The sequence below is a fragment of the Taurulus bubalis genome (assembly GCF_910589615.1).
Source record: "Taurulus bubalis genome assembly, chromosome: 15".
Classification (NCBI taxonomy): Eukaryota; Metazoa; Chordata; class Actinopteri; order Perciformes; family Cottidae; genus Taurulus; species Taurulus bubalis.
The window spans coordinates 14,621,521-14,693,376 of NC_136603.1; the positions used below are offsets into that span (position 1 = coordinate 14,621,521).

At 40.3% G+C, this 71,856-nt stretch overlaps 6 protein-coding genes across 6 annotated transcripts; 3 read left to right on the forward strand and 3 right to left on the reverse strand.

The window, feature by feature from the left end:
* Positions 1–2,093: 2,093 nt before the first annotated feature.
* glra2 (glycine receptor, alpha 2) lies at positions 2,094–10,832 on the forward strand (the record flags this gene model as incomplete). Its single annotated transcript, XM_079231184.1, has 9 exons — positions 2,094–2,179; positions 2,863–2,984; positions 5,130–5,197; positions 6,833–7,056; positions 8,233–8,315; positions 8,417–8,554; positions 8,645–8,859; positions 9,862–10,011; positions 10,551–10,832. 9 exons carry the CDS (start codon positions 2,094–2,096, stop codon positions 10,830–10,832), a joined length of 1,368 nt encoding a protein of 455 aa, XP_079087310.1.
* Positions 10,833–14,507: 3,675 nt separating this feature from the next.
* On the reverse strand, positions 14,508–21,840 carry fancb (FA complementation group B; the record flags this gene model as incomplete). Its single annotated transcript, XM_079231332.1, has 8 exons — positions 14,508–16,448; positions 17,375–17,615; positions 17,695–18,131; positions 18,987–19,156; positions 19,959–20,087; positions 20,483–20,572; positions 20,661–20,816; positions 20,917–21,840. 8 exons carry the CDS (start codon positions 21,838–21,840, stop codon positions 16,037–16,039), a joined length of 2,559 nt encoding a protein of 852 aa, XP_079087458.1. The 3' UTR covers positions 14,508–16,036.
* A 580-nt stretch (positions 21,841–22,420) lies between these two features.
* Positions 22,421–40,723, forward strand: mospd2 (motile sperm domain containing 2). Its single transcript, XM_079231471.1, has 15 exons — positions 22,421–22,466; positions 22,551–22,608; positions 23,028–23,183; positions 24,343–24,429; positions 24,614–24,768; positions 26,112–26,172; positions 26,322–26,360; positions 26,476–26,600; positions 27,054–27,227; positions 31,829–31,947; positions 37,935–38,028; positions 38,387–38,483; positions 39,005–39,125; positions 39,255–39,357; positions 40,199–40,723. The coding sequence occupies exons 1-15, from the start codon at positions 22,434–22,436 to the stop codon at positions 40,349–40,351; spliced, it is 1,575 nt and encodes a 524-aa protein (XP_079087597.1). The 5' UTR covers positions 22,421–22,433; the 3' UTR covers positions 40,352–40,723.
* Positions 40,724–43,161: 2,438 nt separating this feature from the next.
* Positions 43,162–47,471, reverse strand: LOC306747969 (ankyrin repeat and SOCS box protein 9-like). Its single transcript, XM_079231077.1, has 7 exons — positions 47,359–47,471; positions 47,156–47,235; positions 46,813–46,920; positions 46,165–46,315; positions 45,773–45,907; positions 44,345–44,539; positions 43,162–44,199 (listed from the first exon to the last, which is right to left on the reverse strand). Exons 1-7 carry the CDS (start codon positions 47,441–47,443, stop codon positions 44,045–44,047), a joined length of 909 nt encoding a protein of 302 aa, XP_079087203.1. The 5' UTR covers positions 47,444–47,471; the 3' UTR covers positions 43,162–44,044.
* Positions 47,472–50,262: 2,791 nt separating this feature from the next.
* Positions 50,263–56,343, forward strand: gpr143 (G protein-coupled receptor 143; the record flags this gene model as incomplete). Its single annotated transcript, XM_079231170.1, has 9 exons — positions 50,263–50,518; positions 51,675–51,784; positions 52,052–52,146; positions 52,543–52,635; positions 52,798–52,907; positions 53,002–53,110; positions 54,101–54,218; positions 54,305–54,551; positions 56,240–56,343. The coding sequence occupies 9 exons, from the start codon at positions 50,263–50,265 to the stop codon at positions 56,341–56,343; spliced, it is 1,242 nt and encodes a 413-aa protein (XP_079087296.1).
* Positions 56,344–59,011: 2,668 nt separating this feature from the next.
* tbl1x (transducin beta like 1 X-linked) lies at positions 59,012–66,564 on the reverse strand (the record flags this gene model as incomplete). Its single annotated transcript, XM_079231243.1, has 14 exons — positions 66,457–66,564; positions 65,614–65,759; positions 65,120–65,339; positions 62,586–62,718; positions 62,264–62,405; positions 62,086–62,149; positions 61,847–61,944; positions 61,183–61,243; positions 60,899–61,020; positions 60,734–60,808; positions 60,507–60,634; positions 59,402–59,567; positions 59,205–59,306; positions 59,012–59,038 (listed from the first exon to the last, which is right to left on the reverse strand). The coding sequence occupies exons 1-14, from the start codon at positions 66,512–66,514 to the stop codon at positions 59,012–59,014; spliced, it is 1,542 nt and encodes a 513-aa protein (XP_079087369.1). The 5' UTR covers positions 66,515–66,564.
* Between the last annotated feature and the right edge of the window lie 5,292 nt (positions 66,565–71,856).

Below are 71,856 nucleotides of genomic sequence, written 5' to 3' on the forward strand. Positions count from 1 at the left end.
ATCTCTCCCCCCTAATGACATGCAGATTTGACTTGCTCTGCTTTAATTATGTGACCCACCTGGCCCAAAAGTCCTTCCTTATGGAAGCTAATGGCCAACTGAAGCTCTGGTTGGTTGTCATTGCACAGACAAGCCAACTGCAGCTGTCTCAGAGATAGGAAATAAATTACTTGAGTACAAAGAGAGAATGTTGGCCCTTAACCAGTTGGAAATGTATTCATTAAAGTGACTTTACAAAATATTTATAGATTTTATTTTTTGCCTCAGATCCGGCACAATGGCATTGGAGTCATCCGCATTGATGATGTGTTGCTCAAAATGATACTTGCAAGACAACGTCTGTTTATTTCCTTTTGGCATTAAAAACAAAATATGGACATACAGTATATGTGCGTGTTGGTGAATAATTCATACAAGGCATTCGGTATTTATGGAGTCAAACACATTGCTGCATAAGACCTCTGATGACACACTGACACTAAATCCCCAGACCAGAGCAAGCCATACATTCCCAACCATGAGATACAACATGACACTTGTAATTTGGACTTCAGCATTAAAAAAAGGAGGGGACGGCTCCCCGGGCTAAGACAGGCCAAGATGATCAGAAAACTGGTCAGTTACAGAGCGTCAGACTAAAGCATAACATGGCCCAGAGCATGCAACAACTTTGAGGCACATGATGTGCTGAGAGTCGTCTCACAATATCATGCCTGCCGTTGGCTTGATGTGAATGAAATACCTTTTTTTTCCTCACTAAGTGTAGCTGTTTCTTCCACAGCACATGCTTGTGTGTTTGTGTGGAATGAGTCACTCATGCCTGTTGTCCACAAAGGCTCACAGCCCACTCACATCCTCACACTAACAGGTTTCCCATGCAGCCTCTGTATCAATACCTAAAGCTTACATATAAGGACTATTGAATGATGATAGATCTGTGTGGTGGCCTACTAAACCTTGGTTCCTCCACCCCTGGGCTTCAGCCAACCAATAGTATATTCGCTACCTTCTCTGTCTGCTTCTCTGTCAGTCAGCTCTCCTCCGTCTCGCTCTGGGAGGGCAACCTTTCAGAATTTCCAATGATGCCTCGGAAATCTGTTTCCAGGGCAACCAGGGTACCAAATACTCTCCCAGCGGCTTCTCACTTGTGCCTCCTTTGTTTACACTTTTCATATCTCTGTGAAGATGTAGGTTGCTCTAAACAGACATGGGTGGGAGCAACAACAAAAAAAAGGCACATGTATAAAAAGACAACCAAGGATGATGTCAGAGTAACTCAGTCAATGTTATAAACCCACATTATGACTCAACAATTTCATCTCTGAGTAATTGTACATTATTACAAGTGTAGGCTTAAACTCGTGTTTTAAGATCAAGATTTAGATTAGACTCCCTACATTATCCATGTAATTGCTTGTACATAATTACGCCACTTGGAAACATGGAACTTAGACAGTTGATCCATGATGCGCAGCTGCGCGCGCTGCCTTGAGACGAAGGCTGTAGCACTTAAAACGGACACCTTTCGTTATGTTGCAGACACTGAGGAACATATTTGAATGTGTTTCTGATTACTACCTCGTTTGTGTATTGGACTTATTGAAAACCAACTCACGTCCAGCACTTTTAAGCTTCGCGCTTGCGCGTAATGGAGCCGGGAGCTGTCCAAATGCTGAAATGAGAAAAGGCGGTCCCCTCCCATTCCTCAACAGAGGACGATCCTCCACCTGCGAAAGATTTCACTTCATAAGTAACAACACGGGCCAGCGGGGTTTTCTTCACAGCGGGAGCTCTCAGATTTGAGCCGACGCTAAAAGCTTCCAGGCGATGCGTTTTTGGAGTTTCACCCCCTCGGCGTCCGACCACAGGACTGATATTTCTTCACACCTTCGCTTCGAGAAATCTGTTTTGGGAGTCAGAGTTTCGTGAAACTAAACTATGATTTGTGGCTGCGTTGAGGAATGTCTCCTGTATTCTTGTGTGACACAAGAACACCCAAACGCCCAAGACTTGGTCAGGAAGAAAGCGGTCTCCCTATTTGGATTATGTGTTTGACCAATGTAAACATATGGAAGAAATAAAAAAGTGAGCACATGGGAAACCCACCAGGAATGAATCGGTCCTTTATTAAGGTTTTGGCAGCTTTATTCACATATTTCATGGAGGCTAACAACTTCAGGTAGGCCAATTAATTTAACAAATATATATTATTTTATAGACTGAAAACGAACCATTTCGCCCTTCTCAAGTTTCGATATTGATTCAGTCAAGTAATGGTGACTTCTTTCACGGACTAAGTTGGTAATTGCTTGAGAGCTGCTTTGATAATGATTAACTAAAGTTGCTCTGCATTTCCAACTGTTTTAATTGCTTCTGTGAGCATTTGGTCCTCGTGATAGCCGATATGTAAAATGTATAATGTCATCATGATGTTTATCTTTTGCCCGTCGCACATGACTTTATTGTGATATTTACGCACGTAGTATTATTATTTATTCTCTTGAGACATAATAACAACAATTTTACAATGTTTCATTTGAAATTACGGCATTCTGTGATATCTGTGCATGATCTGACAAAATATAGCTCTTTTTCGTGAAAAGAAAATGTCGAAGTCACGCAAGATTGGTTTGATATGTGTTCTCTTAAACGCATTTTATAGTTTCCCTGTGCTTGCCCATCACTCTCATGCAGCTGTAAGGCGACAGATAAGGTGTAACTCCTGGTTTTCAGCCGGGACTTCAGTCTGATAATGTGATCTCTCTCTCTCTCTCTCTCTCTCTCTCTCTCTCTCTCTCTCTCTCTCTCTCTCTCTCTCTCTCTCTCTCTCTCTCTCTCTCTCTCTCTCTCTCTCTGTTCCAGAGTTGTGGATGCCAAGGAGCACGATTCCAGATCATCCTCCAACATGTCTCCATCAGACTTTCTAGACTCACTTATGGGTCGCACGTCCGGGTACGATGCGCGAATAAGACCAAATTTTAAAGGTTTGTTTATCATTGTCTTTGTTTTTCGGATATGTCCATGCATTTTACACATAGTGTCTGACAAAACCACAGAAACACAGAATGTGTGATCAGTATGAGTATTTATGCATGCAGAATACATTATCCACCTGCCCCTAAACACACCAGACTTTGACATTATCACTTATCTGGAGATCCATTGACTGTCATCTGATGCTACCGTGCTGTCAGTCCTCTGATAAGAACAATCCATCACTTCAGTTGACAGTAACATTGTTGTCCTGGCTTGAAATATAAGCCATCAACTAACCCCTCATTGTAACACCACACACTTGTTTTAATTTGGTAAAATCATGTCAGAAAGAATCCATATTTCCAATAAGTCATAATTTGGAAACAAAAAAAAAGGCTTGTAAATATCACAGTTGCAGACAGGGATGCCACCATGACAGGCCAAGTGATGATTGATGCCCCCGTGGCAAGGCTGCAGGCGACTGATTTCCTCTGTTGTTGATGTCGTGATTCTGGGGACAGATACAGCATCTGTCACTGGAATGGAGCTGAACGAGGAGAGGGCGGCCCGCTGGGGCTCAGGCCCACTCCAAGCTGGGTCAGGGGGACTGGGATTTGTTGGTTGGGGAGTTATTGCAGCAGCCAAGACATTGTAGCACGGGGTTTGAAGAGCAGGATTCAGAAACACATGGCCCAGATATTTCCTCTCCGTCTGGTAAAGAAAAAGGAAGATGTTGACAAGACTGCTGATACGGGCATAAGATGGGAGGAGGACAGCCTGTTTAACACCGTCTGGCATTTTCAGGGGAGGGATGAAGTGAAAGCAACTATTTCTAGCTCATGAAGAGAGGATGAGCACACCTGGATTAAAAGACATAAAGCATGATTGATGTTGCTGGTTGTATTTGTATTCTCTTTGTATTTTAATATTAATCATCTCATTTCTGAACCCTCGGCAACTTAAACAGATGATTTGGGTTGCAAACCTGCAAGTCATATTTTGAAGAGAGTGTTGAACTGTATTTCTCAAGGCTGACCTAGATTTCCTTGCTGAGTTTATTGTGAGGAGGGACTGCTTTATTTTTCCGCTACTGCTGTTAAATGTAGCTATACCTGACGACAAAATGAGGCAAATATTAATACCAAGTGCCATGCAATATTGATGAGGAAGGCACTGGGGAAGGGCACTATGAAGGGTTTACAACTTCACTTATCAGATAGGGAAAAGAGATTTGCTGTGACTTTAAACCTGTCAAGCCTGGCAAAGAGATGGCCGTTTAGGCCACAAGAAGGACGACTCCTTGTAGCATGCTGGCAGAAAATGCTCTGATTTGATACTAGACAGATTACTGTATGGGCTTCAAATGACGAGTACATTCATGAATAACCTGTATATTACGGTCTTGGTTCATTGATTCATCATTTAGTGCATTCAGAAATATTTGAATTGCTTGTTTTTTTTTTCCAGAGCGAAAATATATTTTGTGATATATCATAGAAGATTATGAAAATATTCCCAATTTATAAGCAGGAACCAGTTTACTTGGCAGTTTTTTTATTTTTTAAATTACTTAAACGATTAAGCGTCTATCAAAATAGTTGCAGGTTAATTAACTGTTAATCGACTGATCAATTATTCGGCAAAAAAAAAAAAAAGAGTCTCCACAAAAAGGTTCACTGCATAATTATACAGATAGTGCTGACACGGTCGGATGCCATTACCAATTCTTATATTTATTTTAGTATAACTGCATTCTTATAACATTCAGCAATATATATGTTATGATGCGTGATCTTTTGCGTCTGGTTTTGCGTCTGGTTTTTGTGCCACTCCTGGAGCTTCTATAAAAAAAGGAAAAAAGAAAGGCGGTGCTTGTTGATCATCCATGTTGACACAAACAGTGAAACAGCCGCTTGTGAACCAACAGACAAACATTTCCTGATGAAACATCTTCACTGCTCATGTCGTCCTTGATGATGTGGTTTCAGGCGTTTTTCTGTCATGTCATTGTCATTCCGTTTCACAGGTCTCCCCGTAAATGTTACATGCAATATTGTTATCAACAGTTTTGGCTGTCACAGAGACAACTATGTTGAGTTCCTCTGGCATTTTGGCTGATTTCTGCACACTGTTATCTATCCCTCAACCTGCAGGTCCACCAGTTAATGTTACCTGCAACATATTTATCAACAGCTTTGGTTCTATAGCAGAAACTACAATGGTGAGTTGAGCATTATGCACATGGTCTGAAGTCCTGACCCTTGCTCAGGAATTAAGACTTAATCATCTTATTTCTTTACCTAATCTACCTTGTTTTAAACTTTTACCATTGCTGCGTCTTCCCCTGACAAAAGCTTTTGTTGTTTGCCATTAAAAAGTGTCTATTGGCGGTTCCATAGGGGGACACAGACATTGTAGATGCTAAATATGTTCTCTGGCTATCCAAAACGTATTGGTTTCCTCTCCCGTGATGCCCCTGGTACATGTGTTATTCCAGGTTCAATAATTAATACAACAAATCCCAACCAGTAAGTCACTTAAAGTGCAAGCACTAACTGTGGGTGGCAGGACTCAGGCTTTCAAACAAGCGGATCTACTATCTGTGATGTGTGAAAGCATCTAGCTGCTTAGGGGGTAAAAATACAAAAAACCTGCGAGGCTGCATCGAAACTCATCACGATCAAAGGATTCATAATGAGTGATAATAACTACTTAGATTGTGAATGAAGGATGTTAATTTGCGCGGGAGCTGAAGCGCATGAGATTGCCAGGGAATTACACAGCTTTAGACAAGCATGCAAATATTTGGAAGAACCAATATTCTGATGAAATGTCAAACAACATAAGGGCCTCTCATCATCATGACATATCAATTACTCTGACCAACTGAGTTTTGTGACTCTAACTGATACTAACTGCACTGTCAGGCTGATGAGTTTTCCTCATCAGCCATTTCATCTTATAAATCTACCATTAGCTCCTTTAATATCTCTTACATAATTATGGTTCATTCAAAAAAATGCAAATGCAGATTTCAACAATAGTTAATTATCAAACTGGAGTATGACATTTAAGATTACAGACGCCTAGTGTTGCTGGATGACAGCTTTTTTGTTCCTCATCCATTTCATTATGTATCATGTGCTTTTTAAAAATGTTGTGTATTATCACAACAGTTGTAATTGGGTGAATGTGACAATAAGGTAAAAATTAATTGCAGAAAAATGTACTTAAAGTTTCAGTAGGCTACTCATTATGCACATGTAACCTTCCTGATAATGATTGTGCATTTTATATTATTACATTACTATTTTATATGCATTCAGATCATTTTAATGTTGAAGGTGGTTAAAGTGGACTTCATTTTAACTACTTTATACACTGTTTTGTAAATAACTTATTAAAATGCATACTTTTTTTCATCCCATATTTTCATCTATGAATTAAAACTGTCAAATAAAGTAGTGGAGTAGAATACTGTGTATCCCTCTGAAATATGGGAAAGTATAAATATTAAGTACCATTAAATGGAAATACTCAAGTGAAGTACAAATACTTCAGAATAGTACTTACGTATACGGTATTGAGAGAAAATGTACTTAGTTACATTCTACCATTCAAGAAAATTCATGTGAACACTTAGATGCTACATGTGGTATAGCTGCTTGTTATTATTATAATTGTGTCCATGATATATGCATTTTTGTACATTAGAGTAATCATGAAGATGCAATGTTTGTATTTTACTTCATCAAAAGGTGGATATTAAATATTTAAAGCCGATACCGTTGACTGATTTCTCATAACCCCAATCACTGGATTACAAAATATGCAAAACTGCTTGTCATCTCTGCAGGATTACAGAGTGAATATCTTCCTGCGGCAGAAGTGGAATGACCCTCGGCTGGCGTATAGTAAATACCCAGATTCCTCCCTCGACCTGGACCCGTCCATGTTGGACTCCATATGGAAGCCCGACCTCTTCTTTGCCAACGAGAAAGGAGCCAACTTCCATGATGTCACCACAGACAACAAGCTGCTGCGGATCTTCAAGGATGGGACTGTCCTCTACAGTATCAGGTGAAGTGTTGCATTTGTTGTAAACAACAACAGAAATAAAAATGACTCTTCTTGATGTATTATCTTCTTGATAATAAAAGTATTTGGGTTAGAAAGACAAAACTACCTTTTTTTTACATGACATCACACTGGGCTCTAGGATTTCCCCCTGCTGGTGGGACACGGGTCAAAGGATTATTTGAGAAAATAATCATCAGATTAGTTCATAAAGAAAATAATTGTCAGATGAAGCCCTAGTTTACACCATTTGTGATTGTAGGTCTGTAGCTGAGGTTAGAATCTGTTCAGAGAGAATAAAATGATACAGCAGAGAACCAACGCTCTGATGCGTAGCTCACCCCAGGACATGTTCACTCATTGCTTTTCTTACATTTTCTCTCAAACATCAAAGAGCGTCAATCTAAACGATACACTTTTAAATGGATTGTATCTAAATATAATCACTCCTTTGAAATGTCATCATTCACGGAAGTACAGTGTATCCCCGAATGTGGTGTAGATTTTTAATAAAAGAATACTGATTGCAATAGGGAAAATTAATCTCATGGAAATAGTTGAGTGTCCGAAGCGAATATAAAAATGGGAATCCGTCTTCATGTTGGTATCTCCGCAAGCAGGATTTTACGTAAGCAGCATTGTGTAAGACTCTGAAACATGCTGGCAAGAATGTTAAAGGCTTATCAGCCCAAACATTTGAGTAAAACTCAGTACAAGATATGAAACTGTGTTTTATTTCATTTCTATCCAACTTCAATCCCATGCAGCATTCGATTCTTTCTGCAATGATGCAACATGAAGCATACATTTTTAGTCCGTTTAGAGAGGTTCAGGTGTGGAGGCGTAGTGGTTCAACAGGAGAAATGAAAGGTGGTTTGCCACTCTCTCCATTCATGAGAGAAATGACAGAGTGAGCAGACTGTAGACCACAATGCATCACCAAGACAATAACTTGCAGTAATGGAAGTGTGATAGGAACCTGCTGAAGGGAATCCTACATGATATGTCAGAGGCTATCGCACAGGAGAAAGAGGCACTCAATACAGAGATGACAAAGAAAGTACCAAGTGCAAGCAAATTATTTTCAATTCACCTTCCACAAGTTTTAACATTTAAAATCAAATATATTCATTGGTGTGTTCACTGCATCTTATTTTGTGACTTTGTCTCGCATCACAGGTTGACTCTCATTCTGTCTTGCCCGATGGATCTGAAGAACTTTCCGATGGATGTCCAAACTTGTACCATGCAACTGGAAAGTTGTAAGCTTTGCCTTTGTCTCTGTTTTTGCCTTTGTTTTGTCCCTTTGCTTTCCACACTCGCACATCCAGATATTGATTCATATATTCTCTTCTGTCACCAGTCGGCTACACCATGAATGACTTGGTCTTCGAGTGGCTGGACAACGGTGCGGTGCAGGAGTCAGACGGGCTCACGCTGCCTCAATTCATTATGAGGGAAGAGAAGGAGCTGGGATACTGCACAAAACACTACAACACTGGTCAGAGGACACACACACAACCAGGCTGCTTGTATTTCACACAGTTAACGTTTCTCCTGGTCTTGTAAATGAATTGTTTTTGTGTTTCAGGTAAATTCACCTGTATAGAAGTCAAATTCCATCTGGAGAGACAGATGGGCTACTACCTGATCCAGATGTACATTCCTTCCCTCCTCATTGTCATCCTCTCATGGGTGTCTTTTTGGATCAATATGGACGCTGCTCCAGCCAGAGTGGCGCTGGGCATCACCACTGTGCTAACCATGACCACCCAAAGCTCTGGCTCCAGAGCTTCTCTTCCAAAGGTGAACCTCACTGAGTTGTCCCAGGAGCACACGTTTTGAATTTGCAGGTCTAGAAAGCCTTGTGCAGTGCTTATATCAAATCTTTAGGTCTCAATCATATAATATCACATACCTCTAATGTTGGAACATATTAAGAAACATCTTATTCCAGGGATGATTAAACTATAAGTGTGCAACTCTTTCGACCTGGTTTGTGTAATTCACTGCATTCAACATTCTTGTCACAGCCACGCAGATGTTGCCATCTAAAGTGTGTGTACATTGCCAACAGCACTGGTAGTCTGTGGTAGCTTATCTTCAAGGGTGAATTGCAATGCACATTTTGTGAAGGGTACTACAGGCAACGAGAGACAGATTTTGATGATCAATCACTCACCACACAGCAGTCTGCACCTGAGCACCGAAGGCCTCGGCCACGTCAGAGATTCTCACATAAAAGACACGCATGCTAATGAATAATTAAACAGAAGCCTTCGAGAGCTCAGAATCAGGAAAACAATAACTTAATATGCCTTAACCTCCCTCTAAAAGCTGAGTTGTTTTCTCCACATGCTAATCTGCAGTCATGGAGTTAGGTGGTCACACTGACGAACAGTAAAGAATGTCAGCTTCATCCTCTCTTTCTCAAAAGAAACATATAAAAAACAGTGATAGAGTTACACACTAAAAACAACTTTCTCTTTCTATTGGGAATGAAGGAAGCAATTATTTCCTGCTGTTTATGGCCACGCAATCACTGATATTATTGGCAGATCTGATACATTTGTTAGCAAACATTACCTATAATTACATACATGTATACATCTTGGTTAACTAACATAATGAACAAGATAAAGGGAGAGAAAAAATTAGGTAAATCTTTCAGATCTAGGGCTTGAAATAAATAAAGAAAGCTAAAAATAAATCTACGATCTAAATCTATGAATTCATACTATATTTGAACTGTTAGCTGATGCTGTCACCTTGAAGGATCTAACAAAGGAAATATGTTTTCTCTTCCAGGTCTCTTACGTGAAAGCCATTGATATCTGGATGGCTGTGTGTCTGCTCTTTGTATTTTCTGCGTTGCTAGAATATGCTGGGGTTAATTTTGTCTCCAGGCAACAGAAAGAGTTCCTTCGCCTGAGGCGAAGACAAAGGAGGAATCACAAGGTAGGTTTCCAAATCTTTAGTTGGTGATTGGTTATTAACATGTTTAGCCACATTAAGTGCGCATACAGCAACCTCCATCTAAAAAGTCAAATCTTTCACTTGCAAAGTCAAATCTCTCAACATCTACGTACTGGGTCAATTGGCTCAACATTTGGCACAGGCTCCCAAATGATGTATCCAAATAACTTGCCGATGCCATGGCCCCCATAAAGTCAACCGTTGTCATTTCCCCTGAGATGTTCCAATATTTGCATTATATCTGCTTAACAATATATCGGCTCAACATTAGCATTGTCGTAGTAAGTATATAAACATTCTAGCTCAAATCAATATTAATTCCCTAAGCAGTCACTCTGAGAGTTTTATCATTAAAGTACATCAGGTGATCTTTTTTTTATTTAAAACTGTTATCTCATGATTAGTGTTCATGTTCACATCGCTAACAGCAACACTGAGCCAGCGGCCATAAGAAGAGCTGCAGTCTTTTTAAACAGACCGAGTCAGTTAAATCTGTCCACAAATGCATGTGTTTTTCTCAGGATGATGATATGCGCGACGGCCGCTTTAATTCTGCTGGCTACAATACGAGTCAGTGTCTGCCAACGAAGGACGGCTCAGCTGTTAAGAACGCCGCTCCAGCTGCGACCCCTCAACCATCAGTCCCCAAGGACATCGACATCATGAAGAAGAAGTTTGTGGACAGAGCTAAGAGGATAGACACCATCTCCAGGGCCGCCTTTCCTCTGGCATTCCTTATCTTTAATGTCTTCTACTGGGTCACCTATAAGATCATCAGGTATGAGGACATCCACCAAAAGTAAAGACTTTTTTTTCTCATATGGGAAATGCTTGGAAAGCACAGTGAGATGAGATGGGAGACTGTGCATTGAGAGGAACCATGGTGGTGATGAGGACGGTGTTCTTTCAGGGATAATATATAATGTTCATGCATACAGTTTTGCTCATGTTCGGATATTGAGAACAGTTCGAGAAACTGACGATTTGTTGTTGTTGTTGAACAGCTACATAATATTTCCTGACAAATCTAGAAAAATGGTTTTAACTCGAGGCTTAGTAACATGCTGGAGAAGATGGACCAATTTTTTCTTAATCAATCTTGCCTTGGCATCCGGACAAAGAACAAAGAAACATACCATGGATTTTTAACCGTAAAGTAGCTTAATTAATTAGACACTCAAACACTTTTTGTGATTGCAAAAAAAGGGTATTTCTTAAGGATGTTTAGGACTCTTTTATATTGTACTATTGTCATGGCACTTCCTCTCTGTTTATACAAAATAAAGCAGCATAACATACGGGCAGAAAGCACACACAGACACATCGGTCAGACATTAGGCAGCAGCACACATTTCAGGCATGAGCGTGAACAAAGCAGATGAAATTCTGGTATCGGGAATTGGATACTGAATTTTTATGAAATACCTGAGGCCTTAGATATCAACGATTTGGAGAGATGAAGTGCTGTGCTTCTCTATTTTTTCAAGCATCTCCTCTCATTCAGTGGTCTATCAGAGCCGAATGCAGCGTTTGATCTTTTCTACCTGTGGCCAGACATCCACTTGTTGTTTGGTGTATTATAAATCATATTATTGGACATTAGATGTCACTTAAAATCAATGTAAGTTTATTCTAATGTTAAAAAAGTCACAATTTTTCATTCCATTCTAAAATAATTTAAACAAACTGCCATGTTTCACAGGCTAGGTTCATAAAAGTATAATGGCCAAGTGTAAAAGTCAGCCTACAAACTGTGAACACGCACGGCATTACTCAATCTTGTCATATGTCCATTACCACATGAATTCATTTATATTCCAGGTAAATACTCCAGGTATCTTAGGTATGGTTTTAGAGTTTTGAGCCTATGTTTTTTGTAGATTTAGTGTGATTAAATATTTATTGTAATGGAGGAAAGATTATGTTTCTAAAAAAAAAATAGCTTTCTGTATACTTCTTCAACCTCCGCTGTGGCCTGTTTCCCTTCACTTTGCGTGTTTGTTGCTGGATGATGACATTATGTTTGTAGATGGATTCAACAGTGAAGGACAGAACTGCATAACATTCATGGTACAGAGCAGCTAGTAGTCCATGCACTCCTGATATAATGTGTTGAAGAATTCCTTTCTTGAATGCTATTCCTGAAAAAAATGCTTATTTACTGGTCTGTACATCAATAAAATTGACTGCACCATATTGACTTAATTTCCACTTCTCCTGTCATGTATATGGTAGGAGGCTTTGTTTAATATTATACTGCATTTGTTGAAGCAATTACACTATATATAATTTATTTGCATGTAAGAAATGAATAGATGGAAGCCCTTTCAGAAGAGAATAACTGACCGAATAAGGCACAAACACATGGAAATGCTTTAAGCACCGTGCTTGAAAATCAAATCAAAGAAAACGACAAACACTGTCTCCTCACCGAGCCCATAAGTCAGGGTGATGACACACGCCATGGATCGCTGGGTGGTCTGGGGGGACGAAGATATGATCTGACAGCGGGTTTCTATTAATGCATGGTAATGGACTTCACACTGTAGTGTTGAGATGCCATAGGCTGAGTCGTACCAATCAGTTGAATGGAAAATATAAGTGAGGCACTCACACACAAGAGAGGACAATTGATATTTATAATAAAGATGCTTCTTAAACTGTTTCCACTCAAATATATCATTATTAAAGAGAAAGGAGTGGCCATACCAGCTCTCAATAACCTGTAATTACATTATCCTAATAATAATGCTATTAATTCTCATACTGTGGGTAATGCCAGGTTCCATCAAACTTATATTAATTTTAAAGATGAATAATACATGGCCTGTGGTAGGTTTTTTGAAAAGGCTGCATGAATCATCTAACTACTATTTCAGTGCACAACACACAGGGATTATAAACTAATCAATAACACAAAATCCTAGCATGGAAATAGCATCTATTCCCCGACACAGCCTTACATCTCTGCCCATTGTTATTGCAGTTTGAATATGCAGGGCTGCAAACGCCTTTATGCAATCAAGTTCAGTATAACGGCTTATGAAAGGAAAATAATTTGCAGCTTATGATTGTGTTTAAGAGGGAAAACAACTTTCCATCATTCATTAAGGTTTAGGGAAGCTGCTTTGTGAGGTCTGAGAGAGGCAAGAAATGAGTGTTACCATAGCAACAGCACAGCAATTTAGAAGGCCAGTGTGAGAGAAAAGTGGGAAATTAATGGAGTTGAGAACACTGGAGCATGATTTTGCCAAAAGTATATGTCTCTTATGCCTGAACATGAACACTAAATAAAACATTTCTACTGTTTAAGGTAGTAAAACCAAAGCAGCAAATTCTGCTTCTTTCCTGTAGTTTATTCAGAGGATTTTGCTTCTATGCACTCTTTAAACAACAAAACAGGCACTGAGGGACAGTATGGTTTACGTATGGTAAAGTGTGTCTGGAAGTTTTTGCCAAGTTAACATGAAATAAATGGGTAGCCTGTCATATGAACGAATTATTATTCATCTTGTGTTGACTGTTAAATGTCTAGTGTAACACACTGTTAATTCATTTTTTGTGTGTGAATCGATGAATACTGTTGAATTGTGAGTCCTAACAGCTTTTTAGGATAGCATAGGATATATACTTTACTAACCCTAACCCAAGGGGGAATGTGGTTGCGGCAGCAGCAAGCAGAGTATAGAAGACATTTAAGAAAATGTAATAATAAAAGTGCAAAAATGCAAAGTATATGAAGTTTGTATACATAGTATATAGAGTGAAATATAAGTATGTACAGTGACCAACTAAACAACAAAAGCGGTGCTAGGGTTATGGATGTTGATGATTCAATTGACAGAGGATTATTTTAGTTAAATAATTGAAATATGGAAGCATTGAAACGAAAGGTTGCTCACTAACAAATAGGTTCTGTTTTTTACCCAGTGTTAGCTCACCATGTACCAACTCTACTATCTCTGGGCTGTGCACGGCATGGTAGATACAGTATAATCAATGGCTTCCCACTTTGTTTGGTTGACCCACTGAGTTCCAGAGTCTAGGACTGACCTGGATCAATAACAGTGGACTCCAGACCGGTGCCCCTCACCACACACCATCAATATAAACATGGCTCAGCCGCATCAACAATCATTACAGGGATTCAACATTTTGTTAAAAGCACAATCTGAGGAACCTCCTGTCACTCTTAAATTAATTAACATGTTAAATAGTCACATTCAATAAAACACTTAATATATATTGTGGCAAACCAGGAGGAAAGGAGGAGCAGACAGAGCGCAGGGGGCGGATCCCCAACCTCAGGTTGGGGGAGGTGGTCGGGGGAATGTACTTTCCAGCGCAGGTGCTGCAGCCAATCGGCACATGGCATTGGAAAAAATATCCACTCATGAACATTTACATATATACACAAACATACATATATAATTGTTTTTAATTGCAATTTTGAAATTGATTTATTCATGAGTAGCTTTTTGTCAGTACTTTACTGTTCCTGGTGGCAGTAGATGGTTGGCATCAACACACTCATCAAAGGATGCCGGCCTCAATCAATTGTCAATTTGTCTGCATCAATAAGCGAGATAGGATGTAGATTTTGTTTTCTCATGTCTGGGATGTTTCATAACACAGCAGCAACACTCATCTACCACGTTTTCATTTCCTATTAAGTGAGGGCACCACAGTGGAGAAGAGAAACCCTGCAGCCCTTTTCCACCACTCAGAGTTAATAGAAGTTAACAGACAATAATGGGATGACAAACCATATATTTTCCTCCGGGTAGCAGTTTGGGCTTTCAGGGAACACCAATACAATAGAATTTTCTTTTTCACATGTGATCCATTTCTCCCCGGCCCTTTAGTGCTGTTATTTACCGTACAAAATTCACAAATCATCTTCTGCGCTAGAAGTGACAGGGGTGTTTGTCTCCCCGCCAAAAGGAGGTAGTGTGGCTTTGCCTGTTTTCTGTGTGTGAGCGGTGAATAAAGCAAAGAAGTGTTGATGTGTTTTATCAACTTGCATGCTGGCTGAAGTTGACTTATCTGACTATAACAGCAAAACCTAACTAACAGGGTTCTTTATTTCTATTCATACAAGACAAAAATATATTGAGTAGCTCTAAACACTTCATTAACCCACAGCAGCATTGCCATCATAAAGTAACACACAGGAATCCCTCACTTTGAAGGGATGTTTGGGCTATGTTCAAGGGAGTCCTGCGGCAGTGAGTCCAGTGGAAGCTGTTACTTGCAATGAAGCGGACATATAAAAGGTGTAAAAGAGGGGGAGTTTAGCTCTCCTGAGTACTACACACAGATGGAGTAGCTCCCAGAACAAACATGCAACATCCTTGTTGCTCAGCCCCTACTGGGAGGAGAACAAAAAGACCAGCTATTTTAGCAAACACCATAGCCAAGCGGCCACAGACCTCATGCAGGAAGTATAGTCCTTTTAAATAGGATTTCATGTTTACTTGGACAAACTGCATTTTGACTAACAGTTATCTAAGAAACAGATAGAAGAAAATGAAATACGGGAGGGAAGTAGTCTACCACTAAACTATTTCAGTAAACAACAGTCACTGAGCATATTTATAACCTCCTTGCTCAACTGTTGCTTTTATTCATAACACAAACTGTTCCTCTGCTCTGAGGGGTCTCCTCCTGAATAGCACACAGCAGCAACAGACATTGAAGAGCATTGTTGAACACAGAGGGTCTTAAGGGACACAGAGCAGTATCACATCAGTATCAGATTAAGGCCGGAGGTGATCCAGTGGAAGAAGGCTGAGGCGCTACACAGCAGCAGACACTCGATAGATATAAACCCCAAGAGTCTGAGGGAGCAGACACACAGAGACTACTCTAAACCAGCAAAGGGTGCAGCTCTCAGTCCAGGTGAAATGTGCAAAGCACACAACACAATACACTATTCAAGATTTTGCTTTTCCCCGCATTAATGCTAGCTACTTGGGATTTCCACAAAAACCACATCTGCAGTATATTATCTGAGCATAGTCCTCTGAGTGTCTAAGAGAGCTGCCAAATCCCCATCGAGTTGGACTTTAGACATGTTTTGGGTTAGCCTACGATACCTCCCCACATCCACCAGGGGGCTCAGCCTCGTCTTACTCCTCTCCACATCCCCCTGAAACACTTCCCGACACCTCTGGAGCCCCTTCACAGAACCTGGCTCGGGGGTCTCCTCATGTCCAAGGCTCATGTTCTCCTCCTCTTCGTCTTCTTCACAAAGTAGCAATGACACAGACTCTCTGAGGGACACCAACTCTTTCTCCAGTGCCAAAGACAATATTTGAGCTGCACCCTGTCCTCTTGCACCTTTGACAGACTGGATGGAGCAGGATGAAGGGAGGTAAGCCAAGAGAGAGTCCAGGAAAAGGAGCGTCTGTAACTGGCTGCAAAGGAACAACAGAGCCACAATTTACATATTATCAAAAAATGAAAACATGATTGTTGAAGTTTCTTCATGTCTTTTGATCATTTCTAGCTGCTTCATAGTCAGAGTATATTCGAAATTGTCATTGTAAGCGCTTTAATGTCCAGAGAATCCTAATCACTTTGATATTCGGTGGAATATCACACGGACATGCCTCCTAATCGACTTCAAAGCCACGTCAACTTTGAGTCCATTAATATAAATTGAGCGGTGTCCACTTCTACTACCTTCCTTATTTATTTTAAATAAAAATGAATACCTGGTAGTGTCTGAACCAGTACCACAAGCAGTAATATCATACTTTGCAAAGTATTAGCAAATACCTCTATTTAACAACATATTCTGTGTTTTTCTGACTTTACTTCAAAGTAGCAGCATTTCAAAACATGCAAACTAAACAAAGTTATTAATACAAATGGCATTTAGACAACAGAAAAACAGGGTAATATCAAGTCGGCGCTACAGAGAAATTATTTTGCATTGAATCCTGCTGCCAATGGTGGAAGAGTATTACACTGATCTACAGGTGGCTATAATGCAGTTGCAGTAATGTGCGTAAGGTGGGGAAGAAAAAGACCATTAATATGTAAACATGTTCTAGCTTTGCAAATGTTTTACGAGGAGGAAAATTAATACAATATAATATTTGTTCAACATTTTGCTCAAGGATACACACAAAGCCTTTTGATAAGTAGCAATTAATGCAAACAGAAACTTTGTGAGCAAGATGAGTCTATGGGGCACCTTTAGCTTAAAAAGACATCTTTTCACTTTATGAACTGATAATATGACTGTGTCCAAAATGCTATACTATCCAAACCATCAACACACAAACCATCAACACCACAGGCTTCTTATTGCTATCTCAAAATCAAAATGATTTACCTGGAGTGGACAGACAGTTCCCCCTGGAAAGGTGTTATCTGATGCCAGTGTAGCAGCATGAGAGAAGATGGTCCTGAAGAATTTAACAGTAGATACTGAGGGCTCACTTCTATCCTCCTACAACCGGCTATTCTGTGAATCCAGCCATCAATATCACCCAAGCTGTGATCAGGAGAGTCTATGTGCAAGACCCAGCGATCCAGCAGCGCCATCAGGCTCAGCAAGTCCTCTATAGCGTCATCTGGGCACAAAAAGAAGAAACCAATAAACATATACGTATCAAAATTAACAGCACAAGTTGTAGCCTTTTGTGAGTTTACCTGTTTTGAGTTCGGGATTTTTCAACAGTCGGGTTTGGAAATTACTGTGGATGTCGAAAGCAACTCGACCACAATGCAGAACAACCGGTGTTGGGTTGCTCACAACAGAAAAGGCCTCTTGTCTCGGGACATAATGGAGCATGACACGGCACTTGACACAGCCGGAGTTCAACAGAGGCGTCAGCCTGGTCACAGCAGTCACAGCCAGTCTGCACATGTTGAGATCATTGGGTATCTCAGCATTGTGCTGCTTGCTTCTTTTGGCTGCAGGCGCTGAGATTGTGCAGTGAGAAGAGAGTGAGGAAGAGGAGGAGGGTGGTGAAGATGAAGAGCAGGGCTCAGGGAGGCAGAACACTTGGCTATGGGCCTCGATGACTTCAGGTGTTGAGCTCTGACCCGCCTCTGTCAGGATGGATAAGCTCACACTGGCCACTGGTCTGGAGCAAAAATAACACATCACTAACAATCAGATATCACATGGACAGTAGGTAATCAAACTGAAGATCAGATAAGCCCTCCCACTACAAACTGTGTCTGCTTGTGAACTGATTAAGTACACCAATATCTCCAGGTGGGGAAATTTCATCAACTCGACAAGTGCACCAATCAAAACAGCAATATATGGCTCTTGAGGTAATCATGTCAGACGTAGTTTTTCCTCCAAATAATAAAAAAAAAAAATCTGATAGCTTCTTGTTCCCACAAAAGGTGATTGGAGAGTTATTAAATACTTGTTGCCATGGTGAAAGTCTACCCACGTTGGGGGCAATCATAGAGGGAAAAAAACATCCGTACTCCGTTAGGGTTAATCGTTTACACAGATTAAGAGACTGAGATTCATTTGAATAATTCATCAAAACGTTAAAGTCTTTGAAGACAAGTAGAAATAGTTCCTCCCAGATGTGATATACACATCTGGGAGGAACTATTTCTACTTGTACACAGAAAAATAGCACCATAATGTTTTAGTCCTGACAAGTCAAATCAAGCAGCAATGATACGTTTTGACAGCTGGACAGTGTAGTACTTTCAACTTGATTAATAATGAAGGGCCACAATAATATTGTCTGTATCTTTGTCATGGATTCACTCATCCAGATGAACTCATTATGCCCAACAAGACATCATCATCACAAGTGGATGAGCATTTTTAGAAGAATTACCACTAAGAGTTCAGATCATGTCATGTTCAATGGGCCATATTTCGGAGTCAATAAAGCTCACACATTCTTCATCTTCACGCAGAATACAAAATAACAATGAATTTCAATTAATAAAGAAATCATCTTTACATTGAGCTGTCAGCAGTTAGTGTCACTCCCACAACCATTCGCTCCTCGGCGATGCGATGCCACAGCTTGTCAACTTGAGGTTTTGAAGACACTGCTGGCATGTCTTGCGTCTTTTCATAAATTGACTCATCATCATCATCATCATCATCCCACAGACTGATGAGGCCTTCCTGGACAGAAAGAGCAGAGACTATAATCAGCGATGACAAGTGTGTGACAGCATTGACAGCAATAGCAGTTTACGTCAAACATTGCAATTTTCCCAGATTCACATGTAGGGGACATTTAAAATACTATTTAAGAACAAAAAGTGCAGCACTGATACTTTCTGTCAAAACACAGTTTAATCCTTTAGAGAAATTAGCTTTTCAAAAAAGTTTGTGTGCGGCCACACGCACCTTTTGTTGTGGAGGTCTGTTGCATCAACATGAAAATTATAGCAATTGCAACAACCGCTTTTTGTTTTCATTGTCTGCATTTGCTTCCTCAATGATTGTGGGAACATATAAGAGGCCATTTCAAATATGACAACTTATTAACATGAGTGACAAGTGTTGGAGTACAACCTAAACCACTGAGGGGGAGACTACCAGATACATACCTCACTGTTTTAAAGTAATAAATACATATGTCCTTAAATTCCAATGAAGATATTATACAACTTCCCATTTTTTTACTATATGTTACTAACATTTCATTATCATAGAATTGCAATGAAAAACTACAACAGATAATATCAGAATGCTGTCTAGATATCACGATCGCCATAAGACTTCATGTTATCCTGTCTCAGCGCAAGAGGGATGGCAACATTTCAGGTATAATAACACTCGTAGCAATTTGGTTGAGGGAGTTGCTGGTTTGATTCCCATTATCGGCAGTTCTATGACCTCTCGAAACAAAAAGAATTAAATACTGTAACACAACAGGCGGTGCTCGTCAGAGTTGTGTAATCTCGTGTGTGTACTGCACCTGCTCATGCTGGGTGAGAATAGTCTCTCTTTCTGAGACAGCATTGGTAAGGGCTTGGACCGACTGCTGCAAAACTCTGCTCTTCACTCTCATCTCACTTTGAAGCTCCTGGAGCACGGTCAATCCACTCTAAATAACAGGTTTGATTGAGAGTTACATACAACACACAGTGGGTCTGACAGGTGAGAAAAGAAATATTTTATAATGTCTCACATGAATAACAATCAGATAATCTATTACACAGCATAATGTTGTGATACGAATTCAATTAAATCATCATCAAAGCATTTTTTCTGACAATTTCAGTATATTCACCATATGGCGAATCTATGTAGAACTAAAATGTAAATAGTAAAATTGATGTTTAATGAAATTAAGTAAATTCCACTCTTCACACATGTAAAACAAAAACATGTATCCCATACTTTTTTTTGTAAAGCAGTAATACAATGTGATAATATCTTCATGGTATAGTGAATTATTGTCCAGCCAAAAGATTCCAGTAATAGCACATACATGCTCACCTGTAGTCTGGACTCTAAAGCTCGAAGGGTGAAGAGATCGTTCTCTGGTGGAGGAGGTGGTGTCGTTGGTGCTCCACCGTCCTGCCCGCGCTGAAATGTGCAGTTTCAATGAGTCATGATGACCACCTTCTGACGTTCACTTTATGTATTGCACATGAGAAATGAATATATGTCTTACAGAATATGAAATGCCACAGAGATCAGTGAGGAGAAATGTTTGCAAAGGTTGTTCTGTTATGCCACAATCCTTAAAAACCAACAGCATTTGGTCTGTTCCACATCCCAGGAAGTCATCCACATGGACAGAACTGACACTGGACCAGTGGCAGGCTATCTGGGGAGAGAGTTTAACATTGTATGTATATTTAAAAAACTTGTTAACTGAAAATAGAGCTATTCAAAAACAGATATTAGATATTGAAACCTCAGTTTACCTGAAATGTTTCCTTCCACAGAGCACATACATGCCCCTGGTGAAAAGATATGACAAGCAGGCAGCCATTTCTTCCAGTGTTGACGAGCTGAATGTTTTCAGGTTGTTCAAAGGGAAGCTGACATACATCTTTCAAAATGCCGCTCTCAAAAAAAACGAGTTGCTGATTAGAAGTTGCCGCAACGACAGCAGATTTCAGCACATCACCCACTTTTTCAGCCGACAGCACCAAGATGCACTGTGTGATGGAAACGTAGGGAGTTGGCAAAATCATATTGCCATCAAACACTTGACCACTTTCAACAAAATAGCCTCTGGATTGGCTTGTGGGATGAGTATTAGAGCTAGAGTCTGGAAGGTTTTGCAGTCCAAGAACAAATGCCTGTTCTTTGTGGAGGGGGAGTTCTCCAATAACACAGTGGGACAGCTGAACGGGCATCTGTCTCACCTCTCCTGTCTGCAGAGAGGCATGGAAGACATCCCCAGCATAGCTCCACACCACTGTGGGGCCCTGGAGGATGGACACATTCTCCCTCATTTGATACGGTAGTTTAAACTCTATGCAGGACTCAAGTCGGTTTGAGCTGCTCAATGTGAGGAGACTATACTGAAAGCTGACCCCTTTCTCACTCTTCTTTGTCACTAAAATACACGGCGTGGTGACTCTCTTCTGAACATTTAGGGCACTTTTGCACGTCATAACATCGACACGCGCTGATCTCTTCCTGCTGACGACAGCCGCTCCATCGGCTGCCTTCAGAAACGCGTTGGTTTCCCGTTCAAATGAAAGGCTGCAGAACATTAACTCACTTCTGTCGCTGTCGTTTGTGGCGGACGCTCGTTTACAGTCAAATAAGATTATCTTTCCACACAGGGAAAGTCGATGGGGATTTCGATACAAATCTTCCGAGAGCAATCTCTCCATGCCGCAGGGAAGCTTCGGGTGCCCACTAGGCTCGATCCCTCCTCATTGACAGCTTGATTTAACGTGATTGTTAAGCAGGAAGCTGTCACTTTCTTGGCAGAAGTCTCACCAACGAGTACATTTGTAACGACTAGTTGGTATATTTACTTGTGTGAGATAAAGGTCCCCGTATTCAACGTTTCACTGCGGACTCGCAGCGGCGCGCCAACTGATATTGAACGCTTCCTGACACACCGAGTGCATTGTGGGTAAGACGCTGGTAAACAGTAGTGAGTTGACGATATTAAGCTAAAGTGTTTGCCTTGCTCGTCATATTTAAACAAATCAATTGAATACATGACGATTAGATAAACACTTTTTTTGTAATCTTGGATACAGCTGCAACGCTACCTCCGCTCTAAATATAGCGATAGTCGAAGGTTCAAACAAACTATGTAGCGGAGAGGTGTGGCTACGGATGGAGCCAAAATGGCCGCGACAGGACGTCAGTGGCACAGTTCGCGCTGATTCAACCAACTCACAAACGTTAGCTGACTAGCTAGAGCAACAGGGAACTATCACAGAGACGGAAACCGGCCAGGGGATAGTTGGATATGGCCGAACCTGAGCAACACGAAGGAGAGCAGGTATCGACAACGACCGTTAGCATTTAGTTAGTAATCTGTTGACACCACAGACGCGTATAACATTAACTAACTCTGTTTTGGCAGGACCTTGAGAAGAAAATTGAAGAGACAAGACAGAGATTCAAGAATGAGTTCCTCCAAGGTAACAGACATTATGAAGAAACTTTCTCCTTGACCAGTTACTTGCTTTTGAATTAATTCAGGAGTATGGTCCGCTTCATAATTCAAATATTGTATAGGTTAACTGTCCACAAGTTAACTATAATTATACCGTGGCATGTTAATAACAGCATGACCTCAATGCTCAGAGCCGATAAGCTCCAGCAGATAACGTTAACTAACTAACGTTAAGTTAACTGAGTTGGCTCTGTGTTGCAGCATGCAGCTAACTAGCGTTAGTGGTTGGGCTCAGACAGCACATGTGTATATCATGATGGTCTCCAGGTGAACTTTAACTGAGTTTTACAGCCCACCGTAGTCACTGTTGCTGAAAGTGAAACCGTGTACTTTACCTCTTTCTGTTTATAGCATCATGTGATTTAGCCTTTCTTATGTTTACAGATTCAACAGAAAAATATGACTCCAAAGATGTGGAAAGGCTTCAAACAGATGATGCTCTGGTGGAGGGCTACCTGCAATGGAGAATCTATGTGGTGGACGATGCCTTGAAAATGATTGACGAAAGTTTTCAGTGGAGAAAAGAATTTGGTGTGAATGGTGAGACGTGTTTCTGAATACAATAGCTTGTAATATGATATGTGCAATTTCAGCTAAAAGTGGGACTGGACTCTCTTTCCTTTTTTTTCTTCTTTTCTTAACAAAACCCTTTTTTTCGTTTAACAAAAGCAAATGTTAAAGGCTATCAAAACAGAGGCAGTTTTCTAAGAACTTTGCTAAATAAAAGAAGTAAGTCATTAAAAATATATAAAATTCTTCAGTCACTGTTTGACAGAGCACGGCGGGTCCCTATGAATCTGACCAGTCCTTTTATACTAGTTTATTTTTATTTTTTTATTGCTGTTGCCACAGGCACAATAGTTAGTGGCAAACAAGTATTGAAGTTCAATATCCAGGCCTGTCAAAAGGTGTGGGCATTTCCGTCTTTGAATGTTTACAAGCTGGTGACACAGATCAGTGGTCGTGTTTCTGTTGCTCGGGGATGAATCCAGACAGAGTGTCACTGTGTGTTCAACACCCATGTCACCATGCGGCTTCTCCTGAGAACAAGCCAACTCATTCTGTTTTCTGAGGAATTTCCCAGAGTTTTTGTTGTTTGTTGGTCTTTATTCCAACAAATTAAATTTGTCAAGCAGTTGTTTTTTGTAAATTTGATTTAGTCATTGGTTTCCAGGGGTGTCAGGGGCCATAGCAAAACAAGCAAAGTGTTGTTCGTTTGTTAATCAATCTTTTGGAAAGAACTAAGTGTAATACAGTCTGTTCTGTGAACTCAAGCAGTGTTAGATAATAGGAAGATAGGGATCCGCAACAGACGGGTTTGATAAAACTGAAATAATGGTAAGTGAGAGACTCCTGTTCAGTCCCGTTTGTCCTTCATGAAAGTTTCATACAGAGTTTTTAAGAGCATTCACGTTTTCATATGAAGTTGCTGTAAACCAATTTTAGTTACCTTTTGTGCTTGTGGTGACTAACTTTTGGGAATGGCTTTGCTCAATGTTTCCTGAACACCATGAAAGCATGTCTAATTGAAACATGTTGAGCCTTTTAAGTAGTTAACTTAAGGATTCAATTTGTCTGGAAAATTTGTAGAAACCTTATAAACAATCATAGTCCTTCGCTTACAATGCCTTGTTCTGTATAGCTAATATGTATATCATAAGAAACACCAGTGTAATGTGTGTCTGCCTGTGTCTTTCAGATCTCACTGAGAGCACCATTCCCAGATGGATGTTTGAAACTGGTGCTGTCTTCCTCCATGGCTATGACAAGGAGGGCAACAAGCTCTGTATGTACATGTTCTATTACAGACAGTAGACTGAATCTTATACACTTACATCTTAGCCTTTATTTAATTGTTAGACAAGATGTCCGTTCTTTTTTAAAGCATGTGCCCGTCACTGAATTTTCTACACAAAAATACAAAACTACTAAAACCATGATTAATACTTGTTTTGTTTTACTTTGTTCAGTCTGGTTCAAAGTAAAGCTACACGTCAAGGATGCAAAAACGATCGTGGATAAGAAGAAGTATGTTGCCTTCTGGCTAGAGCAGTATGCAAAGAAAGAACCTGGGATGCCACTCACTGTTGTGTTTGACATGACAGAGTCTGGCCTCAGTAATATAGTAAGTCCATGATGATGGTGTTTCAAACTTAAAGTTTGTTTTATTATGTCTGTAACTTTTTTTTTATTTTATTTGCCATGCTCTTCCATTTTTATTTTCTGTTAATAATATTCAGATCTCCAATACACAATTTATATTGCACCTTCCTTTGCTTTTTATTAGATTAGAATAGACGCTTTACTCTAATGTAAGAAAACATTTTCTGGGACTGTCATTGAAATGGTGTTGAGCATCCTTCATGCTGTTTGAGCTGTGGTCTTGCAGGGACTGATGCTCTTTAATGGTTTTACACTTCTGAGATTAAAGTAACCTTTAAATCCCGTTGGTCAATTCGAGTGGGCTGTCTAATCCGTAGACTCACTGTGTCCTCCTTAGTTAGCTCCTTGACAGAGCTCTCTGTCAGCTAGTGTGTTTCATTGGCTCGGCTTTCTGCTGGAGAGATGTCTCAATTAAGTACAAATAAATCTGCACAAGCACAGCAAAAATGATAAATGACTCTGCAACCCAAATAGGAAATGAGTAGATTGGAAGATCAGTTTGTAAAGCAAACTTGTTGAACCACAGTAAGTAGGAGCTAATGCAAGCATAGACAGGTTGATCTCGTTAAGGCTTGGAAGAAAGTCTCCTGCATAGCAATGAGGCTCCCAGCCAATTATTGAGCTTAGCAAGGGCACGGAGGCTGTATCTATTGACATATCGGCTGCTGTTCTTCTGATGATTAACATAAAATAGTAAGATGAACTTTGATCATATTCACCTATAAACTGGTTTATAGTGTCATGGATGTTTTTTTTATTTTTTAGATGAGATATTATAGTATGCGTTTAATTTGATTGCAATGATTAGGTATTCTTGCGCTATTTAAAGTGTAGAGAGGATTATTGGTTTGGATCAGAAGCCCCTTTTTTTTATTGAGAAAATGTATTTAAGTCTAAGCAGTTTACTGTAAACTCTTTTTTTTTTTTAAACTTGTTTTAAATAAGGTTGTCGCCTTGAAATTATAAAAGTTGTTAGCTCCAGATAATCCAATCAAATGGTGACAAAACAGCATATAACACTAAGTTATATACTTGTCTATTTTGCAAATGGTTCATATCTAAATATACGTGTAATATTGTTCAGAAACTGGAAGTAACCATGAAGTATTTTGGGGGAATTGAGCGGGTCATCAGAAGTTTGAGACTAACTTTCATTTTCGGTTAAATGTGTCACTTCATATCTAGAGGCAGTTAAGAATGAACAAACGTTCACCCTATTGAAAACTTAAAGTGTCCTTTTTTTTTTGAAGCCCTGTTTGTGGTTTTGCTTTTTACATCCTTGTTATTTTTTACTTTGTGTTTCAGGACATGGATCTTGTGAAGTACATCATTAATTGCTTTAAAATATATTATCCAAAGTTTTTATGTAAGTAACAAAAGTTGTTATAAAAGAACAACAAATTTATATTTCAGTATTCACATGTTACCTCTTTACTTATTTTATTTATTTTTTTACTATAATTTTTTTTAAGCATAATTCTAATGGAAAGGCTTTGACCTTTTCTATAATTTCAGCCAAAATGATCATCGTGGATATGCCTTGGATCATGAATGGTGAGATTGAGACTGCCTTCTATCAGCAGTCCCAACAAACTTTTATATCCATCACGATTTTTATGAATAATTGTAATCAGATTCTGACATCTTGAGCTTAATGTTTCTATTTCAGCTGCATGGAAGATTGTGAAGTCGTGGTTGGGTCCCGAGGCTATCAGCAAGCTGAAGTTTGCATCCAGATCTGAGATCCAGGGATACATCGGCCTTGAGTACCTACCACCTCACATGGGTGGAACGGTATGTATTATATCTTTTTGTATGTGTTATCTTCAAAAGGTCCAAAATAGCCTTACATTGTGCATGAATCAATGTCTATCAAACGGGTCTAAAAGATGCAGTCGTTACTATGGTGGTCTGAAGTATTTATTATCTTTTAGTGGAATCATGTTGTAATAATGGTGTGATTTACAAATGCTTGATTGAAATAATGCATATCTTTCTTGAGTAGGGTTTGTGCCACACTGAAATCTTAAATATTGTTTAATCAATAAAGTAAATTGTTATGTGTGTAGATGCTCTCCATACTAGAACTGTTCAACAGAATTTCTCTTTGCGATTTTATGTTGATTCATATGGAAATCATGGGACTTTCTGCATGACATTCAGTAAGACTACCTAAACTGAAAATGACAATGGACACGCTTTAAAAACTACACGTGTAATCATATAATTTATCTGGCTACATTCCAGGACCCTTTCAAGTACAGCTACCCACCTCTTCCCGATGACGACTTCCAAACACCCATTTGTGAAAACGGACCAATTGTTAGTGAGGACGAGACGGAGATCAAAGAGGGTGACATGGAGGGCAAAGATGCCCTTGAGTCCAGCTTCCACTCTGAGATTGTGGTTAAGCCCAAAAAGGTACATTTCTCTTATACGTTTATATCCGGTTTAATAGAATGTGTAAAGTTATAATGCAGGACTGTTCCGTGTGTTGCGTAAGTCTCCACTTTGGCAGGACATACTTAAGTCAGCGGGTATTTGATCTCACTGTCTATCAAAATGTGAATGCGTATGTTTGAATAAATTTGGAACATGAATGTGATAAGATTTCACTGGGGCTGAAACTAATATAGTTAACAGGACCTGTGTTGCTGTTATCGGTGAAGCCGCTCTCATGTTTGATTGAGCCACGATTAATTACGATTCTGGTGTTTCAGTCAGTGGTGCTCCTATAGATGCAACATTCTTGTACAAGTTATTAGATTCCCTACGGTCAGAGATTCATCCTGTTTCTTCTTTCACTCACTTTCTATACTAGTACAGCATGTAATTAGACTGCTCCATGGAGAAAACTGTGAATTAGGTGGCAAGTAATGCCCTGATTTGGAAGACGTTAAGCTCTTGCTCATTGTCTCTATGAAGGTGACTCTTAATGTCTCTGGCTGCAATTAAATCCTGCCAACAAAGCCCATGCATCACGGCCAGCGCTCTGCTTGTCTCATCCTCTCTGCTCCTCTCATCCTCTCTGCGCCTCATGTGGTCAAGTTGTCAAGTCAGCTACTTAAGGCTGTGTGTCCATATAGCTTTTTTCTTCTTTTCTGGCAGAAAATCACTGTCAGGGCGCTGGAGAGCGCTTCATCCACAGTGAAGTCACCAACACCTTTCTGAAAAGTTGAGATTTTAACGAGAAAAGCGCTCAGAGTGGCTGCACAAAAAAGTCGGGGAGCGCTCTGAAAAAAAGAAAGCTGGGTGCAGCGCTTTTTCTGTAGGCGGCAGCATACGCACTCTCCTCATTGGGAACAATTGAAAAAAGACACTGCCAATCAGAAAACAGCGCTTTGTGGACACTCAGCCTAAGCTCTTTCCTGCTCTAGCTAGATTTGTACTCTCGCCAAACAGCAGAACGCAACCTCAGTGTAGCACATTCACCGAGATGTCCCACAGGCCTTATCTTTAATGTATCACTGCAGCCACTGTCGACCTCCCTCTCACTCTGGTGTCACCAAACTTCACCCACTTTCAGTCAAGACTGCAGTGACTGCAAGTCACATATTTTGCTCAATCCCGACTGTACAATCCGTCCATCGCTTTATAATCTATTTAGCTTTTTTATGGGTAGCAGAATGCCAAGAAAGCTTGCATGGAAAAATAGATGGAGGGCATTAAGGGGGTCATCTCAGATTATGCTCGGCATCAGTAAAGGCCTGTTAAAGAAAGTTTTGCATTTCCATTATATTAGTGCATGTTGTTTTCAATCATGGTTAGATATAGTGTTTCTGTTATTTCGTGTTGAAGCTGTTATTTACGGATAGTTTGCTGTTTTATGTCACAGTCAGGGCGGCCAGATTTGGGGTTAACCTACATGTCATGTAGGACATGACTGTGCTGTAATTCATAGCAGTTGTTGAGGATTTTTGTAGCCTGCTGATCTGCCTATAGGACACAAACTGTATCTGTCAGAGAGGTGCTGCATCACCCAAAGCTACTCCCATGAGTCTCCTAAGCCCCAACAAACAAACAGTGCTCCCATTGTTAATAAACACCACATTGGTCATGCACAGCAGATTTAGAGTTACAGAAAACAGATATGCAAATCAGTCTATTGTTAGCCTCAAAAAGAATCTACAGGCACAAGTTTGTCAATACACACATGGAGTCACCTTACAGTCTGGCATGTTGTTGGTGCCAACATGCCCTGCATAATAACTCTGGAAAAGGGTTAATAACTCCCTTAAAGCATTATTGACATACATTTAATTTCCAGTCTGAGCTGTCTGACTAGACATCAAAACATTTGAGTCAGCTTTGTGGGAACTGGAACGATGTTTTTTCAGGTTATCCTGAAAACCTAGTTACACATGCACTCTGCACAGAGAGTGATTGTGTTCACTATGAGTAAGTGTTTGTATAAGGCTGACTGCAATAAGATGGTCTCAGGGGATGACTAGGGTGACAAGGAATATTCAGGGTGAGAAAATAGTAGTTCAACTGTTTTTCTTCCTAAACCGAATTGGATAGTGATTCAAATGTATGATAGCCTGTTAAGCCCTAGCGTTCCCCAATTGGGGGACCCTTTTATATCAGGAAAATCAAGAAAAAAATCATGGTATAAATCCCTCCCCCCCCCCAAAAAAAAACAGTTAGGTATCAAATTAAACATAAAAATCAGGGCTACAATAATATATAATCCCGATGTACAACCTCTAAACACAACTCAAACAATAAATAGGATTAGGGGTTAGGGTTAGGGCTAGGGTTTAAAGGGTTAATGGTTGTTCATGTGACTTCTAATACTGCCTCTTAGTGTTGGATAGTATAAAGGTATTGTGTTATTTAGTTTATAGGACCACATGCATCGTCACTTCCTTACAAACCCATAGTTTTGTATGGAAATCAGTATGCTGTAATAATCTCAAACAAACACAATATATGGACAAAGGCCAGATAAAGTACTTGATACAAGAGGAGAATGGAGACATTTGTAATTGTTAGAACTGGTTAATTAGCCGTGTCTACTATGTTTTAATATGTTTCCAAATCATCTTCTTGCACTGAGTGAAGTAGTTTCATCAGGCATTACAAATTTCACATTATGTCTGGTAGCGTGTGCTGTAACTAAACCCGTAGCATTGGGCTGATATACCAGCCTGACGACTCTTCAAGCCGTCTGAACGCATTCCGCACTGCTGCTTCTGATCCATCGTTTCTAAATCAACAAGAGACTCTCCCCCTCCGCTACCAGCACCCGTCCCGACCTGAGTTCCTGTGGGTTCCAGGCAGCCCTGTGCTGATAACGTGATGGCTTCAGGAAGCTCTAATTGCCTTTCTCTCTGTTTTCAAACAAGGGCTGGAGGTGGTAAGGCATTACCACTCAGAGTCCAGAAGATTTCTACTAGCTGGAAAGGCAGGTGTACTCACGTGACTGAATTTTTGTGAGTGCACCTCCTTCACAGTCGACTGATGTCATCTCAACCCCTTCACATTTGTATCACTTGACCTGTCCTGGCCCCCCTAAATAGTATTGCACTGTTGAAAAAGCACAACATTTCTGACTTTGTTATGAAGGATTGTAGGCTAGATGAAGGGTAGCCTATGTTTTGCACTATACAACGTAAACACTGAACCAAGCGATATACACTCATATTTCACTGTATAATTCACTTTTCCCATTCAATATACCATCCTCTGTATCCTTTAACCTCAGATGAAAAACTAAGCTACTTATTGCTGTATTACAGTAAACAAAGTGTTTAACACTCCAGTCCTAAATCTTTAACCATGCTTGCCTTTGAGGCATCGTTTTTAACAAAGGCCGTTTGTGCCTTGTCCTCTAACCTCCTTTACCGGTCTTTGTCTCCGGAGAGTGCTAATCATGTAGACGATTGTGTTTTGATCTGTACTGTATAACCAATAGAGACTCCTCATTATGCGCATTTCACTATTATTTCAGTTAAGGATAATGTATCATCATCAATGATTGTTTTTCCATGACGTTCCTAAATTGTATTATGCTAAATTGTATTTGTTTGTGATAATTATAGTGTGTTTTTTTTTTTATAAAAGAATTGCCTTTTCTTAATCCATAATGGAATTTAGTTTCCATGAGCCTTAAAAATATGATCAAAGCTGTGCAAAAACACTGTTTTAGTTATAAATATCTGTATTACAGCCTACTATTTCAATGTTTTAGAAAATTGGAGCATGTTTTTACTTATTTCTACTCACATTACAACCCAATTGTGTTAAACTTGCTCTTTTTAAAATGACAAATAAATAGACATTTCATCAGCAGCTGATTATCTCTTGATTCATTGTGGCAGTTGCATGACTGTCGACCATTAAACTAAGATGACATGTTGTGTTGCTTATCACAGCAAATTACACACTTCCCCTCTGAGTCACAAATGTTCACATCACATGCAGAATCCGCTCACCTTTGCCCCTCTCCTTCCACGATGCACTCAATCAACATCTCTTTTTCACAATGTGTAGCGCCAGCAACATGAGAGCAACCATTTCCCAACTCAATTTAGCCATAGTGCTTGTGCAAACATTTCACAATTTCTATCGTGTCAGCTTTTTTTTTTTTTTTTTAAATCTTGTGATCCATCTGTGGATGATTTGGATCAAAGTGATTGGATGTTTTGCTTAAGTGAAGTGTCCTGTGTCTGAGCGATATCATCGGGTCCGATTGAACTATTTTTGGTCGAGGTTATTTGTTTTGTCAAATCACGAGTTTGTGAGACTCTCAGGAACGGAGCTCAGGAGTCATCATGGGGTTTTTTTCACAGTAAAAGAACATGTATTTCAAGAACGTAACGCTTCACCATTAATTCGCAAGAACCTTTTATAAATCATTACAAATGACTTTCAAGCGCTTCATTAACTGATAGCTTTCTCCGCTTACAGGGCAAGGGTCAAACATTTTATTTTCAGGGAAGGATACAGATAAGGGTCGCACGATACCATTATCAGTATTCTGAGTCTCTTTTCTAATTAAGTACTCTTTGTTGTTTCAGGTGAATTTCTTGGAAGACAGCATGAGGTCAGAAGACAACGATAAAGGAGACACAAGTGCCAAGACCAAAAGGGCCAGGAAGCCACTTACTACCTTCAAAGGCCCTCTGCTAGATGTTAGGTAGGCTGTCCTGCTCACGCCTTCCCCTTCTTGTCATTATTCTGCACATCACTTTGGGCTGCGTGGGCAATTTGCATAGGGTTGTGTGGGTGTGTTGTCATTAAATCGACCATTTAATGACAGGCGACTGCACGACTATTAAGGTTTATACTCCCTCGTGGCAAGTTGTACAGTTCGTGACGCTGGGATGCGTTTCTCAAAGAGTTTATTCATTCCATTTCAACTTTTCACCACCGGCACATTGCAGTTGGTAAGGGCAAGAAGTACAGAAGCGCATTGCATTCACTGGATAAAAAAAAAAATAGACCCCTTTTCTCGTAATTACGACTTCCTGATCTCGTAATTACGACTTCCTGATCTCATAATTACGACATCCTGACCTGATTACGAAAGGTGCCATACTGGCCACTGTATGGCATGTATGTGTACAGGCGTCTGTATGGCATGTATGTGTACAGGCGTCTGTATGGCATGTATGTGTACAGGCGTCTGTATGGCATGTATGTGTACAGGCGTCTGTATGCATGTATGTGTACAGGCGTCTGTATGCATGTATGTGTACAGGCGTCTGTATGCATGTATGTGTACAGGCGTCTGTATGTGTACAGGCGTCTGTATGTGTACAGGCGTCTGTATGCATGTATGTGTACAGGCGTCTATATGCATGTATGTGTACAGGCGTCTGTATGCATGTATGTGTACAGGCGTCTTCTTAGACGGTTCCGTTGCCTCAGCTACTCCTTGGGGATCTAGGATTTTTAACAGGTTTAACAGTTCTTTGAGTCACTGTAGCATCCCCGGCAGAATTATTGTCTGGAGTCTTTAAGTGATGGCTGTAAAGGTTTATTGAAGTCACCGTAAGAACTATGAAGAAAAACGGAAATAGCAGTTGGTTAGCTTAAGCTCTGACACAGACCAAAAACGTAACAATCTAAAACAAAATTTTCTCAAAAAATGAACTTGAACAGGTGCAAACCTTGTGCCCATATCAGCCAGGTGCTAAACTAATACATCCGTAACCTTTTTATCACTGTTTTCCGTTGTTATGGCAACTTTTCCTTTCAGCCCGTTTCTTACTAACAACTTCCGTTTTTTGTACCTTCAAAATAAGAGCGCAACCGGAAATGCACCGACTGCAGTAACAAAACAAACTAAAATAAAGGACAAAAAAAAGGAACAAGCTATTACAATACTTTAAACTCTCAGAGGTCCGTTACAGTCACTACCAAACCAGATTGGATGTATTTCAAATGCATGAATTTGTATCCATGAAGCATCCCGTGTTGGTTCAACTGCTCCTGCAGAAACAGAGCGACATCCAGCACGTCAGACTGGGCTTTCCGCCTAAACAACCCTAACGTCTTGAGATGCCTGCGCAGTGTTGACATACTCAATTTAATACCATCCTCATTTTTTACAAACATCAGTATTTCCCAGTGTCTCAAACCGAGAAGGTAATAATAGCAGATTAACTGCGATAGCGCCATAATTGCCACTGAGAGAGGATTTAAAGACGTTTCCTTTTTCTTTATCTTTTCTCGTAATTACGAGATCAGGATGTCGTAATTACGAGAAAAGGGGTCTATTTTTTTTTTTTTTTTTTTTTTATCCAGTGAATGCAATGCACTTCCATAAAGAAGAGGTTGTCTACACGCTTCACTTAGCAAGCTCTCAAAAACAACATTGGGGACTTTTCCCTTTATTGCCTCAATCAGCAGATGGATTTCATAGTGGTTTAGCTTTGGAAACCATGCTAAAATCTCTTCACTTGGAAGTTGGCCGCTACCCTCCTTTTTCAAGCATCGGTGGTCAAGTGGTTGAGTTCGCAACAGAGTTTGATTGACAGCTTTCACAGAAGCCTACATAAACCGGGCAAATGCAATAGACTTAGTTTGAACTAAAATAAACAGATTATCTGTGAAGGCTTCAATCCAGCTTCTCTGCACTGCAATTAGAGAGAAGACACGAGGGCCAGAAGCCAAAGAGGTTGACCCGTCATTGTTAGTTTGATGGCGAGGGCGGATAGTAGATTTGTCTACTAGACTTGTCTTATGTTCTCTAGATTTCTGCCATCTCCACCCCAAAACTTGTTCAGGGGTTGCCCCGTGGCTGACTGTACACTCTGTACACCAAAAATAGCTAGAACAAAAACCTGAGCACGATAACTTTGTGAAGGTAAGATTTGTTGTATTATACTATATTCGGTTTAGCAAGGCACACCTTTATGAACTGCCAACTGAGCATACGTATTAAGAATCCATATGCAAAAAGACAATTTTGTACAAATGGAACAACCATGTTCTCTTCACATATTGGTTCAAAGTGTAAAGTTATTATTGATGTGTTGTAGCCCAATTGATTTGGTCACGTGGGCAGGAATTATGAGATGCTACCAACCAATAGTTCAGACACCAGCCAATAATCAATCAACCTTTGAGAGCGGAGCATTTGTCCCCTCTTGCACATGTCGTCTAACGCATCATATATTTGAGTTGAGCGTTCGTTGAATTGCAAAGTGGGTGTCCGTTTCAAGAGGATATGTTACAAAGGAGTAACGCAACATGATGTGGTTGATTCTTGGGTAAATACTTGGCTGTGAATTCTCACACACACACACACACACTATGATATTACTCCCCATTTTCATGAATTAAATCCGTTGAGTTCTGTTTTGAGTTTTTAGAGTAATTGCTTTGATGTGAGAATTCTGACAGCTCTGGGCTGTGAATTATAGTGATAAACAGATTTTAAATGAGCCTTAAATGCAATTATGTTTCTGAGCTGTGTTTCGAGGCTGGGGGCTTTAGAGGGGAGTAGGGGGCTTTGATCTTGTGTTTGCCAAAGGTTTCCAGAGCCCGCAGACTCACTCTGAGCACAAGTAAGCGTCAGACTCTACAGCGATTTGACTGGGGAAAGAACCCACGAATACTTGAAAAGGAAAAATATACCTTTGTTCTTAGCCGTTTTAGTCCATGAACCGTAGCCGAGCTGCATCAATGAGAAGCTTTATACTTATGAGGCAGATATGATAATCCATTTGCTACCTTCATCTTTGCAAAGTTAAAGTCCCAAATGCAAAAAGTATTCACTGAGGCTGGATAAGCACATACTATTTATCGCCAAGTTAGACTGTTGCAAACTTCGCTTAGAGAAGCAAGTTTGCCAACAACCAAAAGTCAGAGAGCGAGACAAAGGGCCTCATCCCCAGATTTTGGGCCACAGATTTGCTTTTGGCTATGCATTTTACAGCATTGATGCATGATCAGAGTTCTGTCCTGCTTAGTCAAAGTACAACTGAAATTTAATTGCTTTTTTTTTTTTTTTTTTTTTTTTTTTTTTTTTTTTTTTGCAACAATATACATCTGCTCTAGAAATCACACTTTTGACACAAGATTAAAAACCACATTAATCAAGATGAACAACTTGTTTCCGTGCAGTTTGTTGAATGATCCACCAAACCAAGATTCACCTGGTGGAAGAGCGCTGCTCACGCAGATTTGCACTTTGGCCCAGAGAGATTCTCGCCTGATATCAGACAGAATTGCAACTCGTTACACTTGGATTCAAAAGTCTGGATCCACACATATATAGATGTTGGTGTGGCCCTTCATCTTAAGTGACACTTCCAAGTGTTTGCCTAGTTTGTTTACGTTGTCTTTGTCCCCCCCTTAGGGCTCAGCCTGCCGGCTGCTGTCAATCGAACAGTAACATGCCACTGAGACAGAAAAGGAGTATTTCTGATATTTCCCCAAATAACTCAGTTTTCTTCTCTTTTTTTAATACAGTAATAACAATATAAAAGCAATGTAAAGACACATCCTCTATTACTCCAAAAGGATGACTAAATGTGATTGTAGGTGGACTTTAAACCTAATAATGATTACCTATTACCTGTTAGAGCAGTGTTTTTCAACCTTTTTTGAGCCGCGGCACATTTTCTACAATAAAAAAAATCCCGCGGCACACCAACAACCCAAAAAGTTACAGAATGTCACAGTATTCAGTGTTTCCCCTAAGTTTACAGCTTTAGGGGGGGGAGCGACTGACGGACATACTACATCGTGGCACCTCACAGTACTACAAAGTAATACTTCACAGTACTAGTGACTCCATCTGTGCTTTTATAAATAATAGAACATTGAAATCACTTTCAATTCAACCAGATTGCTCCATCAGACAAAAACAAATGTGTTATCACTTTGTTAGAAAAATGAAAATAAAGTTATATCCGTGCAAAAAATAACTAATGTTTAGTTACAACTAAATAGCTTATTGTGGAAAACAACAAGCTATTTTTTTGCAAAACAGAATGAGTGCAGATGTGTGAGCATAACGTTGTATCATTAATAGTGGCTGCAGTGAGCTGCTTTCCTCTACTACTCTTTTTAAAACAAGGTAGATTTGATACAGCCGTTCTCAATTCATGCTCCATGTTGAGCGACGCAACAGCAGAAAAGACAACCTCACGGAGATCTCATAAAGATCGGCTTTTGGCGAAATGACAAGAATTGGCGAGTCGTGCATGTGACCTATTAACAGCGTACGGTAAAATCAGCATTTCCTCTTGCGCCCCACCTGTAATACGCCCCAGTTTGATAAATACTGACTTAAAGGAAACATAGTGTTCATTTATTTTAATGATGACCACAAAGTGAGCAGGCGTTGTCACTTGAGTGTGTTTTTCGGGCTTTTGGAAGAATATTTCCAGAGCCTCAGAAACGTCATTGATGGAGCGCCAGGCTGCAGCCTGTTGGATGTTTGTCTTGACCTACAAATACCTTAACTGTTGGGCTTTAAACATGAGAGCTCATAGCTTAAAATAGTGATAGCTTAAAGCAGCAAATCCCATTGTGAAAAGCACGTGACATATTTTTCGCCGCTCTCTCTGTCCACTGTGTGCTCTCCTGTGTGCATCGCATCGGGGCGGAAAGAGTTGTAGACGCGACCCAGAAATTACAAGCTGTCGTGTACGATCAATAACATACGGCCGTTTAGTTTGTTTAATAGCAGAACAAGGTGCAGACCTGTTCTATAGGAAACTACTAGGCCAGCCACAAAATTGCAGGCTCAGACGCTCAACAATGGAAAATTATTTGCGGCAGCTAAATAATATTTTTTTGGACCAATTAAGTGAAATTGGAAATGTTCTCACGACACACCTGACGATCTGTCACGGCAAACTGGTGGGCCGCGGCCTAGTGGTTGACAATCACTGTGTTAGAGCACCCAGATGTGACTTTTCCACTGAAAGCTGTCAGATCCATATGGGTTAAGAATAAGCAGCATGCCAGAGGCTTTGAGAAACGTTGAGAGAAATGTAGTCAGGTGATGTGCAAGAATCTTGAAATCTGCATGTTATCTCTGCTGAGGCCTCGGCTGGATCATTAACCCGGACAACCGGTTGATCATCTACTCATAATAACTGTGCGTCAGTTGGTTTGTTGTAATATGATTTATATCTGTGGAAATATGGAACATAAAAGCACATTTTATCTGAAATGATAAGGCTTGCATGGAGGATCCTGCATTATTACCCATCTCGTCTGCCTGTCTTGTAGAGGGGTCTTTTATCCAAAACATTGAAACTGACAACATAAACTGTTATTCCCTCGGGTAAACCCCTTTGTTGGGTGATTCAACCTTGGAAGGTGTTTTATTCAGTTTAGTAATGAAATACCGGTAATGAAAACCGGCTTGACAGAAATCCTGTATTTCAGCATGTTTAATTTTTTTTGCTGCAATATATTGTCCCCAGGTCCAGGATATTGTAGCTGCCCAATCTGTATTAATAAAATACCCAAGAAAGAAACGACAAAGCGTTCTGTGAATTAAATGGAAACACTTGTCCGCATCCATGCATTGGTTGTATCTGCACTGAAGTGCACAAATAAACACTTTATTGCTCAAAATGTAGATATATATTCTTTAAGACCGAGTCTCTGCTTTTCACCATAATGTGACTTATTGATTTTCTACTCTCCCTCCAGCCCCGCAGAGGAGCTCAGCTTTGGTTCTACGGAGACGGAGAAAAAAAGCCTTATTATTCTGAGCAATGTAACCAAAAACCAGGTGGCTTTCAAGGTGAGAGTGGAAGTGCTGACTTGCACGTGTGTACTAATTTGTTATTATTAACAAGTTTGATGATTGCTAATTGTATTACATTGCTAAATCTGTTAGTTGATCAACAGAAAATGTACATTTTGATAAGTGATTATTAGTTTAGCTGGTTAGATCATTTGTGAAGGAAAATGCCAATCCCCCATTTCCAGCTATAATGAAGATTTGCTGCTTTTTTTGCTATTATATTTTTTTTATATTTTTATTTATTTTAGTTTTAGAGTGTTGAATAAAACAAACATTTTGAAGATGTCAAATTGAGCTGTGGAGAATTAGGAAGGCCATTTTCCCTATACAAATACATGCAATGGTGTCTCCACAGGTACGTACCACGGCACCCGAGAAGTACAGAGTGAAGCCCAGCAGCAGCTGCTGTGAACCTGGAGCCTCAGTAGATATAGTGGTGTCCATACATGGAGGTACGGCACTTTGGCTCTGCACTCTTTCTGACTGTTGAACCTCAGAATAATCGAATGGTGCCGCCTTTTACCTTCCTAAAGTGCTGGCAGCCGCTTTTCTTTGCCTGACATACATATTTCAAAAGTGATAAAAGAATCATCTCCCCAAAACAAACCATCAGACAACTCGCAATGCTGTGCGAGTTGAAACATTGTACGGCCTTTAAGCGCTGACATGTCAGCTGTAGGTTCTGAAGTGCTGCAAATAACTCTGAAGAATCAGCGCTGCCTATTTCAGGGTTGCTTTTTTATTTATTTTTTCAAGCTTTTATGCCGTGGCGGTTGCTTTTCTCTCACTACTGACATGTCAAGCACATTTAGTTTTTTAAATATAGCTCATCCACTTCTGTTTGAGGGGCTATGTGGTTTTATTATTTATTTTAAGCAATAATGTATTTCACATTTGCTGAAACAATTTAACCTTTCCCCTTTGTTGTATTGTCATGAATTGGTTTAATGTGGCCCTGAATGTTTCTGTGCAGGTTCTCAAGCTTCGCCACAGGACAGGTTTTTGGTCATGGCTGCCGAGATGGAAAATGCTGGATCACAAGAACTCGCACAGTTCTGGAAAGAAGTACCAAAAACTAAGATCATGGAGCACAGGTACGCATCTGTGCTCCTTATCGAGCCACGTCGGCAAATGTGTGGAATAGTTTGTCCACTGCTCTGTGGACGTGCAGGCTGCATATCACCCTGTTGGCCTCCGCTCATTAGATTGTGACTTTCCCACAGATTGCGCTGTCATGTCCTGGAGAGCGTTAAACCAACAGGTAATCCTCTCGGAGACGGCCCCGTGGAGACGGGGACCAACAGGGAGCAGGAATTTAACACAGCGGTGAGTTCTGGTCGAAGAGTTCCTATCTTCATTATCTATATTACCACCGTTATAGATGTTGTACACTACCATCACTGTTTCATTAGAGGTCAAGGACTCTATAGATGTAATTAACTTTTTTTGTATTTGTATTGCATACTCCAGGCACTGGATAATAACTTTAATTTCACATCAGTAAGTATAACATGTAGGTTTAGTAGGTTGTATGTCTATGTCTAGTAAAACGCTAGTTACCTGGGTTTACATTCCTAAAGGTAAAGTTCAACATTTTGATGAATATGCATCTCAAGCATACATTTAGAAATAATGCAAACCTGCTGCTGCAAAGACAAGCACTTTCTTGCAGTGAGTTAAATGAGAAAATGGATGTCACTCTTGTGTCTGTGTGTTAACTTTTAAACTGTAACAGAGAAGAAGTTAGCCTAGCTTGGAAGATAAGGCGAAACCTGCTTTCCAGCCCCTCTAAATTAACTTGTCTCATGTGTTTAATCCATACACAAAAGGAATGATGCTGGCCAAATACAACATGTTAACACATCTTTTTAGAGGTGCTGGTATGTGTATTGTTTAGGTCTGTAGAAAGGCTAGTTGTTTCCCCTGCTCACAGTCTTACAGTTAAGCTAAACAAACTGCTTCTCTGCTCCAGAGCCATACTTATAGTATCACACAGACATGAGAATGGTATCAACCTTCTCATCTCACTCTTAGTAAGAAGTCAAAGATGCGTATTTCACTATTTCTTTAATTTACTGTACCTGTAGCCTGATTTGTTTCTATGACTTTCATAACACAGGTGCTAGACTGTTAAACCCGGTCAGTGAACCAGTTTCTATCTCCCCAGCTCATGCGAGTGATGACCTGCAACGCACGGATGGAGCAGAAGCTGAATACCTGCCTGTGGGTGCAGAAGGTTCTCATCGGGTTGGTGCTGGTCCTCGTGGTGCTGAACCTCCTGTGTCTCCGCCTGCTGAGTGCTTCCCAGCAGCCCTCCTGACCTGCCGCGTCTGCCTCCCCGTCTGTCGACCACAGTCACACGGACAGTTCCAGCTGGTCCACAGTTGACGACCTGAGGGACTCATCCTGAGCGCTCCCTCCCCACGTCTGCTGTGACGGAGAAGAAGGCTGACTTTAGGGACATGTGAGTCGTTGTGGAGCTACTATATGAAGAGATTGTACTCAATTCAGGCACTTGAGATAATGCAACAGAAACCCTTTTAACAATGTGACATCAAACCATTAATGCATTTTTTTTTTGCTTTGTTTAAACCAATCATGGTTACATGAATGTGTATTTATTACAAAAGACACAATATGTAGGAAGAATTAGTTATTTTTGTCATCATAATGTACATTTTTTTTATAATATATAAATCTACAGAATATAAAATAAACAATTTTTGTCAACTTATCTTTTGTTGAACGTTTTTCTCCTCGTATAATCGTCTCATAGCGTCTAAAAAGAACATCTTCACACCGCCTTTGTCCTGCAATGCTGATGTTTCGCTCACTCAGTAGTCTTGTTTTGCACAAGTATTCACACCCTCTAATAAACCCTTATTAGTACAGAGGTGTCTAATTGAAAACATTGCAGTGTACGACCTTGCTAAACCTCTCCACACTCGGACCAAGGAGCCACTGGAGATCTCCGTCTCCACTATCTCCTCTATTTGTTTTAATTACCCAGACACTGGCAAACTAAAAATACCAAAGCAATTACTGCCGAGTACAAGGACATTGCACAACCCACTTGTAGCTTAGTGGGAAGAACTGATATCTATAACAAGATCCAGCTCTGAGCAATCAGGACGTGAGCCGCCGCACCAGGAACGATCACAATTGGGTTATTAGATGTGTGCGCATGAGGGTCGTCTGGCGTCAACATTTGCAGCTTGTTGGCAGTGGGTGGCGGCTGCTCGCATGCGAGGGATGATTAGGGGGACTCGTGAAATAACGTGCAAACTAATCCAACGTTGATTACAAACACTGGGCTGTGTTGGAACCGAAAAATGTTTATTCCCTGTAGATTGCGTCCCTCGCTCTGTAACTCCTTCTGTTTTAGTGGACACTCTTCATGTAGTTCTCATAAAACCTCTGTTGATGGTGGTTTGTAGAAGGGATTGGTTCTAAGAGGGTGTGAGCGCTGGATGTAAACCTTGTGTTCTGTGTTTCACTTAAACTCTCACTAAGAAATGCATTTTTGCGCTATTTTGGGTCCACCGGAAAAAAGAAAAGGGGAAAAAAAAAACATCAGGGTTAATGGCGTGTTCGCCTCCAGAGAATAAAAGTAAAAGCTTTGGTATCACACATAGGTGGGCTGATTCTAAGTGCATCGCAGTGCCACGCGGTACCTGACTGAACCCAGGAAGCCGATCAGATGCGCAGCACAGAGCCCAGCACAACGCCGCTATCAGTGATGCCACAATGACTGGAGTGGGAAATGACTTGAGCGGTCATGTGACCCTGATTACCAGACGGACTCGTCTCACCTGATTGCCTATTTGTCAGTAATTGCTTCCAGAGGATACTGTACGTCTTTCCCCGGCTGCTTCAGACGCTCCTCCGCGGTATCGATTTAACATTAAACGGCAGTTAAATCGAAACCCAGTTCAATGTGCACCTGCCCCGGAGCAGTCGGGCCCTTTTCATCATCTCTGTTAATGACTCATTACAATCAATGCACATGCTCATACAGTGGCGGTAAACCTTACTCGGCTCCCATCGTTTTGTAGTAACACAAAGGATATGGTCCCTGACCAGTAGGAGCATGCTCTATTGAGCAGGTGTATTCTCCATCTTCACTATGGGCCTCGCCATTCTCATCTCTCCTAAACCTGTGTTCTGCGTTCTCTGTGTGGGCTCCATCAGCCCCTCTGATTGGTTGTATTCACAGACAAACACACAGGCGAGAGGTCAGTGAGCCCTTGAAGAGTTTTGGGATGCTGACGGCTGACAGACTGCCAGGCGCTTTGGAAACGTTGCCCATGATGCCTTGCTCACACTCAATATTTATGCAAATTGTGCGGACTAAACAAATACTGAGAGAATCATGATGTGAAGATAGATCTGCTTTGCATTTCATGTTCCTGCTTCAGGCAGTAAATAAACAAATGAAGACCAGGAAGTCACCCAGCGCATCTTCAATACTAGATTTTGGCAAGGAAAAGAAGTAGTGCCCTAAAAACAAATTGTAGTTTTGGGTTTTCTATCATCTGAATTATTGGGAGTGAGAAGTTGTAAAGATCAGTGATTTGTCTGTTGCAGGGCTCTTTCTCCTCCTCGGGTTAATATGATAAATAGGTCTGCACCACAAGAAAATTGGCTAATAAATACCTGATTCTTCACTTCGGCACTTCGAAAAGTGGAGCTTTGCAGATATTTATTATGTTGATGTAGGACTGTATGAAGCGGTTCTGAACTCAACTGATACATGAATTCATACAATGATACCGTTTTTATTTATAATGTGTTTTGTCTCTTTCTGAATGCATGTATTTTCATGTCATGTTTTTTTGGGTTTGCTTGGTATGTCGCGCATGCCTCTTAGATTTTGAGGAAACAGCTGATATTTCACAGGATATTTTGCATAACATCCTAACATATCCTGTGTATTACCACAAACTGAGAACATTGTTTGTTCATACAGTGAGTGAAAGTAAATGTCTTCAGCCAATATGCAGATACATTTATATATTTCGACTCTTTTTAAAAGTAATCTGTAATCGCATGTTTTAAATAGCCATAAGATATAGACTGTAAGTACAACTGGACAATTACAATTGTATATATAATATATCAGTGTTTAATAATGATTCATTCGTGATTTACAATTTAAAAGCAACACATTTGAAACTAAAAGAGAAGACATTTTAAATTAACTACGAGGTAAAAGAAGGAAAAGGGGTTTTTCAAACGACATAGTTTGTGCGTTGGCTCATAGTTGCTATCTACCCTAATGTCTCTGACTGAAGTCCTTATCATTACACTAAGCAGCCATCCAGCTACATATGACACGATAAAGTGGTTCCCGTCCAGCCTGAGGACGGCACCTACGATATCTGACATCTTTCATTTCAAATCATCAAGAAATTGTGCCTCATTTTTGTTATTTAGTCATGATAATGCAGCACAAAATATATATTATCATGTCATGGTCATCTAATCGCACTATTGATGTGTTCAGCTTTGACAATGTTTCCACCATCAGAGACAGTTCTGAAATGACTCAACTGGAGATTACTTATATTTACTATGTGCCCTGCAAGTACCAACAACAATAAATGATTGTCTGCTGGGAAAATATCTACAAGATATGAACAATATTTCATGTAGGTCTGAAGGAAAAAAGAAAATAATCAAAAACAGAATCTTCAGTTTCAACCAACAAAAGCTACAATATATGTGGAGGCCTCTGTAATCTAGAGAATATTGTTTCAGTATGTTAAGCCTTATTTAACATTAATGGCAGAACACTTAATAGACGGTTTGAGCCCACATTCTCATTTTTTAATATGCATGTATTTTATGGTTTATGAATACTTAATGATACAAACTTGCTGTGTGTTTGTTAATAGAGATCTGTCACAAAGAGAGCAGGAGTTACCGGGAGCCTCGATGTGTAGATGTTGTGCAACTACACCCCCTACTGCCGTAGAAGTCAAATGATCAGAACCTGACACTAAAGGCTGAGTTATTCAGTGCAGGAGATCTCCCCTGGGTCTGATTGGTACAGAAGATACTGTTTCACTTCTGTAGGAAGGTGAAGGTCGTGAATCCCACCCAGTCTCTGCTTTCCCACAGTTTTCCTGATGTACAGCCGGCACAGCTGCATCAGAGGAGCCGCTCCTGGGCAGCCGTCCGGGTCGAGAAGCAGGAGCCATGACAGAAAGATGTTTGGATTATTAGCTGCTGATCGAGGCATCGGCCTGCTTGTAAAGGCCACAGGGAACATCTCCACAGTGAAGCTATTCGGTTAGTTTGGATTGAATACCTCCTGCTGCTTGTCTCAACAGCTTCTCCGCCGGGCTGTTTGGAGGAGCGACGTCCAGCGGCTGTTTGCCCTCTGAGTTCCTGAGGCAGCGGTCGGCCCCGTGGTCCAGCAGGACCGACACCATCTCGGGGTTTGACAGGCTGGCAGCGATGTGCAGCGGCGAGTCGCCAGACACGCCGCTGTTCACACTGGCACCTAAAGGAGAGCAGAGACTGATGAGGTACGAGGTCCTCACATCACATGACCGTTCAGTGAAAGGCACACAGAGCACCATTCATCTGCTTTATTGTTTTACATGAAAGATGTTGGGCCATTTCCTACTGAGACTTCATTTGCTCTCTAAATATTCAAATCAAGCCCCCCCAAATATTTATTTTATATGATGTAAAACATAGCATGCATTTTATTTTTCACAAGCACTGTGTTTGCCTATGATTTTGAGGTACTTTACTTTAGGATTTTCTTTTGATACCACTTAATACTTACATTTATCTGGCAGATTATGGTTTTTCATACAAAACATCTGACCACCTTAATTCATAAAATTAGCAATACTGCAATAAATAAATACTTCTTTACAAGTATAAGACCTTCACTGCATGGAAGTATTATTGGCAGTGTATTTAAAGTATTCCAAATATAAATACTATGGATATTATATCATTAGAATATCATTTCTGATACATTAGTAAGTAATATTTTAGTTGTTGGTCGAAGTGGAGCTCATTTTAACAGTTGTATATTCTGATGGGTTGTTTAATCTATACCAAATCATCATGTGTTATAAACTAGTGTTGAGTATGTCAAATCTGTAAAGTAACCTATATCTATCTATAATCTATAGCTGTCAAATAAATAAAGTACAGTAAAAGAGATGTAGTTATTATTTTCCTCTGAATTATATTGAATTAGACTTTTAGAGTGGAGTACCTCCAACTTGTACTTCAGCGAATGTACTTAGTTACTTTCCTGTGCTTTTATAGTTTTAGCAGTTTTGCATGTAGTGTCAAAAAGCTTAATATTAATGTTGCAACAAATTATTGCATCAACAATAAAGATCATAATACTACAATATACTGTATATAATAATATAATACCTCAGGTACTTAAAGTACATTTTGCTGATAATATTTTTTTGTCTTTTTACTTGAATACAATTTTAAAATTACTTTTACTTGTGACTTGAGTATTTTACTCTGTGGTATTATTGCCCATCAATTAAGAAAATATGTCATATTGTATGTGTTCAAAGACATCTAGTGTGTTATCCTTCAGAGTGACATTACTGTTACTAAGGTCAATCAGAGCCCAGAGAGAACAAAACATAATAAAACTCCAACATTATTACACCTGATAGTCCCCTTTTCAACATCAAAGACAAACGCATTCATCAGAGAGGTTCAAAGTTAAATCTCAAGGCATTCTCACCAAGTTGAAGCAGTTTCCTCACAGAACTCAGATGCTGATGTGAGCAGGCGACGTGGAGAGGGAACCCGGACTGGGCGATAAACTGATCGACATCCGCACCGTGCTGAACGAGAGACTGGATGCACTCTGAATGACCTGCACAGAGTTAACAGAATCATCACTGTGAGGAGTGATGTAATCTGAAGGACATGCTTTCAAATCTGCTCGTGCTTCCCGGGCAAGAATATGCAATCCTTTCACTTTGTAGCTCAAAACAACAAAGATGTATTTCATACATTATACATTTCTCAGACCTTTTCTGATGTTTTGACGCTCTGTGCATTTTGTAGTGACTGACGAAGCTGCTTCAGCATAGATTATCCATGTATGTGTAGTAGAGTGTGACCTCTGACCTTTGGCTGCAGCCCTGTGGATTGGGGAGCTGGTTTGGGTGGTCCCCAGGGGAGTTGCCGCATGTTGAAGGAGCAGCGATACGCAGGTCACATGACCGTGGGCACACGCCTCTGACAGGGGAGTTTGTCCATCAACCGTTGAACTGTTGACCTGCCATGGGTAAGTATTATTTTTTTAAAGCAATTCACCAGAAATTCTTCACAAAAATTCTTAAAAGTCTGAATAATAGACAAATCAGTCAAAATAAATATTATTTTAGCAAGTGTCCGTAAAGTAATGAGAAGCAGTCATGAAATGTTATAAACCTTTAATGTAGCAAAGACATTATATTATATTTATGCTACCTGCTCTCAAACAGGCAATGTACTGTGGGGGCTTCACCGTCAGACTTTGTATCTGCAGATTTGTGTTTGTTAATGTGTTATTGTGTTATTGTGCGTGCTTGTGTGTCTGTTGTGGGTTAATCTCTTACTGATGTGCACCAAAACAAAGTTAAACCCAGCAATAATTGATATGGTTTCCTCTTAACTAGACGAGAGCAGGATTTAGGAGTTACTTTCAAAGAAAGTCACGAAACATATTGTCTTAATTTGGGATCGCCTTGACTTTAGTTATATCTACATTTGGGCCAGTGAGGCCTTACTGACATTTGCCCCATTTTCCACGAGAAGCTTGGCACAAGCCACGTGGCCTTGTAAACATGCTCCATGGAGGGGAGAGACCTGGTCCAGAGTGTTCAGATTAACGCATGTACCCTGTGAACAATAAACACAACGCATGTGGATTCAATGAAACATGCACGTTTGAAGTTTTGCTCCAATATTCACAACAAAACGACATAAGAGTTGAGACTCTCTTAAGACAGCATGTTCTCAATATGATCATTATGGTTATTCTCAAGCAGCAAAGCGTTTTCTAAATGGATCAATTGCATGTTATAATGATTCGTGCAGTATAATGTAACTACAAAGTCTCATTAATAAACATTACCTGAGCAATGAGTCTCTGCAGATTGAGCACACGTCCATTAAAGGCAGCTTCGTGAATTGGGGACCAGTCTGATTCAAAATCTAAGTGCAGTCGTGACATAAAATACATGAATATGCATTAAAATGGCGTGTTAAAGCATTATGTTGAAAGCAGTAAATACACTCCAGCTGCAGCGTCAGCATATGCTGCCTGGAGCTACTTACCACTCATCAAAGGGTTTGAGAAAAAAACTGCAGTTCCACTTCGACATGTCGTGTCTCGGGCAGTCTCTCTGTGTCCGGCAGACATACTTCACAGTGCCGTCCAAAAGCTGTTTTACGGCCGGGTTGTTTTGCCTCACAGGTTTTTGCAACAGAGATTGAACTGTGTTGCGCCACCTGAAGTCCAAAGACATCTGAAATACATGTTGTCCTCATCTGTTTACAGTGTTTTTGTGGCTGGTCTTGGCTGCTGTGATGTAATTTCCTCTTTGACAAAGTATTTGCCTGCAGGAAACAGGCTGGTTGCATGAAGCGGTTGGGTCTCAACCAATGAAGGTGCAGAGGGAGTGGGGCCCGTCAAGCAGGTCTGTAATCTGAGTGTAATTTGTCACACCCATTCTCTCCAGCAGGAGGTGGGCGGCGTCCTGTTGGTTGAAGATGAGTAAAGGGGAAATGAATCAATCTGCATGCTCCACAGTAAAGCATTATGTATTATTGGTTTAAAGAATGTAACTGTAATGAGTTCCCACATTAAAGATATGCAATCTGCTCATATTCCTTCCCATTGTGTCTGATTTAATAACTCAGCAGTATGTTTTCCACTGATAAAAACTTTTTTATAGGTGATTCTTCAATTGTATGGCCTTGACTAGATGTTCATGGAAAACTGCTAATTTATCAAACATTTAAAAAAGTAGTTGCTTTACTTTAGATTGTTTTTGATATAATAATAATAATAATAATGCATTTTATTTTGAGGCGCCTTTTAAGGCACCAAAGGTCGCCTTACAATTACAATAAATTAATACAGGGTAAAAGATAAGCATTATAGATATAAACAACAGTAAAACAGAGCATCAACATAAAAACAAGTGAAGTGCACAGGGACCAGTTATAATGTTATGTGCCGTATCTATGAAGCTGCCACAGCACAGATGTCACATTTTTATTTATTTCCACACATTTAAAGTCCCCCACAAGTCCAGAATGTGGTTACTTATTGTTGCGTAACTCGGATGTTTGATCTTCACTGTGGAAGATGTTTGTGCAGAGCTTGACACCAGAAGGCCATTTTCACATTCATCTGCTGAAGGGGGAGGTTTTGCTCTTCTTAAAATCTGAGAATCACAAATAATTTGCCTATTAGCAGGTTCTGGACAGAGTTCAATTAAGCTCCCACGCAACTTCTGAAAATAAAATAAATCCAAATTCTAACATTTGTGTTATGAGTATGTGTTCATATTTAATTGATTCAGGCTGGAGGCAGCGCTTCATGTTCTATAAATACAATACAACAATGTGTGATGGTTGTAGCTCAATATTTCCACAGGCAGCAATATCTGTTGTGCTTTAGGATTCACAATCACATTCTGCGCTGACCAGCAGAGGGCAGCAACAGAGTGCAGACGTGTCGATGCTCACTGTGTTCCTCTGGGAGTTGTTAATCCCCGGCAGCAGGCTGCAAGCTTGCCATGCAATTGACTTTGTGCCTCGTCAGAAAAGGTGCATATGGATCCGAATGCCATTGTATGAACTCAATGAATGCCCTCTCTGTAGTACTGAATAATGAAAGCCCTTGATGCTTTGAGTCCCAAATAAATCTGCCTCAAATGTCCTCCAGCTTACTCAGATCTCTGTCCAAGCAAGCAGCTCCAGCCGCTGTCATGACCTCTGCCATGACCTCTGCCATGACCTCTGCCTCGACGTGGCGGACGTCTGCTGCATACACAGGGACATGATATTATGTTTAGATTCTTTATCCTGGTCTCAGACGATCGTTGCAAAGAAAAAGCACACCAAATGTTAACCTTGTCATCATGAATCTGAGGATGAGACTAATTTCTTCACAATGCATTTTTTTTAAAGTCTTTGTTGTTCATTGTTCAGGCATTTTCATGATTGCCACAGAGAAAATAGCACATTGTTTATGCTGCTGTTCTGAAAGCCATGAGACATCTTTCGTCATTAAAATTAGATTTTGTGTTCATGTGCAAATCAGTCACTTTAAAAGATTGATGAAACAACATAGTTTGCATGGTCTCTGGATTAAAATTGAAAGTCAGTCTTTTACATCTGCATGTGCACATTTATTAATGCATCGGCCTGGATCGTCTGTGCTGCATGTTAAGAACTATCCAGAAGTCTGTTTCTCTCATCAGAAAAACATGACCCACCCAACTGATTAGCCTGCGTTATCATCAGTATGGTGTCCCAGATTACAACCACACAGTGATGCTAAAAGAATGGATGGGTGGCCACATATGGGCTACCCATTCAGAATCTAAAAAACAGATATTGTATGATTTGTATTGATAACTTGACTCATTCTTTGAGTATTTAACATGTTTTGTCTCTATACTGTATTTGTGATGTTTATATTTAGGCGCTGTGTGTGTGATTTATTGATTGAGTGTTGCTATAATAAAACAGTATACAATGTCTATATTTACGGAATATTATATGACTATTAAACATCCAAAGTTGTGCTATTGATTTCCAATGTTACTTCCGCAGCGCTTTTTGGGGTAGAATAATGTATATAACAAATAAATAAATACACATAGTAAAGTGTATATTGATCAGGGATACAGAACAGGCAAAGTACAGCAAAATACTGCACATGAATGAACTAATAAAACATCAACAGTGGCCGACTGAACTCATACCTGAGCCCGAAATCACACAACAGTCCACAGTCCACTGTGGGTTCCTTGTATTGTGGCCCTGTTAAGCTACAACTGCAGGGATTAAATGGAAGCACATGATGATTCCACCCCGTGATGTCTCAGTCGGCTCATACACTCAACCATTTCCTCTCCTTTTGTGTGTGTCTTTTTTCTTCTTTCTCCTGACACGGCCCGTCGTCCACTTCCCTCTCTGCCTGCATAACTTTCTCCCCGGTGCGTCATGGCTTCCCCGCGGCTGGAGACCTTCTGCTGCCCGAACAGAGACGCGGCGACCGAGTTCGTGGTAACCTTCCAGCCCGTCCTGTTCGGGGCGTTGGGTCTGGGGAGCGCGGGGCTCAGTCTACTTTTCGCTGTTTTACAAATTCTGCCCAAACGCAAAGGATACAGAAGACTGGGACAGTACCCGCTGCCGAGGCCCGCGTCCTCCTCGCGGATATTGTTCATCATCAGTATATGTGACATACTGGGATGCACAGGTAAATAACTAACTGCTGCTACAGGCCCACTTTTCTTTCTTTATCACAGCTGAGAGAAAGTTTTAACAGCGTGGAGTTGCTTGCTGGATTTAATTACGCACACAAATATGTTGTTTTTAACCCTTTTGGTGCTCTATGTTTGCCTGTCTGGTCTGGTTTGTTCAAACAGAGGAAACATCAAACACAATGTTTGTACAGCTCTCGAAAACGTGATTTGTCGGCCAAAAAAGAAAGAAAGGGAAAAAAATGTCATTTTATTTTGGGTTTAAATCAATCCTACATGAGTTTGGGTTCATATTGCAGGTTGTTAGAATGCCCTCTCTTTTTTGAAATGGGAAACTTAAAGTATAAACTATAAAACACAATTAAAAGAAAACTCTCAGCAAGAACCCTGAACCATTCTGTCCATAATAATCAAATGTAAGATGTTTAGTTCTGAAGGCTTACCCAAAAGAATGAATCATGAGCCTCTCATGTGAGTCATGGATGACTCCTGACCACTGCAAAGCCTTCTTTTTTCTTTTTCTTCTGTTGATCTGAATGCATCATTGTTCTTAAAGCAAGCAATCGTTACACATTTAATAGGACACAAAAGGCTGCAGATTAGTTTCAGATTGTTGAACTACATCAGGACCAACGTGACACTTGAACTGCTCATTCATCACGTTGCCTCTGCTGCCTGGAGGAAGAGGAGGCAGATGAAGTCATGTATCACTGTGTGGTTAGTGCCCAGCGAGATTCATCCTCCGCTGCAAACTAACAGCTTGAAGCACACCCCTGACGCAATTTAAAAACAAATACAAATGCACAACAGCATGTAGTCTTTATCACATTAAGTTTCTGGGAGAGCTCCCGTTTTCCCACCCCACAGTGAAGAGTCTCATGTAGGAAATGGAAACACCCTTATAAAACACACCTGGAGGTAGTTCATATTTCCATGACATAAAGCAGCTATTAAAAGGACTCCCATGACTGACTGTAGTTAATTAACACACTTAATAATACAGAATGAAATGATGCTTAAATGTTAATTGCAACCAGACTGTTTATTTTTTTGCTCTCTTTTGAGTTTGCATTGGTTCCTTTTCGCGGTGAAGCAGGATCTGTCTGTGTTGCAGTTCACAATGAGAGATCACGTGTGGTTTTCCTCCTCCAGGTATCATCGTCAGGTCCTCGGTCTGGCTGGGCCTGCCGAACATCATGGAGCGCGTCTCAGTGGCCAACAGCACTGACGCCTGGCCCGAGGTCTTCTGTGTTGGCAGTGCAGTATGTATGATGCTCTTTGACAAAGCTTCACAGTTCACTTCAGCCTTTATTCGGGTAAATGCACCACATGGCTTTTTGCTCGACAGATGACCCAACGAGGACTGAAAAGCGGAAATCAATCACATTACACCGTTAACAGCCAACTGTTGCGTCTTTCCAAACTGTCAAGTTACAGATCACAGTGCAGGCGAGGCACAATTACTCGTTCAGATTATTAGAATAATCATATTCAGTTTAAGTATATTGTATCTCATTTATGTGTTACAGATGTGGATCCAGTTGTTTTTCAGTGCTTCTTTTTGGTGGACCTTTTGTTATGCTGTCGACGTCTTCCTGGTTGTGAAAACATCTGCAGGAATCAGGTGAGCTGAGCCTCACCTCCCGTCTACAACTCATTATCACCTCAACATCTCCTCCTATAGACGAGGCGCCTCTCACTGATCTGAGAATGTGTCATTTACAAGCAGCCGAATGTGTAAAGCCTCTTCCTCTCACGTACGTTCACTTTGTGCAATAGATGTAATGTTTCTCCTCACATGAATCCATTTGAGAACTCCCTAAAACTGGTTTAGGTTTTGTTATAGAGATCGCATTTACGGCAGGTGCAATGAGGCCAATTTTTGTACACACTTTTTGTGTTTCAACGGGCTAACATTACCTTTCCAGTGTGTGCGGTATCTTTGTTTCCTGCACCAGAAAAAAAAAACTGCAGCATGTGTTGTGAGCTCAGTCTCATGACTGGTTTCTTTCCCCATCAGCACCATTATCCTCTACCACATGATTACATGGGGCCTGGCTGTGCTGTTGTGTGTCGAAGGAGTGGCCATGCTCTACTACCCATCTATCTCTGAGTAAGACACTCTGTTGTTCATTCGGATGCACCGTCGAGCACCTTTCAGCATTCATGTCACTGTCTTTTCTCCTACAAGAGCCTGAGACTATCAGTGAGGGCTGTGTTCAGCTGCTCTGAGCCCCGAAACTGATTTCAATATGTTGTTGCATGTTTTGTGCAGCTGTGAGCAAGGTCTCCAGCACGCTATCCCACACTATCTCACCACGTACGCACCAATGCTGCTCGTCCTGGTAGCCAATCCTGTCTTCTTCAATCGGACCATATCTGCAGGTCAGTTCTCTGCCCTCAAATCTCTCGATGTGAAATGCTTTCTCGCACATGCTCATGGGCCTAACCGTCCACCTCTCTTGTCCTTCCAATCTAGTGACATCTTTGCTCAAAGGACGACAAGGAATCTACACAGAAAATGAGAGGCGGCTGGCCAATGAGATCAAAATACGCTTCTTTAAAATAATGCTGGTGTTCTGTATTTGGTAGGTTACCGTTCTTTATCAAAGGCATCAACATAAAGGAATAGGACATTTTGGGGACTACTTTATTTGAGAAATTAGAAGATCGTGGCTTCATGTTTACTGTTTAGACATGAGGGTGGTGTCAGTCAGCAGCTGTAGCGAGTTAGCTAAGCTCAGCGTATAGACTGGAAACAGGGTGACAGTAAGCCTGGCTCTCTTCAAAGGTAATGAATCCCCAAACCAGAACCATCAAAGCTCACTTATAGTGTTATATCTTGTTTTGTTTAATCCATACAAAAACCTCGGAGTAAAAGCAACGTGCTGTTGTTTCACAGTGGTTATGCGCCAGACTATCTTGGCCACTCACAGTAAACTCCTTGGGTCTGAGTTTGCTGCCTGGCAACCTCACAACGACAAAAAGTCTCCAGGAAGTTACTGCTTCTCGCCAAGAAATATGATGCGCCGCATAACACCCTGTAAAACACAGCATGTTGTTTTTGTTTGTTCATAAGCATAGTTCCCAACATGTTGCACTACTTCTTTACAGGGCCATATGAATCTAATTATAAGTTGTATATTTTGTATTATTATTATTATTTGGTTGAATATAAATTACATTATGAAGTGAATTAACATTCTTTAATTGATGATCTTTAAAGTGTGAACTAATCACATAAAGTAATTTGTTAATGGAGAGCAACAGAAATCCATGATGCATCCTGCATTAATTCATGCATTACCGCAGCATGAGACAATGCTGTATTTCACGATTACTTATATGATTTCTACGCTTATAATAAAGTGTTACTGAGATAATCTAGTGTGACTAGCGGTGTGGCTCTAACGAGGAAGATTCATGAAACTCATATGTGCCAGTCCACAGAATATTCAGAGCTGGATATGCATATTCATTTGATGAAAATAACGATGTTGTGTTTTTTTCCCGTCAAATTTAAAAAGTCTTATTTAGAGAGACTTGTTCAAATCTAATGAGGCATGTTGCTGTTTCAGCTGGGTTCCCAACATCATCAACGAGAGCCTCCTCTTCTACCTGGAGATGCAGACAGACATCAACGATAACGGCTTCAGGAATATCAGAAACGCAGCCCTCATCACATGGTTTATCATGGTGGGTTAAAAACACACACAGAATTAAGAACACTAGTTTTACCAACGTCTAACACCTTGAATTATCCTACATGTTGACTCCTTCAGGGAATCCTGAACCCCATGCAAGCTTTCCTCAACACGCTTGCCTTTCACGGCTGGACCGGCTTCGATGTTGACTTCAGGTTGCAGCGGAGGAGGGAGCTGGCCTGGGACTCAGTTTCTACTTCAGTGCCAAACACAGCAGGTAATAATCCCTTGGTGGGAACTACTCTGCTCTACCAGAGTCATGTCCAGGAGGCCAAAAAGAGCAACGGACAGCACAACTCCGACGCCATCAGCGTTCTCTCAGAAGGTAATTGGGCTTTAAGTGGCAGTAACAACTCACCTGTATATCAGGGCTGGTGAGGCTGTACAGCATTAGCATCCTGCATGGTGTCTCCGTATGGCGGGACTGCCTCCTCTTCTTTTGGATGACATCTTTATAGTATGATATCATCGACTGAGAAATCTACCCCAACTGTTTGAAGACAAGTTTATTTTTATTTTTTTCTAATGCCGGTTTAGTTTTCATCATGGTGATTACATTAACATCAGTGGCAAAGCTCTGGAGACATTGACCAGGATAAAGTTAAAGCTCTTTTTTAAATATTAAAATTACTTTTCAAACCAGGATTGTGCTTGACTCCAGCTGGATACAATAATGAAGCATGAAAACCATGAAGTATTGTCAGTTTTGATCCATGTGTACTCAGTAGTGCAGTAGCGTGGAATTGCACGTTACGCATTTTAAAAAACAGAAATGTTATTACGTTTGTTAATCCACCGTGTCAGGCCATGTTTTGGGTTTTCTACTGTGTAACCTCATGATGGTTGCAAATTCTGACCTTCTGTTCAGGGTGCTGCAATTGTGCCAAGTTATCACATAAAGCTTATTATTATTGATAATAATTAGATGATATGCACAGAGCAAGTGGCAAAGTTGTTGAACATTTAGCGGGTCAAATAAATCAGTTGCCGGAGTATTGGAGACACCTAACTAATTCAGCCATGTAATAAATTCTCATGAAGGTTTCCATTTTCAGTGTTTGTTGAAACTATTAGAACTTTGTAGTAATTTTGGAAGCTGAAGTTTGTTGTGTTTTGTATTATACTGAGAGGTGTTTTGAATGTTGAGTTTGCCCTTATTGATATAATTATGGGCAACACCTAACAGTATGACCTCAGTGTAGGATTTATTGCAGGACTGTTGTATTAGACCGCTTCAGGTTTGGCTAGGTGTATCTAATGAACTGGCAACTGAGGTACGATTGAACACTGACGTGCATTTTCTGGGTAAAAATGTCAATATTTATGAATTCATTCTAGTAACACTGAGTGATGACAGGCCATTTTCACAGAGGACATTTTTACATGTGACAGCAGGAAACGCACTGGTGTAAATAGCTAAACTAATGATGGCCGGGGTCCATAAAGCTGCTTTAAAATACCAGGCGGTGGCTCACTGTCACAGTTTACAACCCAGAAAGGTGCTACTAAGATATTAGTAGCACCTTTACTGCACTTTTCCTACTATGATGTGAAAATATCTGCTGTGACAAAAAGCCTGTTACGGTATTATTAAATGCATTTTGGGATGATTTTGTAAAGCATTTTATACAATTTTGTTTGTGCACAATGTGGATCACATGTACTAAGGCTATTCACTGTTTTGTGTCACCATTCAGTGTCTTTAGAAATAAAGTGGATTTTTAAAAAAGGATTTATTTTTGTTTTTCATTCATTTATATAACCTCAAAGTAGATTAAAACAATATTTAAAGAAAACATATGGCACAATTCTAAAATGCAAAAAAGTAATTCACATTAAAAGACTGCATTTGCAAATAATTCCCAAAGTACATTTGTGAATCCATGCATATTTACATTCGTGATGGAGGGGTGTATACATGCAAGATTAATATCTCAATAGAAAAGCAGTTTAAACTGTGAAGGTGTCATGTGCAGTAACACCCAGTAATCTACCCATATTTTGTCTTGCTAGGTTCAGAGTCTAGTACAGTTGAAATCCACATTTCCAGCGATCTTCGAGACTATGAGGATGTAGACGCTGATGAAGAATCCTTGGAGAACTCTGTAAGGCATTAGCCGGGTGATCAACAAGCCGCCTCCCTCTACTCTCCTGTGTGACAGTTTTATTTTGTCTTTTTTTTTTTTTTTTTTATCTACTTTTGTTTTAGATTGGGTCCTTTTAGCTGCCATTATCCCATTGAGATTTCCCCCAGATATTAACTGGTCATGAGATTTCATTAGTTGTAAGTCTCATTCTTTATTCCAAGCCTTTTATTCCTCTCTGAACAGTTTTAATCTGCCTGCAGTAGTGTAGTGTAACATTACAGACCCATTTGCTGTCCAGCAGCTGAACAGTCCCAACACTACTTCACTGTCTCTTATAGCAGTCAGTCATCAGAACAAACTTGCATTATTAACTTGACTTTTAATAATGCCTTATGTGCTTGAAGGAAAAAATAACCTGGCAATTAAATGTGCGCTGGTTGTGTGATGTGCAGTCTTGTCATTAAGCTCTCAAAGCACAACAGAATGTAATGAGCTAAATAGACTTTCTTTTTTAAACAAAGTTACTGTTTTCCCAGTTGTCCACTTTGTATTTTTGCACACATTTTATACTGTATTACATTTCAAAAGGTATTTGTTAAGGTTTTGTTGGTGAAACTTTCTCAATGTTTTTAAGTTGTTGCAGACGAATAAAACACAGAATTAAAGACACAGGCTCCGTGGTTTCTGATATCAAAATAGAGTGATTTATTTGAGACACTGAATGACTTCAACGTTTTGTCATGGAAACGGGTGACTGCACCCCAGACCAGGTGCAAGCGCGATAGAAGCCGTCAGCACTTATTCCATACCGGGCTCCTTCGCATGCCAAGAATGGCCACCAACCCACAGCCCAATTCTCAGTCTGACACAGACAATAATGGCTCTCAGCAAATGAAAAAGTCAGAAAACGATGAATCACCCAATAACATCCAAATGTGACGTATAAAAAAAAAAAAAAAAAGAAATTAAACATTGGCCCTTCAACTTTTAGCAAGATTTTAACATTTGCTGTTCCCACCATTATAAAAAGTGCACTTCACATTGCTCTAGCAGACGTTGAATGAAAGGGACCAGAAATGAAGAAGAAAAAAGGCAAATCAAAATGGTGGCACTGTTATTTGAAGATTCTGTCTTTTCCATGAGATCCCACTCAGCAGATGGAGCCACACCTAGTGCACACCGATGAAGCTATGAATGCATTTTAAAACAGCAACAACAAGACCAATCATAGCTTCTTTTTTTGTATTTTTTTTCTTTCTTTTTGCAACAGTAGGACTTTTGCTTGACCTCCACTTTCTGGTTAAAATGTGCTCTGAGCTGTAGATTGTTCAGAGGAAAGTGCCAAAGAGAAACTATGGTCATGCCATTTGAAGCTGTAGTTGTGTTCCTGCTCAGGTCTGCGTGAGGCTTTTAACATTGATCCTGTGATGTCCTGTTCCACGTACAATACAAAGATAAAGCCCAAACCACACAGGAGACTGCGATGACTTATCTCCCATATTGTTGACCAGATAATTCCCTGAATGCCGAGGCACACTTTTCTTCCATGGCGTCAAGGATCAATAGTGAAAAGTAAAGCTGCTTAATAAAAAGCAATTTGTGACTCATTGAAAAACAAAAACAATCCGATGCATTGGATATGATTGGCCCAGTTGAACAGACTGTTAAAAGAAGCTGATGACACATGCACTTCATTTCAAAAGAGGTCTTGTCACTTATTATCAGCAAAGATGTGACAGCTCTAGCCATTAATGAGCCCCTACCGAATGGCAATAAAGTGTACTGTATATAAACATATATATACACAGTATATAAGTCTGTGTATTAATCTAATTTACATATCTTTACATTCTGAAATTGACATCCAAAAAGGGAGAAAATTCTCTTTGTAAACCACACTTTTCACATCTTGTCCACAAAATGGCATTTTCTAATCTCGAGTGAATTGAACGGGTCATTTTAGGAGGTTAGGACTGTTTCTTGGCAGGTTTTCCTTTTGTTGACCTGATGTTAAACGTGAGCGAAGAACTACCTTGCAGCGGCACATTCAATTTTGATTTTCAAAGTCCATCTGTGGAAAAAAAACAAAGCAAGAAGTACTCTTGAAACAATCTATTCTCCACTGGGAAGAAGTTAAGCACCCTGTCATCGTACGATACCAGTGCTTCAGTATTGATGTTACTTTTATCACATCCCACATTAATTCATTTGGACATGAGGTAACATTTTGCTCCGAGGAATTCTAAAACCACAACCTTTCTTTCATAATTTGCGCCCTCTTACAGCCAAACACGTGTCTCATTAACACTTTTCTCTTTATATAAAACTCATCTTTGTGTTTCCACCCTTACAACCCGATAACAGCTGGACCAGTGGCCCAGAGGGATCGCAGCACTTTCTCATTAGAAACCTTTAAAACGCGGATGCACCCAGGGAGTTGGATTCAGTCCAGTCTTGGGGATCTCTTAACCGGCTTCCATTATGCTTCCAATAGGCGTATCATAAAACACTCGTCAACAAACTGTAAGGTGCACGGAAGTCCTCAGAGGCTGCTGCAGTCATCTGGTTGTACTCCTGTGATGTGTTTTGTTTCGCTCCACTTTACAACTCTCCTTGAGCAATTAGAGTGTGTTTGCTGATGTCAGAAAAAGGCAATTTGCTGCACATTCCAGGACTCATCATCAAAGTCTCAAGTCGGCTATTTTCGGAGATCAAGAACACATACCTAGAATGTAAAGAAATAGGTAGCATTACTAATACATTTTTTTCAAAGTACCAGTAATGAGTTCTTTCAGACAATATTATTTCCAAGTAGCAAACCAAATGGTGAAGCCGTAAAGGAGCAACAAATCGTTGTACATCACTCCATCATCAAAATGGCCATTGCTTACCGAGCCGTCTGACGCGCTGGCACCAACTTTGTCCCCAGTGCTGTTCCAGCACACCTCGAAAATACCACCAGTGCCCCTGTAGCTGTGCACCAAGGCTCCGGTCTGACACGAGAGTGCAGAGAAATTAATGAAAAACTCCGGCAGCAATCACAGTGACTCTTATCTGCTGTTTGGAACGGTGTAAATCAGACACTTACCATGGTGTTCCAGATGTGGACACACTTATCAAAGGAGCCACTCGCCAGATGCTGGCCGTCGGGGCTGAAGGCCACACTGTAGACGGGCTCCTGGTGCTTGGTCAGCGTGTGAATGCAAACCCCTCGCTCGACATCCCACAGTCGAACTGTCGAGTCGAAAGAGGCGCTGTGGGTGTGGAGGACACATAAGATTGATCAGATGGAGCAGCCCCAATGATTCCTAAAAGTGATCCGTTTTGAAAAAATGTAAAGATGCCCTTAAAAAGTGGTCATTGTTTATAGATTCATAATGCAGTGGATGAACCCCTAAAGCTCATAAACCAAAACAATAACACATCTTAAGCTACAGATCATTATTCATTTTTGTTAGCATCAGAACACCTTGTCCTAAATAATAAACAACACGAACATGTCAATTGCCCATCTTGGAAACATCATTAATTACTTCTCCTTTAAAAAGGAGAAAAACTACACAAAAAGTGTGTGAAGAGTGTCAAAAGTGACAAACTGTGAGCATCTGTGACCCTAAAACTGAGAAGCTGTTGAAAACAAATGATAAAAAAGGAGGCTGATTTTAATTAACACGTCTTCTTCACCAAGGTATAAATAGGCAGGAGTAATCTCCTTTGGGTGCCCTTGGTAACAAATGAGGGTGAACTTGGAAGGATATTATGCAGGGAGCAAAATTGAAATAAATTAAAAATGTATTGTATGTACTGTTCAACGGTGGCATTTACTTAAGATCATGAAGTTCTGTCCAAGCAGTAGCAATGATGGCAGTTTCATTTCTAATGTGAATTACAGGCAGGTACACTGGGTTGACAGTTAGGGCTGTACATTCTTGTGGTATCTGAACTAGAACATATGCACATCTGGGTCAGGGTGGAGGGCTTTGGGCCACTGACAATAACTAGCACTAGGATTTTTTTATTAAACTCAATTTCCTCTGAATGCCAGGTTATGACAAGTGTCTCACACACAAACACTCACAATATACACGCTTTGTTTCCGCACACTACCTTGGACTTTCCTTCCCAAAACTGAGCAACGTGGGTGGTTGCCCTGTAGGGTACTAAATGTGAGCTATGTGCGAGAGACTTCCCACCTGGCGAGCATGATGTTGGAGTTGGGGTTGCCCGTACCGGGACCTGTGGGGCTCCACTTGATAGTGTAAATCTCTTTACTATGAGCCTGGAGGTCGTGGACACAGGACTCCTGCTTCATACTCCAAATCTGTGTTCAAGGGGTGCAGCAACAGCAAAGTTTGACTGAATACAAATTACCACTTAGTCTTTAGCACTTGAAGACAACAAATCTGAGGGCTAGTCTTACCTTTAAGGTCATGTCATCCGAGCAGGAGGCCAGCAGCATACCTGACGGATCCCACTTAATGGCGTTAACTTCATTCTGCAAAACACAAAACTCGTTAGCAGGCCTGTCGAGGGAGGGAGGAGCACGGTGTAAGGTCAGAAGAGCAACATGGAAAAAGCTGTTCACCGTGTGGCCCTGGAAGGTCTTGAGGGGCCGGTCGCTGCCAAGGCGACATACGTGGATGCACATGTCCGTGCTGCAGGAGGCAAAGGTGGTGTTGTTCTGCCAGTCGACATCCAGTGCTGGGGCTGTGGAAGATTTGTTTGCACCACATTCGTTAAGCGTTCAGAGGTTCATGAGCCAAGAATACAACCACAACTGAGCAGGAAAATGTTACGTCCTATTTAATATCTGCAATGATACGCATTTATTGTTATGGTGGAAAAAAAAAAATAGTGAACCCTCTTTACCTGAATGAAAAGGGAACTGCTGCTTGGCTTCTCCTGTGTGCGCGTCCCAAATGATTGTCGTCTGGAAATAGAATTGACTATTTCAAACGACGAATGCAACATTTCTGAATGCATTATTTTGAAGAATAAAGACGGGTTCTTTAAAATGTCCTCAAATGTACCTACCAAACCAAATAAGTAGGTAGGGTAAAAAAAAAAGTCAGATTCATCGTCTTTGGTGTGTGCGAATTTGTAAGATACATCTATTTCATCTGCCTGTTGATGAAGCTATAGTTTCAAAGAATCATCTATATAATAAGTTGATCTACAGTTCATGTCACTGTAGCACGAAATAATGTAAATACCTTGTAACTAAATACCTCATTGGTACATGGTACAATGGAATGTGTGAAATATTTAATAGCATGTAAGATATATCAAATAATTGCAGGGTCTGTATCTCAAGTTCATTGTGTATGGAATAATGACTGATAAGAGTGCAGTTTGCACTGTAGTTTATGGACACCAGAACAATTTGCTTTAAAAAGGCTACAGATTTACACTTTGGCTGATGATTAAAAAAAAAGTCAATTTCAAGCCCCAACACTTGTAAAGAAAGAAGAAGAAAAAAAAAAAAAACACATTATTGCAAGACACAAATCAATGCTTGGGGATCATTATGTACCTTATCTACACCAGCACTGAGAATAGAGTTCCCCTTCTTGTTCCACTTGAGTGCAAATATGGGCCCTTTGTGCTGTCCCAAGGTGCTTGCCAGATTCCCTAATGGATAAGAGCCATATCCATTTCTTTTAGAAATGATCCTTCAAAAAATTGTCACAGAAGTTGCATTATTCACAATCACAATATCATAAACCTAGTGACCGAGGAAACAACACCGTGCTGGAATGATGGAGGACATACCATCCTTTGTCCATATCCTGGCGAACCCATCATACGAGCCCGTTGCCAGCAGAGTCCCTTCGCTCTGTCGGATGGAAAGATATCAGAATTGTTACTCAGCTGTCTTCAGCTCCACAGTCAGTTTACCACATGGTAAAAGTAGAAGAAGAACAATGTGGACGGATGATCAGGAACCTACATTCCAGTCTAGTGAGGTGACGTCTTTGTTGCTGGGGACATCCTGGCCACCTTCTCGGATACAGTGGCGCAGCACCAGCTGGGTGGAGTTGGAGTTGTTATTCTCGTTCAGGTTCCATATCCTGGCGGTGGAGTCTCCCGAGCTGAACAGAACACCAACGCAGCAGGGGGCGGGTTAAAGTATTGTTGGAATATAAGCTGTCAGCAATGGATCTTATGAGGTCATAAATATCTGACAAAAAAAAGGGCCAACGCGTGCATACAATATAGTATGACTCATCCAGCCCGCATTAAGATCCGTTTCAGCACAGACAGGGACTCACCCTGAGGCCAGCAGATCGCTGACAGGGTTCCAGGCACAGATGAACACTTCAGATTCATGGCCTCGGAGCACTGTGGCTTTACTGGATGGTATCTCCACATCCAGATCCATCTCCATGGGCTCACTGTGGTTATCTGAGAAGAGACAGCACACACACACACACGCACACACACACACACGGACAGATACACAAACACACACATTAATATATGCATCACTTGTCTAATATAACACACACTTGTCTGCATGGGCGGTTTTGGCGCGGACGAACCGGGGGTCTCGCCCGGGGCGTAATTAAATGTAGAACCGCCACTGCTTGTCTGCATGCTATGATTACTACACAATGCTGATGAATGCACCTCTAACCTCTTAACATTCCTGTAAAATTTGATGAAAAATGCCTATCCAGGTATACCCAAAGTAAATTGCAAGCTGTACTTGAACTATTTGAAGAAAATGCATGGTCTTGGTCTCTTTTGAAAGGTAACAATCTGAAGCTTTTTTCCCCTCAATAGTCAGAATAACTTTAAGTGCTGCTGACACTGAGTTATACGAGTTTGAACACACTAAAGTATAAGGTTTTTATTTCCGTCTGAACATTTCTTTGTAAATAGATGCCTGTAGATGACTATAAATGGGACTTATGGACTGGAAAACACAATGGGACCATAGCCTGAAGCCTTTTCTAGTAAGTAAAAAGTTGATAACAATATCACAGAAAATTAATATTTTACACATGTTTTTCTAATGAAATATCTAGGCGTTTTTTCATTTTGAGACTGAAAATATTCCTGATATATATACCTATTAAAAAGGCTTATAGTCTTGCAAACTTATAGAGGTACTATTCATATATACTACCAGTATTGCTGACAGAGAAAATGAAGTATAAATGCATTTTTATGCTAATTTACACTTCAGAAGCTCTACAGCAGCTGTCTCATCTCATCAAATTGAAGGCTGTTGGGATTATTTGCCCCCCCTCTTCCTGCCTATCGTTGTTTAGGGAATTTCATTGGCTGTCCGAAACGCCTGTCATCTGAGCTGTACAACGCGACAGGATTAAGCCACATAAGGAGACAGAGGTTGAGCCTGAACGTCAACGTAGCTTCTGGTTGGGTAATGTAGCTTGTCAGTCAGGACATGAAGCTCCTATTGGTTCAAGTGGGGTCTCATTGGAACCGTTAGATTTCGGAGGACATTTTTATAGTGAGTTTGTAGCTGTGCTCCAATGCAAACATAACTTTCTGCTAAAAACAATACTACTTTCGTTCATAACTTTCAGCTGCAATGGAATGATGCAACGCCAGTTGGTGGATATTTATGGATGTAATCGCGTGTTTTGGACTAAATCTTTTATGGGATTTATTTTTATTGGACCTTTACGACGTAACAACGCCGTTTTTGTTGGAATTTTATGGATTTATGGATCAATATGAGGCGTCATCGGTGAGTTGTCTTGATTTTCAAATCGCTTGTTTGTTTGTTGTTGTCTGACAAAAGTATTGATTGTAGCTGCTGTGGTGGTCTGATCTTGAAACGGAGTGGACAGCTGGAATCATAAGAATCATAGGTTTCCAGAAACATATGGCACTCGTACCGAACTATAAATAGATGTACAGCGTACAACGGAATGTACAGTGTATAATTGAAATGGACGCCCGCGGGACAGCAGAACGTTAAGAGGCTAATAGATGTTATAAATGGTGAATGGCTACCTTTAAACCACATAAATATATTTAACAATATAATAATGTTTCTCTACTAGTGTATGTGCCAGTGGTGTTTCATTATGTATCCCTGACCCACTTGGAGTGCACACAAGTATTACAGTATAATGAGAACCAAGTCGCAGCAAAGGATCAGACTAAACGGCTGATAATGAGATCACATTCTGTGAAGCCCACGTGGCTGTTTTTGCATCACCGCGTAAAAACTGTGCAATAATTTGGACATGTCTCCTGACGTAGAAAAACTGTTGATTTGGTAGGTGTAATAATGCAATAGGTTGCTTCCTTTGGACAGCATAGAGCCAAACCAGAGCACAAAAGGAGCCACTCTGCCTGTTGTGTCGTTTGAAAATGTTCTACATTCAGAATCATAGTGCAGATACAGTAATTTGAAACGTTAATGCAGCCTGCGCTGATTACTTGTCGAAACTGGGCTTTGCTAAAAAAAAAAATGTAAATGTATAATTCTGCCATGGCGTTGATGATTTGAGTTAAAGTAAAAATATATATGTTGACTACTAATAAGAATGCTGCAATGAGACCAGACAATTTAATTTGATCATGAAGATTAATTCTTACTCCAAGCTTCTTTTTTTTTTTTTTTTACATCATCTTAGACTCAATAGAAGAAGAAAAACATTCCTTAGATTCTTCGCAAACTGCAAGTCTAGAAACTTGCTTTTCTCTTTTCTTTTCCTCTGTCCTTTTTGTTTTAAAACCATCATAATTAAAATTTGATAGTCAGTTCCTACTGTGAGATAATTGGTACACTCTTTTAGAATATTAATTAGAATATTCAACGTACTCATGTTGTGAGTGCCATTCTCCTCCCCATTGACAGTGGCTTCTCCATTCTTTGGTGCGTTTGACTGGTTCCCAGAGGTTGAAGCTGCCATGCCACAGGCCGCTTGCTGCTGGGCTAACTTGTCACGGAAGGCCTGCTGTCGCGTCTGCACCGCATCTGGCATCACGGCATCAATGAGTGACAGCGACTCGATTGGCCGCCCATCGAAGACTGTGCCATCCTGTTAGGACAACAGCGGGTAATAACGCATCATGAGGCACTGTGGTTTTTCATTTGTGACTTGTCTGGAGCTACGTTTCCTGTTAATGATTAAGTATAGATGTGAAAAGTGTTTCCAACTGGGTATTCTTCAGAATTTCTTACAGACTGAAAATATGAAAAGCTGACAGCACTGAACACACCTGGTGTTTTGTCATTGAGATCAAAGTCTATCTTTATCATTAAGCAATATAAAACATCTGCAGGAGTTGATAACAGCAGGTCCCTGCTCTCACCTCATTGATGCTGATTTCTGCCTCCACATACTGAAGCCCTTTCTGCAGGATGGAGATGAGGGCTGCAGGGGGCACTAGTGTTCCATTTATGTTTGACTGGCTGATGTGGCTCTCAATGCCAAAGGTGAATGCTGAGTGGGAGAAACCTAAAAACAAAACAACATTCACATTCATTAACATGAGAGTGCCAAGCACAACATGTGCACAAGCAAAACACAAATACTCAAAGAAAAGTATCACGTGATACAAACAAAGCTAACACTGAACGAATATAAAAAACAAATGGCATAATAACAAGTATGATATTTGAGTGTATAATTAGGAATGCCAATGGCAGTGTTGACCTCTCAGGGCTACTAGTAGCTCGTATTCTGCTAGTAATACAACTATAGCAGCTGGGATTTTAATCATTGATCCAAATTCTATCAAAGAAGTTAACAGCACGTTGACATCTTAGGAGCAAAGCAATATTCTGTGCATCCACAAGGTGTTCATATTACAGGGGGTGAATGCTCTGTTTATTTCCATCTGGCTGAAGGAGGAGGACCGCAAACAGACTTGTTCGTTTTATCATTCTGTTTATTTCCCTCCACTTCATGCCGAGAAAAAATATCTTCATGCAAGTGACCATGTTTCACCATGCATAACAAACAAATAGCTTATAATGCACGTTGTCTTATAGATTGAATATAATAATTGCATATTTTAGACAATGGTCCCATACAATGTACAGTTAGCAAAACCCAGCAATACCGAAGAAAAAAACACCAGCAATTCATGTATCAAGCCCAATAAATCTATCAACATAAGTATCAGTGTTTATCAGATATTACTGAGACAAACCTGATTCCTGGAGGTATCTGTACACCAAGAAGTTCACTTCGTCACTGGTAATACTCATCTTAGCCCAATGAGAGGGAGGAGGTATGATGGAAGGTTGGGCTCACTCCTGAAAATATAGATGAGAAATGGGAGTTGAGATGAATATTAAGGTCTGTGGTCTTGCAGATTACATATTCTTAAACCAGTCTAAAAAAAAAAAAAGATACCTCTATCACACTCCAATACAAATAGATGCATATTCTGCACATTGCACAAATCTGTCCTGACCCTGGTTTAGTGACGCAGCCATGAGCCAAGATATTGTAATAGACACACGCACGTCTTGCCCAATTCCTTTCTTTTGCTGGGTCACTTAACCTGTAAATCCATGTCTAGTACTGAATATACGTATTCCCAACCTCTCTTCTCTGGCCTAATGGGAGTGTCTATATCCATTTGGCTTTCATTGAGAACTGAATGGTGCTTCACATTAGTGGCCCAGCCAACCATCTAGATAGAAAGAGCCCTGATAAAGAAGCAAGGATATTAAATGCATGTCTACTGCCCATCTAGTGAATTACAGAGGAGGGCAAGAGACGATATATTCATAGCAGCCAGCATGACCTTCACTTCAGAGTTATTTTCAACAAATAGTGATGTTTAACAGAGCTTATGTTAACATTTCAATTGAGAATGTCTCAAAACTGAAGGGAGGAGAAGGAACAGAAAGGCAATTACATTTTTAATTCCATCGTGTTTTTTTTCCCTCAGGCTGATAGCAAAAATACTGTAGAGCTAATCATTTCCCAACGGCTTGCGCAAATGCTTTACGAGGGCATAGTAAGTGGAGCTGGAGCAACATTGTTTGTATGCCTGCCCCCCCACACACACACACACACACACACCTTATGAAAAGAAAAATATTGCTCTATGAGCAGGTTATGGTTCAAATGCATCACAAAAGAAACCAACAGCAAACTGAGAATGAGTCATGAAAAATTATATAACCATCATGTGTAACTTTATAATTATTTCCTGCTCTCTCAGTGGGAAGTCAAGGGACAGAAATGTTGCAGAGAATAGGAAGAGAAATAAAGAGGGCGGGGGAATGGTGTCAGGTATGAAGACTGCATGGTTGTCCAACTTTCATTCCAAACACTGTCCAGGCCCACTCAAGTTCCCCTTTGGTAGCATAGCAACAAGAGAGATCGAGCAAAATAGACAGAGAATGGTGTTGTCCCAATTACCAGTGGGCATACAGCCAGAAGGGTTGAACATGTTACTCAACATGAATTATTCACTTTCACCTTGGTATATTCTTTCAGATGGAGTCGGCCTTTATTGTACCACAGCAGATATGCTAAGGGCTGGAATTATACTGGTGCAGCCGCAAAATGAAGGTCTTTATATTATTATAACACAAAAAGAGGTGCAGTTAAAAGTGCCCTGTGGGGGTTTTCTTGTAAACAAACAAATGTTGCATACACTGTTATTTACCAAAACTCATTGTGTGCATTCTGGAGGTTAAACAAACATGTATTCATTTCCTCATAAAACATTTGCAAAGCTAATTGAAATTTTAAATCCTGTATTGTTTACATCCATGCTAGCAGTCTTTTTCTTCTTTTTGTTGGCGCATTGCAGCCACTTGTAAGTCATTGAATTTGTGGTAAAACATTGGCTGGGCTGCATATGGACAGACAAACCAAATGGGCTCATAAATACACCTCCATAGTGCTACTAGAGGTCAAAGACTCCTTAGGTAACATTTAAGTTAAATCCTGCAACAACTTCAAAAAGGCAGAACAGAAACCTCACAGAAATGTTACTGAAAATAAACAAATACTGCCTTCATCTCAACGTTTCATACGTTCTCATTCTCATATAAACACCACCAAACAAAACTCTGACTCAAAAGGCAAATACTCAATGCTGTATGCTGCCAGAGCTCACAACACTAAGCTGTTCTACATTAGCCACTGTGTCCCGATTTGACCACTGCCACTGTGTTTCTATTCATCTTACGACTGGGGCTGGCCACATCAAAGCAAGGCCGCGACAGCGACATACCGAACAATTGGAAACGTAATCAACAGGCAGTCTGGAGGGTCTCTGGTCCCATTGGTGCAGGGCAGCAGCAATAATCCCTCTATCAGATTGGCGCATGATGCCGCCATCCATTAAACAACTCCCTGGGCATCCAAGTCTCCTTTTCCAAACAATGTAACCTCTGGGAAACCAGACAAAATGCTAACTTCTTTCAATGGCTCCGAGGTTTATCCACATAATTAATAAGTTGAGTCAAAGCCTGAAGATATGATCTTTTGAGTTATACATTCTTGACTTAAGTTTCTTGCAGCTTTAAATTATTATTGTCATTTAGCGGTCTCCAACACTACCCTTGAGTAACAATTGTTTGAAAACATTCTTCAACATTTCCAAATGGAAACAGAGGACTGCAGAAAAGAAAGATAATGCACAAGATAGACATATGGAAACTTGAATAGGTCAATGATGAGAAACCCTGGCTGTGGTCCTCTGGCTCATGTGGGTTAACTTTAGGATGTTTACTTCAATCTTGCTACAATTACATGACAATGTAAACTACACCACCATCTGGTCTTCATCCATACTTGCACCTGCCTACATGACATGTTTCAGCTGCTTCTTTCATTGCAAGCGCACCTGACAAATGGATACATTCAAATTTGAGTAAAATCTGTCAACACAAATGTAACAACTAACGCTTTAATCACACCCTTGCAATCCACAGTATTTTTTAGGATACAATCACATGTTCTACCAACTCACTAGTGTAACTACATGGATTATGTATCGGGCTGTACAAAGTGTCACTTCTGAGCACAGCTGCAGAAGAAACAGTTAGTATCTGACACGACTACAGAGAAGCTGCTTTCAAAGAACAGCTGATGTCGACTTGGTGTACTTCCAACTTGGGTTCATAGACTATCCTGATGACGTTGTGCATTATGAAAAATAAAAAAGGTATCTATTAAAGTGTTATTATCTTAAACTATCTTTGGCATGAAGTTATGATCCAATTGAATGACTCCTGAACAAGCAAAGCTCACCAACCAGAGTCTGTGGTTTACCACATACAGGGACATTGTAGATAAAAGGTTTCATAGACATTAAGTGTGAACTCATTAATAGGTTTGTTTGAAAATGTTCTTGGCTATACAGTATGGTGAAGAACAGAACTTGCTCACAGGAATTAATCTGAGGAGAGCCGTAATAGAAGACAGTTGTTGAATTTTTTAGAACTCAAAGAGTTATGCAAAGGTCATGATATGAATTCTGTGAAAAAGTGGACTAGCCAGTCAAATGTGAGTTGAAGTCAAGCAATCCCTTTCACAGGTGTGTGCACAACCCAAGGATTACATGACAGCGCTTCGAGATAGTTGAACTAAAGGAATCGTGTCTAGGGTAACATATCAAGATACATTCATATTCTGTTGATGGCCATATCTAAGCATGAATGTGGATTTTCAGAGAGAAGAGAGACAATGTTTAGAAGAACAATCATCTTCACTGTAAATCAGCTTAGAGATCCGCTTTACCACAAGGCTTTTTCATCGTGACTCGTATTCAATAAAAGAGCCAAATGCAGATGTCACCTGATCCGTCATACAATAGACCTCAAAGACACAACACTGCTATACTATATTAACAAAATAAAAATGAATTGAGAGCAAAACATTGTGGTGAGCAATGAGCCAATTTAAAACAGTATTTATTAGATTTCAGCTACCCTGATTAAAGCAAACATTCCACAGCACGTCATTTCTTGAACAGCACTCTAAATAGGGCTCATCATGTAAAATCATTCATCCATTGCTGAAACCAAATAAAAATGCATTCTGTACATAAACATTCGAATGCAAAAGATTATGGTGAGATGAGAACTACACAACCAGATCTCCCACACATGGAGGTTTTGAGAATAATTGCGTTGAAAACCAGCATACCAGGCAGCCCATTTTCTCCTGAACAGTCACCTCCTGACAGATGTGCAAACAAGACCTGGAAACAGCAGCCATTTTCTCTTGAACTGCTCTGCCGAGTAAAACCCGCCTTTGAAGCTTCTGGTTGGGCTGCAGTCGTGTGTGTGTGTGTGTGTGCGCGTGCGTGCGCGTGCGTGCGCGTGCGTACCAGAGAGGGGGATGGTGGAATGGGAGCAGGGTGATAAATAATGATCTCCACACAGGTAATCACAACAACCATTTGTGCATTATTCTTTGCCTCTCTCAATGAGTCACTTAGCGACAGCCAATGTAGGTCGGCAAGCGGTGGGGGATGGGAGCCTTCAGTTTCCAGGGGAAACACTTCTCCCACGCCATGAGAGACAACAGTCTGCAGGTTTTCATTCAAACCAAAGACTCTACCCAATGATCAACACGCCTTTAAGTAAAATGAAGAAGTCATTTGTGAAATTACCTGCTGGAGTGAGCAGTTGGAATGACAACCTGCAGTCTGTCTGGCACACACACACACAGTTTTTTTCAGCAGTTAACAATGAAAGAGGTCATCAGGGTAACATATTAGTTGGGGGTATTTAGTGCACTATTACAGCCACCGATACTGTAAACATGCCACAATGCCGTAATCCTCAATAATTGAAGTCTTTGATATATACCTTAATTGATTTACAGCAGAGCGTTAGGTGTGTGTTTTTTTTTTTTTTTATTGCTAGAGAATTGCACATTCACAGATGCCACCATCAAATATGTTCTCCCTAGGGAATGAGTGGGGGATGGTGACAGACAGCAAGGATCACAGAAAGGAACCATCATGATGGCTTCTAATCGGTAGCATCGGGACCTAAGATCCACAGCCATTAGTATCAAATAAAAATGACAACTCCCACTTATTGGTGTCATTTATTATTCTCTGTAGAAACAAAAAGGTATCAGCAGTCAAACACAGTTCAAAGAAGACACTGTGGACAATACATTATATACACAAAAAGGAACAAAACATCCTTATTAATATATTAGTATAGAAAATGATAACAAATTTGAGGAGAAAATATTCCAACCTCTCTTTTTGGACAGTCTTTAATCTCAAATCAGTGATATTTTGGTCAAAACACCAGGTAGTTTTAAACTTAAAGTACTCCACAGATTTAGCACTGCACTTCTAAAACAATCGTATTCGTCATGGACACAAAGCAAAACATCTATGCAACAGAACTAGGGCTACCAATGAATATTATATATATTCAAATTGTAAAAAAAAAAAAAACGTTATTTGAATATTCAAATTGTAAGAAGCAGCCATACAGCTGCGGTCTGCCTCACTGAATGCTTTTCATACAACCGAATGCAATCCCACAACTTCGCTTTCATTGATTAACAATTAAATATAACATTAGGACCAGCTGAACGATAATAATTCAAC

Excerpts from the sequence above, each read along its gene's own strand:
- LOC306747969 (XM_079231077.1), bottom strand. The coding sequence starts at position 47,443 with ATGTCTGCCGGACACAGAGAGACTGCCCGAGACACGACATGTCGAAGT. Across the intron at positions 46,921-47,155 it reads TGCAGAGACTCATTGCTCAG|GGTACATGCGTTAATCTGAA; the intron begins GTAATGTTTATT and ends TATTGTTCACAG. Across the intron at positions 45,908-46,164 it reads CCACAGGGCTGCAGCCAAAG|GTCATTCAGAGTGCATCCAG; the intron begins GTCAGAGGTCAC and ends AACTCTGTGCAG.
- mospd2 (XM_079231471.1), top strand. The coding sequence starts at position 22,434 with ATGGCCGAACCTGAGCAACACGAAGGAGAGCAG. Across the intron at positions 24,769-26,111 it reads AGTCTGGCCTCAGTAATATA|GACATGGATCTTGTGAAGTA; the intron begins GTAAGTCCATGA and ends TTTGTGTTTCAG. Across the intron at positions 26,173-26,321 it reads ATATTATCCAAAGTTTTTAT|CCAAAATGATCATCGTGGAT; the intron begins GTAAGTAACAAA and ends CTATAATTTCAG.